At 39.4% G+C, this 69,924-nt stretch overlaps 2 protein-coding genes across 2 annotated transcripts in view; both read left to right on the top strand.

The window, feature by feature from the left end:
• The first annotated feature begins 12,632 nt into the window (after window positions 1-12,632).
• Window positions 12,633-33,452, top strand: ADH4 (alcohol dehydrogenase 4 (class II), pi polypeptide). Its single transcript, XM_001166445.8, has 9 exons — window positions 12,633-12,912; window positions 14,336-14,437; window positions 15,435-15,576; window positions 17,970-18,057; window positions 20,418-20,649; window positions 25,342-25,602; window positions 29,764-29,899; window positions 30,375-30,513; window positions 32,644-33,452. Exons 1-9 carry the CDS (start codon window positions 12,895-12,897, stop codon window positions 32,666-32,668), a joined length of 1,143 nt encoding a protein of 380 aa, XP_001166445.1. The 5' UTR covers window positions 12,633-12,894; the 3' UTR covers window positions 32,669-33,452.
• A 34,536-nt stretch (window positions 33,453-67,988) lies between these two features.
• Window positions 67,989-69,924, top strand: part of ADH5 (alcohol dehydrogenase 5 (class III), chi polypeptide) — a 16,956-nt gene continuing 15,020 nt past the window's right edge. The window contains exon 1 of the mRNA XM_001166206.8: window positions 67,989-68,413. Within this exon, the coding sequence (XP_001166206.1) occupies window positions 68,402-68,413 (12 nt within the window). The 5' untranslated portion in view covers window positions 67,989-68,401. The remainder of the gene's footprint in view (window positions 68,414-69,924) is intronic.

Below are 69,924 nucleotides of genomic sequence, written 5' to 3'. Positions count from 1 at the left end.
GACAAACCCTATTATAAAAATCAAACTATTAAACAGAATAAGACTTCTTCTTTCCCTTCCCCAAGATGAAGACTACAGGAGCAAAGGTCATTTAGCTGGAAATTTAATTGCATATTTACTAGAATTGGGTATTTCAAAGTCTCTTTTCTGGAAATCAGAGATCTGTCATTGAAGAGTCACATTGCTCCATTATTTGTGCTCTGGCTGGCCCAAGGGAGAACTTGACTCAGCCTAAATAGAATGACTTGTAGATTTGTGAAAGCTGTGTGGTGACCTCGTGTTAATCATGTGGCAATTAAAGTGTCCTATCTTTCTCTCCTCAATATAGTTTTAGACCACATATTTTTCAAGGATTAATGTTTATCCTTGAGATGTAGGTGTGTGTATGTTTTATACACATGATAAAATCAGTCTAAGAGTGAAAAAAAAAAGATGAAACAGTAATAAAAGTGTGATTACTGTTCAAACTAACAGAAATATCACCCAGGAGAACCAGCATGGAGGACCAGGCCCATCCTAGATCTGGGACCCCAAAGCTACTATCCCACAAATTGTTCTGTAGATAGATAGATAGATAGATAGATAGATAGATGATAGATAGATAGATAGATAGATAGATAGATAGATAGATAGATAGATATAGAATTTAATATCAGACTCTATTGCCCTAGTCCTGAAATTCTGGTGCTGTTCTAGCTGGAGATGTGGAGATATCTACTAAACTTCAACCAAGTGACGGAAACTTAGGGGAATGATTTTTAAGAGAAAGTAGATCCAGGGAGCAAGACCACTGGGATTGGGATTCTCCAGGCTGCTCATATAATTGCTACAGTGAATGTTTGAGGTGGGCACCAGGAGAGTAAGATACACATGAGATTTCAGGAAATTAGGACAAGCACTAGAGAGCCTCTATAAAGAAATCATGAAGAGCTTTCACTTTGGCTCATTAGAAACATTTTTTGTTTCTTGAAATTTTCTTAATTCAGACCATGTAAATTCCCACTCCCACCGAAATTGTTTTAATCATCCCACTGGCCAGCTTTCCTCCTATCATCTGTGACACTGCACATTTGCCGTACTTTCCCTCTTCTGGTATTTCCCAAAGCACCACCGACCCAAGGCCCCAGTGGATAGCAGACTTTGCCAATGGTTTAGGAAAGATAGGGAGATTACAGCGCAGTGCAATATGAACAGACAACAGCATTAAATTCAGAGTTAGATTCTGCTGCCCTGGTGTTCCCTGGCCATCTCCACTTACGGAATTTTTCTCTCTTCTCACTCATCTTATTCAAGCCTATTCTTGTCTTTCTCTATCTTCTCCTCCAAGTAATGGTACTACTGTTGCACTAACCCAAAAGCAAAAGACCAAATATTTCTCCTACTTTATTACTTACAACAATATTATTTTATTTTTATTTCTTACAACAATTTTTTATTTTTATTATTTACAATATATTATCTACACCCCTTCCATCAAATCACTGACCAGAACCACGGTCCAATTATTACCCATGACCATTAGGGCACTTTTCCTACACCAATGTGAACTTTTTTTCCCTCGGCTAATTATTACAAACTATAGGCATATTCTAAAATAACGCTTTTTATTCCAGTTACAGAAGGATATACTTGCTAAACAGATGTGTGCAGATGCCTTGCTAGTTTTCAGGTGGAGTTTATTTTAAAATGGTGTCACTCTGGATCACCTAGGCTCCTGCTTTCCTAACATTCCCCTCTCTACTTACAAGAGGACACTTAATCGTAAGGGCAAAGGCTGGTCTTCTGTAACTTCTTCCTGCTGACAGTGGATGTTCATTTTGGGGGCAGGATTTTCTCATAAGGGTCTACAGTTGGCCTCTGGGGTACCAAGGGAAGTCCTCATTTACATGGTATCCTGATGAGTCTACGGGCATAGACCCTGCCAAGTATTGGAGGAGTAAAAATCTCTAGATGCCTGATCTAGATCTAAAGACACCTAAAGGCAGGGTGTCTTTATTTCCCAGTTCAGAAGACGGGATGGATTGGAAGCTTTGTGTCAGTATCATCTTTATGTGGAATTGTTGTAATCTAAAAAACACAAACTTTACCAAGAATTTAAACAAGCAAGGGCCAAAGATTAATAATAAGACAACTATCAAAGTTCCTAGGAAGGGCAACAACCAAGTGAGACTCAGGAGGGTGCTTCTAATGGCTGACCAGATACAGTTGGGATTGGTGCCTTGGTTATATTTATGTAACCACACAGCTTGTTCATGTATTTTCTGTATATCTTCTTCTATGTGACCTGAGGTGTTTACATAACTGCAGCAGGTTATATTGATTATGGTGCACACTCCTCCTTGTTCAACCAATAAGAAATCTAGTGCTAATTTTCAACGAATAAGTAATCTAGTGCTAATCTTAATTCATCTAAAGCATCCCCCATTTTATGAGACAGTGTTTAGAAACGAATAAGTAAAGTTTTGAAGAGTTGCCTAATAATAGGCAAATTTTCCCTCTGGGGCTCCAACTCCAGCCAATATAAGGCCAATTGTCCACTTAGCTCTCAGGTGAGTGATTTTATATAACTGTATATTAGAGGACTTTGCTTGTCATATTGTACATTGACCCCTGAACCAAACATTTTCATATACACTGATAACCATGGGTTTCACAATATCAAATAAGACAAGTCTTTTATAGGCTGATCGAATGGGTGACCACATAGCCATATGTATCTGCTGGGGATGCAAACCTGTGTGGGATGGGAGTTGTTAAGAAGATTGAGTACCTATAGGAAAGAGTAGGAATGTTACTTATCTGTTTATTTGTAAAACCACAGCTTTAGGTCTCCTAGGGGTTCGCAAGTGTGGGTTGTGATTTTCTCAGGTGCCTGCAGGGACTCATAAGAAACAGGTTTAATTTTGGACATGTGTACTCAGCTAGTCATTCAACTGAAATTTAACAGCAGTGGAGGTGCTTAAAAATAACCTGATAGGGGCCCTTCCATTTGGGTTGTAATTAATCTTTGAGGGATTCCCTCTTTCCAAGTTTTTAATAAGACTAAGTCCCCTCATTGAACAGGGGAGCTATGAATATCTATGGACGTGGTCCTGATGCATGTATATTGAACGAACGTGCATGTAACATATGACATTCTTTACTTGGGGTGGAGACTTAACCCTTACCTGGCATGGTCTTAGATCCTGTTTATAATTTGACATCTTATTGCCATAAACAATCTTTTCCGGCTGGGCGCGGTGGCTCACACCTGTAATCCCAGCACTTTGGGGGAGCCAAGGCAGGTGGATCATCTGAGGTCAGGAGTTTGAGACCAGCCTGGCCAACATGGTGAAATCCCATCCCTGCTTAAAATACAAAAATTAGCTGAGTGTAGTGGCACACACCTGTAGTCCCAGCTACTCGGGAGGCTGAGGCAGGAGAATCACTTGAACCCAGGAGGCGGAGGTTGCAGTAAGCTGAGATCACACCGCTGCACTCCAGCCTGGGTGACAGAGCGAGACTCCATCTCAAAAATAATAATAATAATAATAATAATAATAATAAATAAAAATTTTTAAAAAGCACGGTGAGATACCACCTTACTCCTGCAAGAATGGCCATAATTTAAAAATCAAAAAGTAATAAATGTTGGTGTGGATGTGGTGAAAAGGGAACACTTTTACACTGTTGGTGGGAATGTAAACTAGTACCACCACTGTGGAAAACAGTGTGGAGATTCCTTAAAGAACTAAAAGTAGAACTACCATTCAATCCAGCAATCCCAGTATCCAAAGGGAAAAAAGTCAGTAGTGAAAAAGACATATGCACACACATTTATAGCAGCACAATTCACAATTGCAAAGATATGGAACCAACCTAAGTGCCCATCAATCGACAAGTGGATAAAGAAAATGTAGAACATATACACCATGGAATACTACTCAGCCATAAAACAAAATGAAATAATGGCCCTTGCAACAACTTGGATGGAGTTGGAGGCCATTATTCTAAGTGAAGTAACTCAGAAATGGAAAACCAAATACTGTCTGTTCTCACTGATAAGTGGGAGCTAAGCTATGAGGACTCAAAGGCATGAGAAAGACTTTGGGGATTTGGGAGGAAGGGTGAAAGGGGGTTGAGGGACCAAACACTATATATTGGGTACACTCTACACTGCTTGGGTGATGGATACACCAAAACTCAGAAATCACCACTAAAGAACTTATCCATGTAACCAAAAACCACCGCTTCCCCAAAAACTATCAAAAATTTAAAAATAAATAAATAAATACCTAAAAATGGAAGGGTCTGTTCTGTCAATCTGATGATCACTATTTCAACGTTAATGCTCGTCGATTGTGCCTTAATTCCAGGTGGGGGAGATGTATAGTGAGACATATGTGACCCCCAGCTTCCCTTCATGGCCTAAACTACACTTTAAAGGTTTTTAAAATTATTATTATTATTTCTTTTCATCAAGAGAGGGGTCCATTCTGTTGGGTCTTAGGATTTTATTTTATTTTTTTACATTTATATTCCGTCCTTTTTGTCAAGGTATGCCAAGCTTTTATTTTGTCCCATATTGATGCTGAATGTGTGTTATCATGTCCCAAAGATGTGTTATCTGTCCCAGATCCATCATGGCCCTTGCTGGAAACTCTATGGCTAGGGGACTTAGAGTCAAAAGACTTACAGCCAACTAATGCACTAGGCCAGATGGGAATGGAAGTGAGTAGACATTCATTAACCTTAACACCTCTTTTAAGCAAAATAAATCCCAAAACCAAAAGCCAAAAAGCAAAGTTACGAAATTGACTTATCTATAAATTCTATGCATCAACCTACTGCAATCTGGGCTTTTAGCAATTAGTTATACAAATCACAGCATTTTGTTCAGCTATTTAGGAATCTGTGTACCATCCTTGATTTGGAGGGTCTGAATTAATTTTACTCCTCAAAACCAGCCTTTACAATCTCATGTGATAGTCTCTGGGCCTGGCAGGATTTCATAGTTTCAAATTCTGGGGGTAAAACAAAACATAAGGATGATTTCAGGTAAAGGCAAAATTATTAAATAAATCTTAATGGTTTTTAATACAGGCCTGTCCTTGTGTTTCATGAAAGCTGTTTACTCTGTTGCCTTTGCCCAGGTCCAGAGACAAGGCTTTGGTTAACTTGAGTTTGATGTCAGATACTTGCATGAGTCAGTGCCTTCTTTAGATAACATATGTGTACTAAGGAGTCAAAGCCCTGTAACTTAATAGCACAGGATTAATTAATAGTACCTGATAAGAACCTTTTACAAGGGAGCTAGAGATGGTGATAATGAAGTCCATGACCCGACTGGAAGCTGTAAAAAGATTTTATAACTTTGTTTGATTAGTTTTGATAGCTTTAATAATCCCCAGCAATTAGTCAGACTTCATTTAGGGTTTAATTGTGAGGATGTTTGTTAAAAATGATGAAGGCTTAAAACATTTGATAAAAACAGAAGCACAGGTCACTGTAAAATAATAGTTACTCATTTAACCAAAGTGGTAATTAAAAGACTTTAAAGAGAACCTACAGAAGGTCATATGGATGTAAAAACTTTAGCCCTTTTAAATCCCAAGTTTTTTAAAAGCAGTTGAAAACCTAATAAAGACATAGGAATACGAAATCCTGTTTCTTAAGTCAGTTACCAAAAAGTCGAAAAAGAACTTCTGCAATATGACTGCTTCTCCTTGTGAGAAGCTCACTTAGATAGTCTGGAAGTCAAACTTGATGGGAAAAAAAAAGTGCTTGAATTTAACAAGACACAGGTGTGTTCAAGGTTATCAGTAGAGCAGGGGAATATGTGACTCTTGGGAAGAGCATGAGTTTTCTGATTACATTGAAAATTTAGACATATCAAGAAAAGCCAAGAGTACAAAATCAAATTATACTGGAGGAAAGAATTGCTTCTCTAAACTTGCAACATAAAACATTTTAGCATTAGGCCACAACAACAGTTAGAACCAGAAGAAAAAAGTTACAGGAGCTAACAAAAATGCTGTAGGAGAGAGTTATTGTCTCAGGCTTCTCAAGGGGAGAAAAAGCTGAAAGCAGCAGGACACAGAAAAGTTGAACTGAGATATGATTGAGAAATTTTTAAAAGAAACAGATTATAAAATTAAAAGTAAAATTTCTTGCAATTTCATTAAGAGCAAATCAACACCTTAAGAAAATCTTGTTTTAACATACGGGACTAACCCTAGAAAGAGTATTATAAATTATTTCCTTTTAATTGTAACCAACTTAATCACATACAAAATTCCTTTCATAAATTCCCCTTCACAAAGCTTATCACAACTTATATAGACCACCTACAGCAAGCTTGGACTTTCTGACTTGTCCTAAACTTCCCTTTTTCTTAATCAGTCATTTTATTTTAGGACAGAAATTTACCATACAAGATCCTTTTTCATGCAAAATTATTCTCTTTTCTTTATAACCTGAGTTACCAAAAAATATATCTTCATATCCATAACTTTATGTCTCTCTCTCTCTTCCCTACTTACTGGTTCTTTCTCACTTTGTTTCATAAGTAATTATTTTCAAGTTCATAATTTGAGTTGACCTTTAGATAACTTCTGAATTTGACAAAATGATTCTTTTTCTCAATAAGACTAGATTCCAGGAGGCTTTTCTCTGCAATCCTGTCCAGAGAGATGCCAAATTAAATAACCCAAAGAACAAAAATCATCAAGATCAGAAAGAAAATGGTAGCTATTAACTTCAGGGCATGCAAGCATAGGTCGACATCCATCACTAGGGAGGCACAGACAGCAAGTATCCAACAGAAAAAGGGGACAAGGGGGACCAAGAAGCAGTAGGTGCTGACAAATATCTCTCTGTACCTCAAACACTTTATCCATCAGGGAGACATTGCAACCCTAGACCCCTAAAGGCTGAAAAACCCTGTCCAACAGGGTGGCAGCCGACCTGGAGGATCCCATAACTCCAGGCTCCTCAGCAGACGTGGCCCAAAGGATCCAACAACCAGGGACCCCTAACCCCCAATCCCTGGGGAATAAAAGGAACATGGGTATCTCAGTGTCTTCTTGGGTTCAGAAGGCTAAGCAGAGTGCAAAAAGGAAAAGGGACAAGAAAGGGAAGAGAAGGGACAACAAAGGTCACTCACTCATCCATGAATCCAGAAACTTAGGAAGCAGGAAATCCTGAAATATTTGTCAGATGTTAGCATTTTATAGATAAAACCATTCCACAATTTCAGAAACATCTTTTCCCATATCATAAACTTTCGTAATTGGAAATCACCCAGACATCCAACAAGTAATCCAAAGAAATACGTAAACCAAAACTTTGGGTAAAGTGGTCTTTGGTGGGGGTTTGGTTTTTTTAAAAAAGGGCTTTTTCGCCTTTTTTTCTTCAGTTTCAAATGAGTTTCTAATGTTCACATTTTAGCCAGAATTGGTTGAACTCTACAAGAAAAACAAAATCTCCAAGTAACTTTGAACAATAAGCTTTATCTCAATGCCAGTAGCCTAATAACAGCAGATTCAAAACAGGCAGAAAGAAAAGAGAGAAACAGAGAACTTCAGATGTGGTAATCAGATGGCAAGCATGAAAAGTGAAAGTAGTGAAGCTCTTGCCCAGCCATACAAGGCCAGCATAGAGCTGCAGTAAAAGCAAAGGCATCAAGCTGGAAAATGATGAGAACTATAGCTTTTCCATACCTGGCAAAGGGGATCAGGTGGATTAATCCAAAGCACACAATGGCAAAGATCTTGCAAGGCTACTTCCATTTTTATTATACCCCAGGGACTCTAACCTCATGGGCCTAGACTCTAACCTGAATATCAGCTTTGCCTAAACCTAATAGAGGACACCAAGATGGACCCAACTTACCAGAGGGGCCAATGAGTGTTGTGCAGACTGAATTTCCTTGGCATTAGGTAACATCTTAAGGTCCTTTTATAGTGTCCCCAGAAGATGATGCTAGAAAGGGGTCTTTTCAAGATCCAGACCCCAAGAAAAGGTTCTTGGATCTCACCCAGGAAGGAATTCAAGGTGAGTCTCAGATTTCTGTGAGAAGAGATAGTTTACTGAAAGTCACTCTGTCACCCAGTAAAGCATCCTCAAAATGAAAGCAGAGGAATGCACTGTCTTTAAGTTTTTCTTATATAGGGGTCTTGCCTATGTAAAGATTAAACTAAGCTGTGCCTATGTGCAGGTGGGCTGACAGCATGACTAAATGTATTATTCTACTGATTTAAAGAAAACTATCCTTGATATCTTAATGTGTAAGTCCATCGAAGCATAACTATATCTTGAAAGCATATATTGTTATAGGTGTTGTAACATCTGGACTTTTCTGTTGTAGGACTTTGTCCTTGCAGGCATTACCAAGCTGCTTCCTTAGTGGTAAACATCTTAGGACCATAGGTCATGACTGGCAGGAATATGCCTTGCTAGTTTTAAGATAGAGCTTATTTGAAAATGATATTACTCTGGCTCTCCTAGGCTCCTGCTGCCCTAACATGTCCACCACTTTTCAGCATTTCAGCATTTTCAGCACTCTCCAGCATTATTAGTCCCTTTCAAGGAATGTCCAGAATAGGCAAATCAATAGAAACAGAAAATAGATTAGTGGTTGCCAGAAGCTAAATGGAAGGAGGAATTAGCACATATGGGGCCTCTTTTGGGTGACCGAAATGTTCTGGCCGGGCATGGTGGCTCCTGCCTGTAATCCTAGCACTTTGGGAGGCCAAGGCAGGTGGATCACCTGAGGTCAGGAGTTCAAGGCCAGCCTGGCCAGCATGATGAAACCCTGTCTCTACTAAAAATACAAAAATTAGCCAGGTGTGGTGGCAGGTACCTGTAGTCCCAGCTACTAAGGAGGCTGAAGCACGAGAATCGCTTGAACCCAGGAGGCAGAGGCTGCAGTGAACCGAGATCACACCACTGTACTCCAGCCTGGGTGACAAAGCAAGACTCCATCTCAAAAAAAAAGAAATGTTCTAGAACTAGTAGTCGTGATAGTTGCATAACATTGTAAATATATTTTGAAAACAGTAAGTTGTACACCTTGAAATGGTTAAACTGGTAAATTTTATCTCAATTTTTTTTAAACAGGAAAAAAAGAAACAGTGAGGAAATGAACCATAATGTAGAAGTGTAGGGTGAAAAAGACAAATGGGCCAGGCATGGTGACTTGCCTGTAATCCCAGCACTTTGGGAGGCCGAGGCAGGCAGATCACCTGAGGTCAAGAGTTCGAGACCTGTCTGGCCAACATGGTGAAACCTCATTTCTACTAAAAATACAAAAATTAGCTGGGCATGGTGGTGGACACCTGTAATCCCAGCTACTCAGGAGGCTGAGGCAGGAGAATCGCTTAAACCCAGGAAGCAGAGGTTGCAGTAAGCCAAGATTGCACCATTGCACCCCAGCCTGGGAGACAGAGCAAGACTCTGTCTCAAAGAAAAAAAAAAGACAAATGGGTGAAATGCTGAGGAATTGCAATCTATACATTTTTACAACTACTCTACCTTATCAGGGCTAAGACATCAATTGTCAGATATGCCATAATTTTATGTACCATTATGAAAGAAAAATGGTGCTAATTAAACTATGACATGCCATCAATAGTAAGAAGCAACTGATTACAGAGATTTTAACATGAAAAGGAAAGTTTTAGAATCTAGGAGAGATGTCATTAGATGTAGAAAATAAACAATTATTTTAAAAATAAGGAGAAAAGAGGCTGGGCACAGTGGCTCACGCCTGTAATCCCAGCACTTTGGGAGGCCGAGGCAGGCAGATCACGAGGTCAGAAGATCAAGGCCATCCTGGCTAACACAAAGTGAAACCCCGTCTCTACTAAAAATACAAAAAAAAAAAAAAAAAGCTGGGCATGATGGCGGGCACCTGTAGTCCCAGCTACTCGGGAGGCTGAGGCAGGAGAATGGTGTGAACCCAGGAGGCGGAGCTTGCAATGAGCCGAAATAACGCCACTGCACTCCAGCCTGGGTGACAGAGCAAGGCTCCATCTCAAAAAAAAAAACAAAAAAACAAAAAAAAGGAGTGGTTGGTGCAGAAACCCAATGAGTTCAATTTGAAACATCTTGGGTTTCAAATGTGCTATTTGGGTATTCAAGTTGAGAATGATGGAATATTATAAAATATTATTATTTATGCTAATATAATGGGAGAGAAATTATATTTCTAAAGGTATATATAACATTGGGAATTTTGAAAACATCTAGAAGCCCAAAAATGAAAAGTCACAAAAGGTAAAACCATTCTCATAAGAAGAATCCATGATTTTCTTTTTTTCCATTAGGAGAAGCCCTCACATTCAAATGCCCAGGATTTACTATTCTGAAACCTCTTCTCCCTTCTCCTCTCAAAACAATTCTCAGCAGGTCCTTTGATATTTATAGAAAGGAAAAGACCATCTTTACCTTCAAAGAAGTTTATCAAAGTGCAGCACAGAAGGAAAGACCAAGAAAAGACAGATATCAAGCATTCAGAAAAGAGTGTTAATTCCAATTGTGTTTCCAAGGTCATTATTCAATTTGACCAGCATTTAGTAATCACCTAGTATTTTTTCGGGGCTCTGAAGTATACTCTTCAGGATATGAAATGTAAATAAAATACAATCTCTACAGTTAAGGAGGCTACAGGTAGGAAACAGGTTGTCAAAAAAGGCACAAGTAACAGAACATGAGACAAAATGAAGCAAAACTTACTTTGCTTAATTTGCCTATTTATGTATAAGCCTGAAGAGTCATGCAAACACGAGTGCTACAGAGATTCAAAAAGGAAAAAGACCATATCCAAATAGAAAGAGTGGGGATGCAAGATAGGAACCTGGAGACACACCTTAAGGAAGTATAAGGGGTTAGTTGGCCACAGTAGATGTTCCAATCAGAGCAAACTGAAAAAAACTCATGCATTGCATTGGGGAAAACAGTTTCAATAGAACAAGGAGATGGAAATCAAACAAGTTGAGTGAAATGTGGTTAGTGAAAAAGTGGAAACAAAGAGTATAAATTACGCTTTCTAAAAGTTTAATAGAACAACTGAAATATTTAAGAGATGGTGGAATACTAGGGGACTATTAAAAGAAATAATGTAGATAATGAAAACACACTGCCAGGGAAAGATAGTAAAAATGTCGTTAAATTTCTTAAAACACATGGAACACAGAATACTTGCATGCACGTAATATCAAGCTTCAAGATATGTAAAGTAAAAAAAAAGTACTCTCAGAAATTAACAAATTCATAATAATGATGTATTTTTGTTTCTTTTTATTTTTAGTTATTATTTAAAATAATTTTATTGTTATTTATTCATTTTTATTTTTAATTTTAATATGTACAGAAAGAATTGTACATATTTGTGAAGTACCTATGATACTTCAGTACACACATACAACGTGTAATGATAATTAGAGTAATCATAATGATTTCTAAACATCTCTCAGTAGTTAATAGAATAAGCACAACAAAATCAGTATGAGCTGACTCCAGTACAGGACTGGTGCTTATCCTTATTAATAATCAGATCAATACAAATTAAAAACAGAATTAGATATCTTTACACACGACCAGATTAAGAAGATTTTTAAAGTCTGCCAATTCCAAGCATGGGTGAGGATGTGGAGCAACGAGGACTCTCATACACTGCTGCTGGTAGGTGAAGCCATTCTGTGAAATTCCTTGGCCTTGCCTATTAAAGTTGAAGACTTTAATTCCACTCCTAGTCAAAAAATATTTCACAACCAGTACAGAAAGGAAACTCCATTTCTCACAAACAAACGGCCATATACATGTGACTCCAGGGGAGTTCTGACCCACAGCACTGGAGGTCACAGCCACAGGAGGTCAGATGGACACTAGGTATTTATCTACTGGGGTTCCAGGGACTACTCTGTTTTAGGGGGACAGCTAGAGACCCAGAACCATCAGGGCTGGTTGACGGACTTACACATCAGGTGGGACAAAAAGAGTAGCTCCTTAGCAGTGACTAAATAGGGGCCCCCAGGGCTGCAACAGAGTTGAAGGGGAACTTGGGGATTTGGGATAGTGACTTTTTACCAAGCTGAATAAAAATACTTCAATATTTTGATAATTGGCATGGCCTTCATAGTGGGTACTGGCTGAATATCAGTTCTGAATTTTCTTTAAGGCAACTCAAGCATATGTGCAACCAAGTACATGAAAAGAATTTGTATGTAACCACTAATTCATCATAAGCAAAGAGGAAAAAAAACAGCAAAAAGGAAAATGGATGAATAAATTATGTTCAATTCATACACTGGAATATTCTAGAGTAATGAAAATAAGCTACAGCCACAGGCAATGTGAATGATTCTCACATAGAGTAGAGGGGAGAAAAAAGACATGAAACAATACATACACTATGATTCCATTCATAAAAAGGCTTTGCTAGATTAAACTATTGGATAGAGAAGCTTAAATAGGTAGTAAACCACTAAATATGCAAGGAAGTGATTATCAGGGTTGTGAAGGAGAAGAACAGGTAAGTTAAATGGGCGATTCTGAGGAGTAGAAATTTCCTTTACTTCATAATTATTTGTTAATTCATCTTTATATGTTTAATGGGCTTTTCTCTATTATTTTATATTTTTCAATAAAAGAAAAAAGAATTTAAAAAATCTTGGAGCTCACTGGGAGCAATGGGGTTTGCAGCTGAAGTCCAATAGTACAAATGATGTGGTAAGAGACCGGCAGAGCTGTGAATTACAGCAACAAAGGAGAAAAGAAAGTGATTGGAGAATTAAGCAACATGAATGGTATTTATTCAAAGACAGCTCATTATAGGACACGGAACTCCCTGGGTAGGAGTTTGAAGCTTTCTTAACTCAGAAAGAAACTTCCAACACAGTTTCCCAAAGAAAAATGGGCACCAAGGGCAAAGTAAGCAAGTAAGCTGTATCTTTGTTCAGTTTGTGCTTTTCTGTGTCCTTGTATGTTTGGCTAAAAGAAGCTTCCTTCAGGAACTCAGGAAGCAGTGACTTACAGTTGATCAAAAGGATATGAGTGGCCCCTATGCCAGGAATTTATTCTAGGGAAATTAACTGTGGATTGCCAAAATGTTTATTACAAGGGTGTTCAGTTAATATTAATATTATTTAAATGGCCAAAAGAAGAGAGATTTAAGTAACTGTGCTGTAACCATAAAATATAATATGCATATGTTACAAATAATGTTGCAGGAGAATATGGGAAAATGTTCACAGTATATTAATAGTAGAAAAAGTATATTACAAAATACTATGGACAATGTATCTTATTTGGGGATACTCGAAGAATCTGCATCAAAAGCATAAAGTGGGTGATGAGCTTACAGATGAATCTTATTCTATTTTTTGTCTTTAAAAACTTGATAGGCCTTGGCATTTTGAAACTTCCTGTAATTAATATATACTTCATTTGAAACAAAATAAATAATATTCAAAAACATAATTCAAAATTATGTAACTATTGAAAAATAGACATTAATGTGGTCAAAGACTTTGGGAAAAGTATACCAAATGTAAGCATAGTAGTGTTAGAACAGAAGATTATAGGTTTGTTTCTTTCTACTTTCTTTCAATGTTGCTTATATTTGAAATTAAAAATATAATTTGAGGCTAGAAAAAATTGGGATTATAGATTCCTAAATATTTAATTTCTGTTCTTTCATCTTTACCCAAATTCTTACAATTAGATGAAATTTTTATTTAATTTATATCCTACAGATAAATTTAATAATGATGTAAGCCTCATTTCTCAGACTTTTAATGAATTCTCTGGGGATATTGTTCAAATGCAGATTTTGATTTAGTGGATTTGAGGCAGGGCTTTCATCTCTAACAAATTCCCAAGTGATGTGAATAAATGCTTGTCCAAGGACCACACTTCGAGTTGCAAAGATGTAAAACACATCTATTCTCCAGCAATTATCTGACTCAGGTAATTCAGAGCTGATTTCAAACAGTTCACTCAATAGATTTTTATAGGCCATCTACCTTATTCAAACTCCATAAATCTATTCTCTCTGTTATAGAGGGAAAAACTTGAGACATTATATCAAGGTAAACTTTAATACACGTGTTTTTTTTTCAAGAAATAAAAAATGTAATGACTATAATGTAGAATTTAACTTCTTATTTTTCTTTAAGATCCTTTGTCTTTAAAATAATATCTATAAGATCCAGCTACAAACTCTTTAACTCTTTGTCATGAAATTACAGTATCAATATATTCTAATTTTTTCTCATGATCTCCTCTCTCCTACCCCCAACCCTGTCAAAATCTCTATCTCTATCTCCTTCTTCCTTTTCTTTCTCTCTTTCAGGTTATTAAATGCAAAGCAGCCATCGCCTGGGAAGCAGGCAAGCCCCTTTGCATTGAAGAGGTTGAAGTAGCTCCCCCCAAGGCTCATGAAGTTCGCATTCAGGTAAGTGGAGACTTTCCTTGGGTGGGAACAGACAGGGCCCCAAGTGGAGACCTGGCTTCTGTCAGGTCAATCCTCTGTGCTATGATTCAGAGGCCTTGGAGTTTCTAGTACAGGGAAGCTGTATTTTTAGATTCAGTCAAAAACAGGCATTATCCCAAAAAGGAATAAATCATCCATTATTTTAGTAATTTTCAAATAATGGGCTTAAAATTTAATTGATCTTAACATTAATCATTTACCCTAAGAATCAGACAAAGGAATTCACTTTGGATTTGAATTAGTTAGGTTTTCTTTTTGCTTTCCAATTGCTAATTATTTGAAAGTGTTATTAAAAGGAAGATAGACAATTTGATCGAAAACAAGACAGAAGAAAAAACCTGACGTGCTGCCCCTAGGCAGCCGAAGGGTCCTGGGTATCCAGAGGAAGGGACAGGAGTAGGTCACAGGGAGAAGAGAGTGCATGGAATGGAGTGAGATCACTGATGGCAAGTTTGGACAATTTCCCCATTTTTCCCAAGCTGACCAGGCTTATATTTTCCTTGAGGACCCCCACATTAGGAGTCTGTACATGAGAGTGAATGGGACATTCTCACTGACAGAACCTTAAAGAAGAATATAGGTATACATTGGTAATTAATTCAGACAATCCTTGATTTGATATTGTTCTCTCAACTGTAAAAGGTATATTACCTCACCTTCATTTCAATAAGCCCTATTACCTTTGATTTTTTCCTCTCCTAGAGGCAATAATTGCCAATCCTATCTCTTTTATGATTTTCTGACAACAGCAAAAGGTAGAAAACAAAGATGCATTATAAGAGGAAAATAATCTAACCCAGTATATTTTTATTGGTTCTTTTTTCAAAAGGTGATTCTTTTATTGAGTTCTAGAAGTCTTATAAAGTTTTAAAATGATATCAAGCCTAATATTATATGTAACATCCAGCCCAATAATATAGTTGCAGAAACACAATTCAAGTCTGTGATTGCCTTGTAGATCATTGCTACCTCCCTGTGCCATACTGATGCCACTGTTATCGATTCTAAATTTGAGGGCCTAGCTTTCCCAGTGATCGTTGGCCATGAGGCTGCAGGTATTGTGGAAAGTATTGGGCCAGGAGTGACCAACGTCAAACCAGGTATTTTATTTTATTCAGAAAAAATGGAAATGTCACAATATTTCAGAGATAATTATTGATAGAGTCCTGGCTTGGCATGCTATAATTGATCTCTATTTACAAAAGGGGACCATCTTTTCCAAAGTAAAACGAGAGACACAATTTATCACAGTCTAGCAATAGGACAGAATATTTGAAATCAGAATTGTCTAATAAAATCTAGGAAATGTGGTCACTTTATTTACATATAGCACTGAGAAACTGTCCCATGAAGCAAAGTTACGAGGTTAGCTCTAACTGAAACTTCCATGTTTAACAAATGACACCTTATAAAAGAACAAGATCATGTCCTTTGCAGAAATATGGATGAAGCTGTCAGCCATTATCCTTAGCAAACTATTGTAGGAACAGAAAACCAAATACTGAATGTTCTTACTTATAAGTAGGAGCTAAATAATGAGAACACATGGACACAAATGGGGCAATGACAGGCACACTGGGTCCTACTTAAGGATGAAGGATGGAGGGAGGAGAGGCTCAGAAAAATAACTATCGGGTACTATGTTTAGTACCTGGGTGACAAAATTATCTGTACACCAAACTTCCATGACACAAGTTTACTTATATAGCAAACCTGCACATGTACCCCTAAATCTAAAATTAAAGGTGTTGTTTTTCCTTTTTTTTTTTTTTTGAGATGGAGCCTTGCTCTGTCACCCAGGCTGGAGTGCAGTGGCACGATCTCAGCTCACTGCAACCTCCGCCTCCTGGGTTCAAGCAATTATCCTGCTTCAGCCTCCCGAGTAGCTGGGATTACAGGCATGTGCCACCACACCCGGCTAATTTTGTATTTTCAGTAGAGACGGGGTTTCACCATGTTGGCTAGGCTGGTCTCGAACTGCTGACCTCAGGTGATCCACCCACCTCGGCCTCCCAAAGTGCTGGGATTACAGGCATGAGCCACCTTGCCCAGACTTTTTTTTTTTTGTTCGAAACAGAGTCTCACTCTGTGCCAGGCTGGAGTGCTGTGGCACAATCTTGGCTCACTGCAACCTGCACCTCCCAAGTTCACACAAATCTTGTGCCTCAGCCTCCAGAGTAGCTGGGATTACAGGCATGAGCCATCACATCTGGCTAATTTTTGTATTTTTAGTAGAGACAGGGTTTCACCATGTTGGCCAGGCTGGTCTTGAACTCCCAACCTCAGGTGATCTGCCTATCTCAGCCTCCCAAAGCACTGGGATTACAGATGTGAGCCACTGCACCTGGTGTAAAATAAAAGATTTTTAAATGACATGTTATAATAACTTCTATATAAAAAAGCAAACTATTTTAATATTAACAGCAAACTATGTAAAGAATGAGGACTTAGAGGTAGCTTTAGTGAGAAATATTATATATATGTCAATGTTAGCTGAAGTGTTTTTTTGGAAGTTTGTAAGATAAAGATAATACCTAAATGAAGCACACCAATAGCTGAAATTATTTACTCCACATTTTACAACAGATCCTCCAGATACTGGAATATGGGCTATGTAATCCTCATTTGGCAGGCCAGATGAACCGTGCCACTCTTTTCTCTTTTAATGAGAATGCTCCAAAGTTAGAGGTATATTAGTATCTTTCCATTCCAAAAAAGACTGTACAAACAAATTGCTTCCCAAAATTTTGTGTCAATGAAGGAGTCTGGCCAATATAATCCCTTTAGCCCCAGCTCTGCCACTTACTGGCTATGTGATCTTGGCCAGTTATGTCACTTTTCTGTGATTCAGCTCAGATTTCTGTTTTCTATAGTGTGAATAAAAATAGGGCTCATCTCAAAGAGTTGCTCTGAGAATTAAGTTCTGAAATAATACATGTAAGTAGTTATAATGGTGTGTGGTATGTATTAAATGTTGAATGAATGTGAATTATCATCATTAGACCTCAGGCATCGAAGCACAGAAGTCACTATTAAATTGGAATTTATTAAAAAGTGGAAAAATGTGGAATTTGAAAGTGAATCTAAAGGTGAAACATAGCAATGATATAAAGTTTATACCTAGCCTATAATTGTTTACCTCTCCTATTATCTAAGGATGTTATGTTTCGTACATGGTGTTTGGAAATGTAATAAACAATAGTCATGATGCAGAGAGTCACAATGACAGCAAAGTCCCAGAGTTTTGTATCTGATGATATCAACATAGATTTGTTGCTGGACTGCCTAGCAGAGTAATTTTTAAAAAAATACAATATATGCAATACGTTGGGGAATCTGCAGTCTTGTAAGGTAATGAAATACTGTAGCCACCTATACTTTCCACTGAATATAAAATGTATACTATAAAGAAAAGGTGTTTTCCACTGATTTATCTGGTAGAAGCTATAAGTAACACCTTAGGCACCATCCAACATATGGCCTTTCTTTCTAGGTGACAAAGTAATTCCACTTTATGCACCTCTATGTAGAAAATGCAAGTTTTGTCTGAGTCCACTCACAAATTTGTGTGGGAAAATCAGGTAAGCACTCTACACTGTTAGTATTAGTATAAATTTGAATGAATATTTTGGAAAGCATATTGACATTACCTAAATGGCCTTGAAGAGGTGCAAACCTTCCACCCACTAATTCTAATCCTAGGTGTGTACAAGATACTATTGCAAGTGCACACAAAGAAACATGTGCTGGAATGTTCTTTGTAACACTGTTTATTAGAGTAAGCAATTTAAAACAGCACAAATGTCCATCAGAAAGAGAATGAATTTTAAAACTGCTATGTAGTAGCACAATGGACTACTACACAACAATAAAAATGGCTAAACTTGAGCTGCATATATTAACATAAAATAATCTCACACACATAATGTTAAGGGAAATAAGCAAATTGCTGAAGGAATATTTAGTAAAGTGTCATATACAAAAACAATACTATACTTTCTTATGGTTATTTGTATATGTAGTAAAAGCATAAACAAATCACTGAAATAATAAATGCCAAATTCAGAATAATAGCTACTTCTACAGGGATGAGAGAGGGATACAATAAGGCACAGTAAAGTAATTTACTCCCAGGCAACATAGTTGTAAGTCTTAGAGCCAGGTTTTTAACCCAGGCAGTATGGCTCTGGAGTCTAAAATCTTAATCATCTTGTTTTTGCTTTACTAGACTACAGAAGGATCCTTTCATCCTTAACACTAATTGAAAGCAGTTATTTAAGAAGCTAAAATTGTACTACTCTTACATCTATTACTGTGCCTCAATTTTTTCATCTATAAAATGAGGAGCAAAATAATGCCTGCTTCATAGACTTGTTCTAGATATTCAAAGAACTAATTTTTTTTGCAAAGCTTTAATGAAATAATGGATTTAGGCAATACCAATAAATTCTTTCTAATAAATGTTATAAAAAGAGATAATTATATTCCAAATGAAATATACGATACCACCTATAAAGTATTACCACAAAAATATAAAATCTGAATCAGATCAAGTGTTTAGATCAAAAATACTAATTTATGAGGGGATGCAGGGATAGAGAAATATGTTCAACCAGATTACAGGAATGTTATGAGCAAAATTCAGAATGAGGAAAACTCTATAGGACAAATGATTCAATTTCTTCAACAAATAAATTGCAAGGGGAAAAAGAGAGGGAGAAGGGATCTATAATTTAAGATAATTAAGAGACAACAAAAATGTGGACCTAAAGTAATCCTTTAGAGATATATGGTAATGTTTTCACAGATGAAATCGTGATATCTGGGATTTGCTTCAAAATATTCCAATGTGGGGGAGGGAGCAGATATTGTGGAGGAATAATAGATGAAACCTGACTGGCCATGAGTTGATGGTTACTGGAGCTGGGACATGGACACATAAGGGTTCATTATGCTATTCCTTCTACTTTTATACATGTTCAAATTTTCCACAACAAAAATGTTTTAAGAGTTAATACATGTAAAGCCCTTAAAAGCATTTCTGGTACACAAAAGCATTCAATAAAAGTTTGTTCCCTGGCCGGGTGCGGTGGCTCATGCCTGTAATCCCAGCACATTGGGAGGCCAAGGCTGGCAGATCACCTGAGGTCAGGAGTTCAAGACCAGCCTGACCAACATGGAGAAACCCCGTCTCTACTAAAAATACAAAATTAGGGCCAGGCGAGGTGGCTCACACCTATAATCCCAGCACTTTGGGAGGCTGAGGCGGGTGGATAGCGAAGTCAGGAGTTCGAGACCAGCCTGGCCAACACGATGAAAGCTCATCTCTACTAAAAATACAAAAATTAGCCGGGCCTGGTGGTGCGTGCCTGTAGTCCCAGCTACTCGGGAGGCTGAGGCAGGAGAGTTCCTTGAACCCAGGAGGCGGAGGTTGCATTGAGCTGAGATCGCGCCACTGCACTCCAGCCTGGGCGACAGAGCAAGACTCTGTCTCAAATAATAATAATAATAATAATACAAAATTAGCCAGGCGTGGTGGTGCATGCCTATAATCCCAGCTACTTGGGAGGCTGAGGCAGGAAAATCGCTTGAACTCGGAAGGCGGAGGTTGCGGTGAACGGAGATTGTGCCACTGCAGTCCAGCCTAGGCAACAAGAGCAAAAACTCCGTCTAAAAAAAAAAAAATTGTTCCCTGCACTCCAGCCTGAGTGACAAAATGACACCCTGTCACTTTTTAAAAAATTGTTGCTGTTATTTTTAAAATTTGCTATTATTCAACAAACTATATTTTGTGAAAAGTCTTGTTGTTTCCCTAATTTTTCTGTCTTGTAAATTGTCATCAAAAATATATAATGCTCAACATATTTTGTAGGAAAATGATCAGTGTTCCATTTATTATAACTTCTCTTTATTTGTATCACTCTTTTTTTTAATTTTCTAGTAATCTCAAAAGTCCTGCTAGTGATCAACAACTAATGGAAGACAAAACCAGCAGGTTTACCTGCAAAGGAAAACCAGTTTACCATTTCTTTGGAACCAGTACATTCTCTCAGTACACTGTGGTGTCAGATATCAATCTTGCCAAAATAGATGATGACGCAAATTTAGAGAGAGTTTGTCTGCTTGGATGTGGGTTTTCAACTGGCTATGGGGCTGCAATCAACAATGCCAAGGTAAATGGTTAAACACCAGTTTGTGTAAAACAGAAGTTACTAGGAGGCAGTGTGATACAGATGAACTAGAGTTAGTTATCTTCAAACTGTGGCTGTGTCATTTATTACCTCTGTGATTTTAAGCAAGTTATTTAATCCCTCTAGAATAATATCTACTACAAATACTTATGAGGATAATTGAATAATATTATATATGTAAAACATCTGGCCCAGTAGCCTACATATAATTGACCCAGCATATGTTCTTATACTATACTAACATATTAGGTTATAGATCTTCCCTGATTTAAATACAGCCTGTTTAAATATGTCTCCTAAGGATGAATGCTCATCCTAGGACAGCTGACTCAGTCAAAGGGCAACAAAAATGACAGAAACTCACTTCCATCTTCACACAACCACCCCTGTCTTCTCCCTGTTGCTACAGATTTATCTCCCTCCATCAGTAGTAATTCATTTCTGCTACTCATCATGTCCCTTTGTGGCTTCAAAGGAGGGTCTCTGGTAGCAGCCGTAATGTTGACCAGATGTGTCCCTGGAATCCCATGTTAGAATTTAGAAACTCTTACAAAGCATCTGATCTAGAACTAGAGAGATATCAAAGAGGGATCTCACAATTGGACATCTCAGCCTGCTTATCTGAACCTCCTGACATCAATCTTTATTCCTGACTCAAAACCGCAAAATGCAGTCAGAGTGGTCTTTCAAACAACAAGTCTGAAGATTTTATTTTTCCTGCATTATTTCATTATTCCCTCAGGGTGAGCTCAAATTCCTCAGAAGGCTACAGTGACTTCCTACTTCTCCCTTTCCACTGTGCACTCACTGTTCCCTTGGCTCCACTCTGAGTCTCCAGGCTTCAGTCACTGTGGTCTCTGGGCTTTCCACACTTGGCTTCCAGCAACAATGCAGAGAAGACTGCCCTACCTCCTTCAGGCTGACTCCACTTATCACTTCCTCTCAGAGATCTACTTCAGGCTCTCAGCCATGCTTTGGGTATCCCTCCCAGTTTTCACCCCAAATTTTTTTCTTTTTTGAGACAGGGTCTCACTCTGTTGCCCATGCTAAAATGCAGTGGCATGATCATTGCTCACTGCAGCCTTGACCTCCTGGGCTCAAGTGAACTTCCCACTTCAGCCCTCCAAGTAGGTGGGATTACAGGCATGCACCACGATGCCTGGCTATTTTTTTAATTTTTTATAGAGACAGGGTCTCCCTATGTTGCCCAGGCTGGTCTTGAACTCCTAGGCTCAAGCAGTCCTCCCACTTCGACCTCCCAAAGTGCTAGGATTACAGGCATCAGCCACCACCAGCCTCTGTCTTCATTCTTATCACACTATAGAGAAATCTCCCATTTATTTTTTTGTCCTATTGTACTATTTGTTTCTTGAGGGCAAGAACTCTCTGTTGTTCATTGTGATAGCTCCAGAGCCTGGAATTGTCCCTGGCACATAACAGGAGCTTGATAATTTTTCAACGAATGAATAAATAAAACCAGGTGCATAAAACATCCTGGTGAGGCCTGGTCCTCGGCTTTGTAATCCAGAAAGTCCTTTTTTATCAGGTTACCTAGAGTTGTTCAGCGTCAAGGAAACAAAGTCAGCCTCACCACAATAAGAGGTTGATCTAGTAGCCAAGATACCAAAGTATGACTCTTCATTGAGAATTTTATCGGCCACATAGACAAAAATGCTACCCTTTGCTATCAGCATGTTATCTCCCTTTAAAAAAGTATTTATGCACACAATTACTCATTAATAAAAAAATTTAAAAATTGTATTAGAAACCAAACTACAATCAGAGAAGGGTACTAGTAGCTGGGTGGAGTTGACAGCAGATGTGCACATGGCAGTCAAAGCCTGTTTTCTGCTGTATGGCGCTAGAGACTTAGGGAAGAAGTATCACTCTTCAAGTCTTCCTTTGCTGGGCTCCATGCAGTCCATCCTCTTCTACTACTCCAGTCCTTTTAAGGGCCATTAGCACTAGAGGTTCAGCTACAGCTTTCTTTTTTAATTACTTATTTATTTTTAATTGAAAAAAATTTATATATTTATGAAATGCAATTAACGTTTTGATATACATATACACACTGTAGAATAATTAAATCAAGCTAATAATGTATCCATCACTTCATATACTTATCTTTTTGTGGAGAGAACATTAAAAATCTACTATCTTAGCAATTTTCAGATATACAATACATTATTATTAATTATAGTCACCATAGCGTACAATGAAATTCCAGAAATTATTCCTCCACTCTATCCGAAATTTTGTATCCTTTGACCAACATCCTCCTATTCGTCATTTATCCCCCCAGACTCTGGTAACCACCATCCTAGTCTCTGCTTCTGTGAGCTTGTCTTTTCCACATATAAGTGAGATCATGCAGTATCTGTCTTTCTGTGCCTGGCTTATTTCACCTGACATAATGTCCTCCAGGTTCATCCATGTTTTCACCATAACAGGATTTTCATTTTTTTAAAAGCATAATTAGTACTCCATTGTGTATATACATATCATATTTTTCTAATCTATTCATCTATTTGTGGAGCAAAAGCCAGAGGTGTGCATACCTAATATTATTGATAAATAAGGAAAACATTGCAGTTTACCTGTTGCTTAGTAATTTTGTTTCCAATTTAGAATGTATTAAACTTACCTTGAGCAGATTTTCTGTTTTCCTTTTGTTTAAGGATTGGTTCCACATTTTGGCTATTGTGAATAATGCTTCATTGAACATGGGTATGCACATCTCATTTCCTTTGGTTGTATATACAGAAGTGGAATTGTACAGCTTCCTTTTAAATCCAGGCAAAGTCGACCTAAATTTCCAGGAGTTGTTCTTCCCACTGTTAAGGAAGAGATTCTAGCTGCTAAGCCACCTCATGAGATGCTCAGAGAGAAATGAATCTGATAGGAAGAAATTAAGGGAAGTGAAGTATCAGTAATTCTGCCCAAAAGGCAAGAGCTTTAGTAAAATTTAACTTACTTCTGGGAAGAAAAGTGAAGCAACCTCTCTGTATAATTATTGAGAACACACCAACATCACCAGAACCCCTCTTTCTTTTTGATGTGCTTGTATCCTTTACTGCCAATTAAACAACATTACACAGAGACCTTTGGAAGTGTGGAAATGTCCTCTAACAGTGGTACTTGCAGATAGATAATCATCTACTGTGTGTAGACCCACTTGCAAATTGTGGGGGCAATTTATAGTGACCCCACCTAAGTTCTGCAAGCAAAGGCACTTTTACACACAGGGGTCCAGTTGTATAATACAAGTAATGCAGCATATTATATTTACACACTGTTGTGAGCTAGCCTGAGAATCCAACTACTAGTTACATTGCTGCAATGGGAAAAATGCATTTCCACTTCCTAAGAGACTCACAGCCTCTTTTTAACTGAGACTCTGGAGAAATATATTAAGAATCATACTGAACACATGCCACAACATTACAGTAAAGAAGCCATCATAAGAACAATATTGCAATATATATACATATTTATTATTTCCTCTGAGTAGCAAAAGCCAGGGGTGTGTATACCTAATATTATAGTAAATAAGGAAAATATTGCAGTTTACCTGTTGCTTAGTAATTTTGTTTCCAATTTAGAATGTATTAATACTTACCTTGAGCAGATTTTCTCTTTTCCTTTTGTTTATGTTTTAATCCTAACAGCTTTGCATCCTCATTAGGAAATATTAAGTATCTCTCTATGTAGTATTTTTCTATTGCTATACTAGTCTGTAGAATAACATATTCCAGTTACAGCATCTTTTCTTACCATCTTATCTATTATTTCCATTTAATGCAATGAAACAAATATTTATTAAAGACTCAATATACAGAAGACTCTTTCACAATAATATGGAATTTAAAAAGTTTCTGCCTTCATAAAATTTACAGTCTTTTAAAGAAACACACATACACACACAATCAAGGCAGGTTATAAATTATATGATACAAGAAAAGCAAAAAGACAGGCATTGGTTTCTGACTGAAAAATCAAGAAAAGTTTCATAGACAGAATGTCCTTGAAGTCAGGCCTAGGAGTATAGGTTATACTTTAATTAAAGAAAATAAGGTGAAAAGTACATCAGTCTGAGGGAGCAGCGTCAACTACGGCATGAGAAGAAAGTGCAACAATCTGTTCGCAGTTCTTGTACTGGGAATATCATGGGGATGATGCTGGAAGGTAAACAGAGGTCAGACAATAAAAATCCTTTCATGCCATGCAAAACAAATTGGACTTCATTCCAAACTGGTGATTTGGAGTGATCAAGTAAATCACTGTAATATTAATACAACCAAATGAGGCCTATTCGAAATATAGACGTCAAATTAATAGTGATCCAATTTCAAAAGGAAAGCAATAAACCCCTCAGAATGTGTGGGTTTTCAAATTTTGTTCAGATAACACTGAAGGGAAAAAGTAAAACAAGGGAATTATTTTTACTTGGGTTCGTTTCTTATAATCTTAATGAACACTAAATAATTCTCCAAATTTAGGTAGTAATGCATCCATTTTCACATTGGCAGATTTCCTCCATTGGCTATATCATAGAGTTTAATAGCAGGCTGTCTTTAATTCATATGTTCATGCCCCCACTTCCTCCTGACTCTTAAAAGAAAAAAAGTGGGACTGGCTGCTTTAGAAGTTACTTTATAATTTTCCTGCTTGCAGGTCACCCCTGGTTCAACTTGTGCTGTCTTTGGCCTAGGAGGTGTGGGTCTTTCTGCTGTAATGGGTTGTAAAGCGGCAGGAGCTTCCAGAATCATAGGTATTGACATCAACAGTGAGAAGTTTGCAAAGGCTAAAGCCCTGGGAGCCACTGACTGCCTCAATCCTAGAGACTTACATAAACCGATCCAGGAAGTTATCATTGAATTGACCAAGGGAGGTGTGGATTTTGCCCTTGACTGTGTAGGTGGATCTGAAACCATGGTATGTATATTTTGTTCTTGGATCATATTTTCAATGTATTCTTTGGCTGTCAAATAATAGGGGAAAGTGGATTATGTTTATTATGGTATTTAGTACTTTCAAATGGATGACAGTGGGGTAGAACTATAAGCCACAAATCATTTCCCATTCCCTCAGCTATACTCCATTTCCTTCAATGCCCATGAATGTGTCCCCCCAAATGCCAGTACTGTCTTGGTGAGTTCAGTCTTCTCTTGTGATAAGAAGCCATACCAGCATTATTTGTAGATGTTGATTTTTCTTTTGAGATCCCTTTAAAAAGCTCAATATTATTTGTCTGGAGATAATATTTTCTAATTTTGTTTTCTATGATAATTCCAATTCCTATTCCTTGGAGACAATTTTAGGGGTTTTTTCATTTTTAATTAGAGAAATGTTCCTTTTGACTATTAAATCAAATAAAATGACAAGTGCATTAATTAGACAGCATTCTTTAGCAAAAGATATAAAGGGATGAATTAACTGCAATGCATAAATAGGAATAAACACCTATTTTGCTTAGCTATCTTATGCATTATATACATTATTAATATTAACATTTGTTAATGTAGAATATCTTTTCTTTAACAGTATATAATATTTAAAATTAATAAACAATATGTGCATGTGTTGTTATATTTAATATTAACATAGTCTCAACACTAGCTATATGTTAGAATTTCCTGAGGGGTTTTTCGTTGTTTTGTTGCTTTTTCAATACCAATGAATGGGCCAAACCCAGGATATTCTTGTGTGCTGGGGGCCCACTGACAACATTTTAAAAATTAATTTCTCAAGTTGAGAACCACTGACCTAAAAGTTAGCATCTTCTATTATTAAGCTGACTTATTATACCATGAAAGTCATTTTCAATTATGGAACAGAATTATATTAGAGAATCCAAATGGAAAGGGAAGGATTTATTTAATCACCAAAAGATGAGTTACCTACTCTCCCACCAAAAGTTTCTATAGCTAGGAAAAGCTATGTTTCTAGGTTCCAATGACCTCTAACCCTCTAAACCAAGGGTCAACACCCTGTAGCTTACCAGCACAAGGATTGTTTACTAACACCTGCTAAGGACCCTTTTAAGGAGCTGAATGTAGTGATACTGGAGTCTATGACCTGACTGGAAGCTGTAGAAAGATTTTATAACTTTGCAGTGATTAATTTTAGAGCTTTGATAACCCCCAGCAATAAGTCAGAGACTTAATTTAGAATTTAATTTTGAAAGTGTTTGTCAAAAATGTTAAAGGCCTCAAAATATTTGATTAAAACAGAACCATAGGTCATTGTAAAACAATAGTTACTTATTTAGCCAAATAGATCATCAAAAGACTTTAAAGGCAATACATGAGGATGTATGGATGTAAAAACCTTAACACTATTTTTTAAAGTAATTAAAAACCTAATGTAGACAACATGGGAATTATTTTGATAAAATGTAAAATGTTGTTTCTTAAGTCAGTTACCAGAAATGGAAAGAAAAACTGGTAGTGTGACTGCTTCTCCTTATGGGAAGCCCATTTCAATAAACCTGATGAGAAAAGTGCTTGAATTTAATCAGACATGGGAAAAGTGTGTTCAGGATTATGAGTACAGCAGGGGAATACATAATTCTTAGTAACTGCATGAGAAATTTTCTGGTTACATTGAAAAATTTAAACATATCAAGAAAAGCCAAGAGTACAGAATCAAGTTGTACTGGAGGAAAACATTCACTCCTAGACCTTTAAGATAAAACATTTTAGTACCAGGCCATAAGAATAGTTAGAACTGGAGGAAAAAAACTTATAATAGCTGATGAAAAAGCTAAAGAAAGGAGTTATCTCAGTCCAAGGGGAGACAAAGCTGAAAGCAGGGAGACATAGCAAAAGTTGAACTGACATATGATTTTGAGAAGTTTTCAAAAGAAACAGGTTATAAAAATAAAAGTTAAGTTTCTTTTAATTGTATTAAGAGCAAATCAATACTGTAAAGAGACTTTGTTTTAACATAGGGGAATAATGTTAGAAAGACTATTCTAAATAATCCTCTTTTAATCACAGCAAATTTAATCACATACAAAATTTTTTTATAAATTCCTCTTCATGAAACTTATTATGACTTACACAGATGATCTATGACATGCTTGGACTTTTGACTTATCCTAATTTTTTCTTTTTAAATAATCAGTCATTTTATTTTAGGACAAGATTTTACCATAAGATTCTTTTTTATATGAAATTATTCTTTTTTAATAACCCTTTTATTAAAAATACATTTTTATATTTATAACTTTATATTTCTCTCCCCTACTTACTTTTTTATCTTTTTAAGTAAATAACTTTAAAATAATCTCCAAATTACGTAAAATTATTCTTTAATAAGAATACAGGCCAGGCACAGTGGGTCGCGCCTGTAATTCCAGCACTTTGGAAGGCTGAGGTGGGCAGACTGCTTGAGCCCAGGAGTTCGAGAGCAGCCTGGGCAACATGGCAAAAACCCACCTCTACTAAAAATACGAAAATTAGTCAGGTGTAGTGGCACACGCCTATAGTACCAACTACTTGGGAGGGTAAGGTGAGAAAATAAATTAAGCCCAGGAAGTTGAGGCTGCAGTGAGCTATGATCATGCCACTCCACTGTAGCCTGGGCAACAGAGTGAGACTGCCTCAGAAAAAAAGAGAATACAATTATTTATTTATATATTCATATATATCTATATGAATTAGAATTCTTATTCCTAGTAACCTTAAATTTTCATGAAAACTTAGAAAGCAAGAAATCCTGAACTGTTAGATGTAAGCATTTTATAGATGAAATCATTTCACAATTTTAGAAACATGTTTTCCTATATCATAATTTTTTAATTGGAAATGACTCACATATCCAGCATTTATTATTTAATTTAAAATAATTTTCAGATTTTATATTACACAAAGTCCACTTATAAGCATTTATTTCATTTACATATACTTTTTCATTTTTAATAGTCATCTAGATAACTTTTGATAACTGAGATATTATGCAGAACTAGCCATTATTTAAAGTTATTTCCTTGTTAACTTTTTTTTGAGATGGAGTCTCAATCTGTCGCCTAGTGGAGTGCAGTGGCACGATTCTGGCTCACCGCAACCTCCACCTCCTGGGCTCAAGCAATTTTCCTTCCTCAGACTCCTCAGTAGCTGGGACTACAGGCACATGCTGCCATGTCTGGCTACTTTTTTGTATTTTTAGTAGAGATGGGGTTTCTCCATGTTGGCCAGGCTGGTCTTGAACTCCTGATCTCAAGTGATCCACCTGCCTCGGCCTCCCAAAGTGCTGGGATTACAGGCGTGAGCCACCATGCCTGGCCCTTGTTAACTAAAGTCTAAACATTAGGTGAAAACCTAAGTAAGAACCATAAGGTTAAAAACATAGGTATTTTGCTGATAAATTAGGTGATTCAGTTGCTGTTATTGACCTAACAATTTTAAATTAGTCTTATTTGTCAAAAAAAAAAAAAAGTCACACAACGATAGATTTGGCTGGGTTTACAGTCTCACAACCTTTGTGCCAAACCCTGACACTTTGAACATTTAGCAGAGGCAAATATAAAACTTATTTACTTACACACAAATGTATGCTGATTTTTTAGACATCTTTATTTTTATTTTACTAACAATTTTTTTTTTTTTGAGACAGAGTCTCACTCTGTGACCCAGGCTGGAGTGCAGTGGTGTGGTCTCGGCTCACTGCAACTTCCTCCTCCTGGGTTCAGGCAATTCTCCAGCCTCAGCTTCCCGAGTAGCTGGGACTACAGGCAGGCACAACCACACCCAGCTAATTTTTGTATTTTTAGTAGAGACGGGGTTTTGCCATGTTGGCCAGGCTGGTCTCGAACTCCTGGCCTCAAGTGATCCACCCACCTTGGCCACCCAAAGTTCTAGGATTACAGGCATGAGTCACCTGCACCTGGACTGTGCTGAACATTCTATTTGTAATGGAACACTGGGCCCTCAAGGCTCAATCTACAATGATACTATGATGTCATTAGCTTGAATCCCATTATCTTACATGCAGAGTTGGATTAATTTTTTTCTAAAGCATTGTACATTGCCACACTGGAGTTCATATTCTACTTTTCCACTGACTCAAGTATTCTTTTGTGTTCCATCACAGAAAGCAGCCCTGGACTGTACAACCGCAGGCTGGGGATCATGTACTTTCATTGGAGTAGCTGCTGGTAGCAAAGGATTGACTATTTTTCCAGAGGAGCTAATAATCGGCCGTACTATAAATGGAACATTCTTTGGTGGTCAGTTTTTTTTTCTTCATAGCTTTAAATTTTTTTCCTAGTAGTTCTGAAATTCTTAGAGTGAAGGCTATTGAAAAGAAATAAAAATAATTTATTCAACCATTGAATCCCTAGAGCATATCCAAATACTACATAAAAACTATTAATTACTTATAAGTAATTTATATAAAAAGGTAATTATAATTTGCAAATTGAAATTTAATTTGCATTTGAATGAACCAACATGGAGGAACAAAAAATAAACATTGACCTTATTGAGATAATTTCTTATATAGAGTGGAAAATAATCTTAAATTTTTCTTATAAAGAAAAATTTTAAAATAGATATAAGTACAGAAAATTAAAGATGGAAGGAGTTTAATCTATTTGAAGCAAACCAAATCTGACTTAATAATTTCATTCATTCAGCAAATGCTGATTAAACTACTTCGTGTCAAGTGCCATGTCGTTATTTCCCATTTTGTCCACATTACAGGTTGGAAAAGTGTAGATTCTATCCCAAAGCTGGTCACTGACTATAAGAATAAGAAATTCAATCTGGATGCATTGGTGACCCATACCCTGCCTTTTGACAAAATCAGTGAGGCATTTGACCTAATGAACCAAGGAAAAAGGTACATTACTAATAGATGACTGAATGATTTAAAAAACGTTTACAATGATTCTATTTTCTTTTTGATGTTAAGAAGCAACCAGCTTGTTTTTTCTGACATTTTCCACATCCCAGGTACTAGATGTGCTTAAAAGATTAAATAGTGGCCATTTCAGAGGGGAAAAGCTTCCATTTCAATAATGCACATCTGTACACTGTTACAATATAGAATGGTGGCATAAATTGATACAATTTCCATTTCACAAACCATTAACTCAGTTGGGGCTGCTCCCTAGAAAGAGAGGTTTCTGTGTAGTATAATGTTAGATCCCTCTAGTACAGTGTACCCCTGAGTTTAGCACCGTGGTGTTCTGCAGTTTGACACAGAGTGCCTACCCCAGACCCTTCACAATCAGAATGGGGTGAAAACCATGCCTATGTGGCAGGGATCAGACATGTAAAGGATGCCCCAACTGTCTCATTCTCTTGCTTTGTCATGGAGTTCCTCTAAGATACCTTCTGATCCACTATTTTAGTTATACAGTGCTCCCACGTCAGGGATCCCAGGAACTGATGCATAGAAATGTTCCACCTGGAAGATTCTTAGGGGTTGGGGGATTAGTAAGGCTAGGATCAATGATTCTAGGTAAAATGTTCAAGCACAGCCTTGATCAATAGAAACAAAGGTCAAAAACATTAGGAACAATGTTACACAGAGGAGACGCAGGACCAAGAAGAAATGAAAAGAGAAGATACAACAAAAGAAAGGAGGAAAAGGCTAAAGTAAAATTAAAATAACTGGGATTTGAAGCAGGGAATAAATGTTGCAGAAGAAGAAGATAGTTTCATGGTGTGAGGACCCAGACTACTTCCTGGGGAAGAAACCTGAGGAAATATCCCCACTGACATGAACTCCCCAATTTGCAAACGTGTCAGTCACACCATATCAAAAGGAAGTTCAATAAAAAGAAAATACAAGCATTATTTTTTAAGCTACACCATGTAAACTTAGTATATAAGCCCTGCAATGTATTATACAACTTCAATATCCCCATAAGGAATACTCCTCAAGTTAGGAGATAGAGGTTGGAGTGGGGTTTGAGCCTCACACCCTTGTATTCATATCCTCTAACACAAACCTTTTCTCCTAGAATTCTCAATTATGGAATATACCCATAAGGAATGCTAAGTGGCAGCCAGGTGGAAAATGCTGCATTGCTTTATGGGCAAGTCTCCCACATTCTCCCAGGAGGCTTCCCTGGTAATCAGCCTACGGGTAGACACCAGAGTGAGGCCTCCTGCTCCTTCTCTGGCCCACTGAGAATACCACCTGACTGCCCACACAGATGGAAAGGTGGCAATGAGGAAGGCAGAGGTTGGGCCTCATCAGGTGTGTCCACCATATGGGCACAGGAAGCACAAGAGAGGGCAGGCCCTCCTACCACCCAACTGCAAAGAAGCAAGGAAGTGGGGGGAAGGGGATGGAATACAATGACTGACTAGCCTGTTGAGGTGTAGTGATCCTGCCCCAGAGTGAGGAAAGGACACAGAGATTCTCCTTCCACAGGTAGGGGTGTCTTCCAGTCCTGGGTGAAGAAAACATTTATGCATAGCACCCTGCTCATAGCAGGGGTTCCACAGTTCAAGCAGTAATGTTTGAGATAAGGACTGCTCTGTCCTTGAGGCTTATCCCCCTCTTTGTGTCTACATGTTGGAGTTACCCAGAAATAAGAACATCTGGGTTCTTAAAAAGTTGCATCCCAACACACCAACTTTGATGCCCACTCCCTCCTTCGATGCTCAACTTTGCCCTCAGCTATAGGAGATCCGAGAACAGTGACTATTCCAAGACTAAAACCTGACTCCCTCCTTGGTACATTCTAATTCTCCTCAACAGCACCACTGAGTAACAAGGACGCTGCCTAAGGTGAGTAAGGGTCCTCAATTCCCCCCAAGTTTACTAGCACATGCATAAAATATTATTAACACCATGAATGGAAGAGGATGACGGGATAAAAGAAATTAGGCTTAATAAAGTGAATGTCTATAAAGGAAGACCAGATCCTGAAATGAAAAGGCAAAACTTATTTGTGAGCTTTGGTTAAATTTATCATGAAAATTATACTTATTAATGTTTTATTGTTATTAACAGCGTCCGAACAATCCTCATCTTTTGAAGATGCCAGGAGCAATTCGGAATACTATCTGATTGAATGTGAACCTGCCTGGTTAATTTATTACCTGATTTGATGAACCAAGGAAAGCCATGAGTTTAAACAAATATTTACATTTAATATGGGAACATAAAAGAGCTTTAAATATTATAGACTTTGTACCTGTTATATATATGAATATTCCCTATGTTAAATAATAATAATAACTAGTGTTTATGAATAGAATCATATCATCTTTAGAAATTGTTTAAAATTAGTTCTGGGAAGTTGAAAGTGGGGAATGAAGAGATAATAAATAAAACTAGATTGGCCATATGTTTATAATTTTTTTAGATTGGGTAATGAATACATGGAGTTTCATTATACTTTTCTCTCCACTTTTGTCTATGTTGAAAATTTTCTGGGAGCTAAATGATGAGAACACATGGACACATGATGGGGAACAACACACACTGGGGCCTGTTGAGGGCAGGGAGTCGGCAGAGAGAGAGCATCAGGAAGAATAGCTAATGGATGCTGGGCTTCATACCTGGGTGATGAGATGATCTGTGCAGCAAAGCACCATGGTACATGTTTACCTATGTAACAAACCTGCACATCCTGCAAATGTACCCTGGAACTTAATAAAAGTTGGAAATTTTTAAAAAGAATGAATAAGACCTGGTATTTGATAGCACAACAGGGAGACTATAGTCAACAGCAATTTAATTGTATATTTTAATATGACTAAAAGAGTATAATGGATTGTTTGTAACACAAATAAATGCTTGAGGGGATGGACACCCCATATTACATGATGTGATTATTACACATTGCATGCCTATATCAAAACATCTCATGTACCCCATAAATATATACACCTAATACCCACAAAACTTAAAATATAAAATGTTTTAAATAAAAATAAAGAAAAGATTTCCCACAATAAAAAGATTTTTACTGGAAAAAATCACTATATTTCACATACATGTGTACATATATACATTATATATATATACACTATATATATGAAATATATAGTAATTGTGATTATGTGTGTATATATATATTAACATATACACACATATATACATAAAACATTATTATATACTTTGTGTTCCAATAAGCCACAAGCTACTTTTTAAAAATAAGTTGCTAAATAATTTTCTTTTTAACATCTGCTAATTTCTTTTCTCTTAGCCCCACTCTATCATTAACTGCAATCACATGGAAGGAGATATCAGAATCTATTTAAGTGAATATTTTAAAAAGAATAAAAGCATATCTACTCTCTCAAGTTTCTATCTCTGTAAAATAACTGCCCTTTCATCTTTGATAATTTTTTTTCTTCAACTTTTAAGTTCTGGGGTACGTGTGCAGGATGTGCAGGTTTGTTACATAGGTAAATGTGTGCCATGGTGGTTTCCTGCAGAGATCAACCCATCATTTAGGTATGAAGCCCAGCATCCATTAGCTATTCTTCCTGATGCTCTCCCTCCCCCTACCCCCTCAACAGGCCCTAGTGTGTTGTTTCCCACCATGTGTCCATGGATTCTCATTGTTCAGCTCCCATTATAAATGGGAACACACAGTATTTGTTTTTCTGTTCCTGCATTAGTTTGCTGAGGATAAGGGCTTACAGCTCCATCCATGTCCCTGCAAAGGACATGATCTCATTCCTTTTCATGGCTGCATAGTATACCATAGCATATATGTGCCACATTTTCTTTATCCTATCTATCATTGATGGGCATTTTGTTTGATTCCATGTCTTTGCTATTGTGAATGGTGCTGCAATGAACATACATGTTCATGTATCTTTATAATAGAATAATTTATATTCCTTTGGAGATATACTTGGTAATGGGATTGCTGGGTCAAACGGTATTTTTGCCTCTAGATCTTTGAGGAATCACCACCCTGTCTTCCACAATGGTTGAACTAATAATTTACATTCCCACCAACAGTGTAAAAGCATTCCTTTTTCTCTGCAACCTCAGCAGCATCTGTTGTTCCTTGACTTTTTAATAATCACCATTCTGACTGGCATAAGATGGTATCTCATTGTGGTTTGGGTTTGCATTTCTCTAATGATCAGTGATCTTTCATAATTTTTACAACACATAATGTTGAGCTTAATGATCTGCAATTGGCACTAATTAATACTATTGATCTGTAACTGGCACTAATTAATGCTATTTTCAATAGTCAATTAAAAGTTACAAAAATTGATGTACTTATAAAGTAATGTAGTAAGTAAACATTTATAGTTATAAGATTTAACAGATAAAAAGATGTATACAAAAATAGCAAAATGGAAGGTTTCAAATTATTATACTCGAGATGTTACAATGAACAGTTTAAAAGGACAACATAGAACCTAAATGCCCATCAGTGATAGACTGGATAAAGAAAATGTGGTACATATACACCATGGGATACTATGCAGTCATAAAAAGGAATGAGATCATGTCCTTTGCAGGGACATGGATGGAGCTGGAAGCCATTAACCTCAGCAAATAACGCAGGAACAGAAAAACAATCATCACATGTACTCACTTATAAGTGGGAGCTGAACTATGAGAATACATGGACACATCATGGGGAACAACACACACTGGGGCCTGTCTCGGGGGCAGGAGGGAGAGCATCAGGAAGAATAGCTAATGGATGCTGGTCTTAATACCTAAGTGATGTGTTGATCTGTGCAGCAAACCATCATGGCACACGTTTACCTATGTAACAAACCTGCACATCCTGCACACGTACCCCAGAACTTAAAAGTTGAAGGGAAAAAAAAGGATCAGATAATAATTTAGATCAGAGTAATAAAGACTAGCTTTCACCTTGGACCAGAACTTAAAATAAAAGTTGAAGGAAAAAAAACAGGTAAGATACATAATAATTTAGATCAGAGTAATAAGGACTAGCTTTCATCTTGGAGCAATTTCTGAAACCTATCAGTTTTCTTTAAAATGATTTACCACGTATTGAATTCTGAGAGAAGATAAACATCTTTGAAAGTTTTGGCTGAAAGGATAGTAATTAATATCTCAAAGTAGAAACTTATATTCTTGCTTATTTAAGATTCTCTCTCATTAGAAATGGAAGCCAGACACTTTATCTGTAAATGCTTTCTTTGTTGGCATTGTGGGACTAAAATGCACCCCACAGGTTGTTGGCCTTTCTCACGCAATTCCCTATATCAGTTCTTTTCTCTTTCCTCATCCCTTTCCTCCTTTCCTTTGCTTCAGTGAATCCTTTCTAGATTCCATTTCAGACCCACCTCTTTTTCAGATCTTTGCAGCCACAAAGCTGTTCTCACTCCCTGATCTCCTTTGATGCTCGGTGTTTTTAATCAAAATCCTATCACACGCCATTTCCATTGCTAGTTTTTCAAGTACATGTTTGTAAAATCCCTGAAGGCAGAACGATCTTTGAATCCATCCCTCTATCAGAGATGGTCGATAAATATACGTTGCTTGATAACAAAAGTCTATCCTTGTGTCTGAATAGTTTATATTCACCCTTTTGAATGGAATTTTTCCAAAACATTTTCTATATTTCCTTTTTTTCCTAAATAGATAATCCCAAATCTAATCTTAACAACTCAGAATAGTCATTATTGAAATGGGAGAGTTCCCTGATCCCCCTCACAGGATGTGCAACAGGGGTGTGACTCGCCTGTTCAGTCACCATTGCTCAAACCCCTGACAAGAAGGCGAGCATGCAGACTGGCAGGTGCAGGAGTCAGGGTGAGTGCTTCGGGCTCCGGCCCCACAGTAGTGTCCAGGGGTGGGTGCCTGCAGCCCCAGTGTAACAAGGTTCTTTTAGCCTTGCTGTCCACAGACAACATAACTGTTAACCAGCACAATGGACCCTCTGCTTTTTTGCAAGGGCAGAGGGCCAGTGTGACAACTTTCTGTATCCCAAGCTCTTGCTCAGCATCCAGGAAGAATTAGGTTGCACACAGACTTGAAGGATGAATGCAGGGTTTTATTGAGTGGTGAAGGTGGCTCTCAGCAGGATGGATGGGGAGCTGGAAGTGGGGATGGAGTAGGAAGATTTTCTTCCCCTGGAGTTTGGCCATCCAGAGGCCAAACTCCTCTCCCACCGCCCCCAGCCTAACTCCTCTTGGTGTTTAGATGTTCCTCCTCTTCTCTCTTTCTCTGCCACATCATTCTGCCATTCATCTGCTTGTTTCCTCATCTCCTCATCTGTTCATCTGCTTCTAGAGCCTGAGGTTCAGAGTTCATATGGGTACCGGATGGGGGGCATAGCAGGTCAAAAGGCAACTTTCAGGGCACAAAAACAGAAATGCCCATTCCCACTTAGGGCCGAGGGTCTCCAGGCTTGAGGGTGGGGCCTTTGCTGGGGAACCACCCTCTTCTATCCAGTATTTCCCTGTCTCTTGTCCATATTATTATGATCATTAATTTTTATGCTAAATTGTGATTCAGTAGTCCCAGTCTCTCTCTACTCCCCCCCACCCTCTGAGCAATCACTGCTGCAGTAAATGTCCCTGTCTCTATCAGTCTTCTAATTTTCATACCTAGTTCTGCGATTCAAAAAAAAATTCTGATTATCCTTGGCAGAGCTGTTAGAATTATATATAAAATCAATGAGACTGAGCAAAGTGGCTTACATCTGTAATCCCAGCACTTTGGGAGGCTGAGGCAGGACAACGGCATAAGCTCAGATGTTTGAGACCAGCCTGGGGAACATAGCAAGACTTTGTCTCTACTAAAAATAAAAGTAAAAATAAAAAATAGCTGGGCATGTCAGTGTGTGCTTGTAGTCTTAGCCACTTGGGAGGCTGAGGTGGAAAGAGGATCACTTGAGCCCAGGAGATCAAGGCTGCAGTGAGCTGTGATTGCACCACTGCACTCCAGCCTGGGCGACAGAGCAAGACCCTGCCTCAGAAGCAAAAATAAAACTGAGAAACCCCAGAGTGAGTTGTATGGAGTTTAAGGCTTCACCTCCATCATTCCTTCAGCAACAGAGGCTTTTTTTCTCCTCCATGCACCCAGTTGAAATTCCTAGTAATGTATAGTATAATTTTTGTTTTGTTTTGTTTGTTGTTGCTGTTACTGTTTAAGACAGAGTCTCTGTCACCCAGGTTGGAGGGCAGTGGCACGATCTCTGCTCACTGCAATCTCCACTTCCCAGGCTCAAGTGATTCTCCTGCCTCAGACTCCCAAGTAGCTGGAATTACAGGCCGTGTCCCACCACCCCCAGTTAATTTTGGTATTTTTAGTAAAGATGGGTTTCTGCCATGTTGCCAAGGCTGGTCTCGAACTCCTGGCCTCAGGTCATCTGCCTGCCTTGGCCTCCCAAAATGCTGGGAGTACAGGCATGAGCCACTGCACCTGGCCAATAGTATAATTTTTCAAAATGCACACCAAATGCCTAAGTTGCTCAAATATATCTCTTTCAAAATGAGGAATGACTGCTGAATCTCTATATGATACTCCAGAGAAAACAAAAATCATACATCAATGATGCCATTGGCAATATGTAGAAAACCTCCAGTTAAGAACTATGCTTCAAAGGCATTTTTAAAAGTTTGTAAACTACTGACAGTTGTCCACTTTTCCTGAGTATTCTCATTCATTCTTCACTTAAAGAATATTGCTTTTTGAAAGAGTAGGGGCAACACAAATTAAAATATTTCAAAGGAGTCAAGCCAGTGAAATAAAACTGGAATGGAACTTGACCCCTCCAAAGGAAAAAATCAAAAGTGGTAATTTAAAGGTTTGATGGATGATCTACCTTCCCGTGTTCTAAACACTTCATTAGAATTACCGCTCCCCCTCCCACAATGCTCTGGACCAAACATTGAAAATCTGTCCAAGGCATATAAGCCATGGACCTTCAGTATGTTAAAGATTATTAAACTTTCAGGAAAAAAATTATATTGTTCAGTATAATAAGATACATGGGTCTATGTAAAAAAAAATTTATTTTTTGGTCTGAAATTATTACAAACATTTAAGAACACCAGTTAATACGGTGCACAGTAGTTGAATTTAGAAGGCAATACAATCACAGTATATTACTCTGAGAAGAAAAAATAATGCAGTTTTAAGATATATTTACAATGCCTTCAAACATTGCTTTCAAATGCTACTACAAATGCTACTATAGTGCCCTCTGGTGTTTTGTTTTGTTTTGTTTCGGTTTTTTTTTTTTTTACGTTTTTCCATCTGCTAAATCTTATTTTCTTTGAGAAAAAGAATTTGCAAAGAGATAAAATAGCATCTTTCACTTATATCGTAGTTGACATTTTAAGTATTTTCATACATATTATTTCATCTGAAGAGCTTCTTGAGGGCAGGACTATTTTCATATTCTTTGAGAGGCTTGCAGAGAGCAGGCCTCCAGCAATGCACCTTGTGAAGCAAGCAAGAACTTCACTGAATGAATCCTGTATTACAGGGAAAACAGGCAGTATTTTTCTTACTGGTTTATGAGAATCATAGCACCTGCAAGCTGAACATTATCTTAAGGATGAATGGGAACAGTAGGAAAGTGTCTTTGTTCTTAGGGGATACTTGCTGAAGAAGATAGGGGTGAATTTCATGAGTTTTGCAACTTCCTTTCAAATGGTTCATCAAAAAAAAATGTGTGATCGGGGAGTCAGGATGGCCGAATAGGAACAGCTCCGGTCTACAGCTCCCAGCATGAGCGACGCAGAAGATGAGTGATTTCTGCATTTCCATATGAGGTACCGGGTTCATCTCACTAGGGAGTGCCAGACAGTGGGTGCAGGACAGTGGGTGCAACGCACCGCACGCGAGCCGAAGCAGGGCGAGGCATTGCCTCACTCCGGAAGCGCAAGGGGTCAGGGAGTTCCCTTTCCTAGTCAAAGAAAGGGGTGACAGACGGCACCTAGAAAATCGGGTCACTCCCACCACAACACCGCGCTTTTCCAATGGGCTTAAAAAATGTCGCACCAGGAGATTATATCCCGCACCTGGCTTGGAGGGTCCTATGCCCACGGAGTCTCGCTGATTGCTAGCACAGCAGTCTGAGATCAAACTGCAAGGCCGCAGTGAGGCTGGGGGAGGGGCGCCCGCCATTGCCCAGGATTGCTTATGTAAACAAAGCAGCCGGGAAGCTCGAACTGGGTGGAGCCCACCACAGCTCAGGGAGGCCTGCCTGCCTCTGTAGGCTCCACCTCTGGGGGCAGGGCACAGACAAACAAAAAGACAGCAGTAACCTCCGCACACTTAAAATGTCCCTGTCTGACACCTTTGAAGAGAGCAGTGGTTCTCCCAGCATGCAGCTGGAGATCTGAGAAAGGGCAGACTGCCTCCTCAAGTGGGTCCCTGACCTCTGACCCCCGAGCAGCCTAACTGGGAGGCACCCCCCAGTAGGGGCAGACTAAAACCTCACACGGCCGGGTACTCCTCTGAGACAAAATTTCCAGAGGAACGATCAGACAGCAGCATTCACGGTTCATGAAAATCCGCTGCTCTGCAGCCATCGCTGCTGAAACCCAGGCAAACAGGGTCTGGAGTGGACCTCTAGCAAACTCCAACAGACCCGCAGCTGAGGGTCCTGTCTGTTAGAAGGAAAACTAACAAACAGAAAGGACATCCACACCAAAAACCCATCTGTACATCACCATCATCAAAGACCAAAAGTAGATAAAACCACAAACACGGGGAAAAAACAGAGCAGAAAAACTGGAAACTCTAAAAAGCAGAGCGCCTCTCCTCCTCCAAAGGAACACAGCTCCTCACCAGCAACAGAACAAACCTGGATGAAGAATGACTTCGGTGAATTGAGAGAAGAAGGCTTCAGATGATCAAACCACTCTGAGCTACAGGAGGAAATTCAAACCAAAGGCAAACAAGTTGAAAACATTGAAAAAAATTTAGATGAATGTATAACTAGAATAACCACTACAGAGAAGTGCTTAAAGGAGCTAACGGAGCTGAAAGCCAAGGCTCGAGAACTACGTGAAGAATGCAGAAGCCTCAGGAGCCGAAGAGATCAACTGGAAGAAAGGGTATCAGTGATGGAAGATCAAATGAATGAAATGAAGTCAGAAGGGAAGTTTAGAGAAAAAAGAATAAAAAGAAAGGAACAAAGCCTCCAAGAAATATGGGACTATGTGAAAAGACCAAATCTACGTCTGATTGGTGTACCTGAAAGTGATGAGGAGAATGGAACCAAGTTGGAAAACACTCTGCAGGATATTATCCAGGAGAATGTCCCCAATCTAGCAAGGCAGGCCAACATTCAGATTCAGGAAATACAGAGAACGCCACAAAGATACTCCTCGAGAAGAGCAACTCCAAGACACATAATTGTCAGATTCACCAAAGTTGAAATGAAGGAAAAAATATTAAGGGCAGCCAGAGAGAAAGGTCGGGTTACCCACAAAGGGAAGCCCATCAGACTAACAGCTGATCTCTCGGCAGAAATTCTACAAGCCAGACGAGAGTGGGGGCCAATATTCAACATTCTTAAAGAAAAGAATTTTCAACCCAGAATTTCATATCCAGCCAAACTAAGTTTCATAAGTGAAGGAGAAATAAAATACTTTATGGACAAGCAAATGCTGAGAGATTTTGTCACCACCAGGCCTGCCCTAAAAGAGCTCCTGAAGGAAGCACTAAACATGGAAAGGAACAGCCAGTACCAGCCACTGCAAAATCATGCCAAATTGTAAAGACCATCGATGCTAGGAAGAAATTGCATCAGCTAACAAGCAAAATAACCAGCTAACATCACAATGACAGGATCAAATTCACACATAACAATATTAACTTTAAGTGTAAATGACTAAATGCTCCAATTAAAAGACACAGACTGGCAAATGGATAAAGAGTCAAGACCCATCAGTGTGCTGTATTCAGGAAACCCATCTCACGTGCAGAGACACACATAGGCTCAAAATAAAAGGATGGAGGAAGATCTACCAAGCAAATGGAAAACAAAAAAAGGCAGGGGTTGCAATCCTAGTCTCTGATAAAACAGACTTTAAACCAACAAAGATCAAAAGAGACAAAGAAGGCCATTACTTAATGGTAAAGGGATCAATTCAACAAGAACAGCTAACTATCCTAAATATATATGCACCCAATACAGGAGCACCCAGATTCATAAAGCAAGTCCTTAGAGACCTACAAAGAGACTTAGACTCCCACACAATAATAATGGGAGACTTTAACACCCCACTGTCAACATTAGACAGATCAACGAGACAGAAAGTTAACAAGGATACCCAGGAATTGAACTCAGCTCTGCACCAAGCAGACCTAATAGACATCTACAGAACTCTCCACGCCAAATCAACAGAATATACATTCTTCTCAGCACCACACCACACCTATTACAAAATTGACCACATAGTTTGAAGTAAAGCTCTCCTCAGCAAATGTAAAAGAACACAAATTATAACAAACTGTCTCTCAGACCACAGGGCAATCAAACTAGAACTGAGGATTAAGAAATTCACTCAAAACTGCTCAACTACATGGGAACTGAACAACCTGCTCCTGAATGACTACTGGGTACATAACGAAATGAAGGCAGAAATAAAGATGTTCTTTGAAACCAACGAGAACAAAGACACAACATACCAGAATCTGTGGGACACATTCAAAGCAGTGTGTAGCGGGAAATTTATAGCACTAAATGCCCACAAGAGAAAGCAGGAAAGATCCAAAATTGACACCCTAACATCACATTTAAAAGAACTAGAAAAGCAAGAGCAAACACATTCAAAAGCTAGCAGAAGGCAAGAAATAACAAAAATCAGAGCAGAACTGAAGGAAATAGAGACACAAAAAACCCTTCAAAAAATTAATGAATCCAGGAGCTGGTTTTTTGAAAAGATCAACAAAATTGATAGACCACTAGCAAGACTAATGAAGAAGAAAAGAGAGAAGAATCAAATAGACGCAATAAAAAATGATAAAGGGGATATCACCACCGATCCCACAGAAATACAAACTACCATCAGAGAATACTACAAACACCTCTATGCAAATAAACTAGAAAATCTAGAAGAAATGGATAAATTCCTCGACACATACACCCTCCCAAGACTAAACCAGGAAGAAGTTGACTCTCTGAATAGACCAATAACAGAATCTGAAATTGTGGCAATAATCAATAGCTTACCAACCAAAAAGAGTCCAGGACCAGATGGATTCACAGCCGAATTCTACGAGAGGTACAAGAAGGAACTGGTACCATTCCTTCTGAAACTATTCCAATCAATAGAAAAAGAGGGAATCCTCCCTAACTCATTTTATGAGGCCAGCATCATCCTGATACCAAAGCCTGGCAGAGACACAACCAAAAAAAAAGAGAATTTTAGACCAATATCCTTGATGAACATTGATGCAAAAAAATATGTGTGTGTGTGTGTGTGAGAGAGAGAGAGAAAGTAAGTGTGGCAAAAAATATTGGTACACCTAGGTGAAGGACATAGAGATGTTTATTGTACTATTTTTCAAATTTTGAAATCTTGAAATTTTTCAAAGTAAAAAGTTGGGTGAAGAAACATGGATGGTTTCCAACTCCAAATGCAATAAAGAAATCACTTTTTAAAATATGTCTGGCAGGTCAGCCAACCTTGGGCTTAACACATACACAGGCCAATTTCTTCCTTATGGCTAAAGCTAAGCTCTGCCTTCCTAGTTCTGCTCTCTGGAGTATCACAGAGTAAGCCTAGTCCCTCGGAGAGTTGAAGACAATTGGCATGCCTCTCCCCTACTCTTCCCACTACCACCAAGTCCTCTTTATTCCTAATTAAATGTCTCTAAGTATAACTTAAACTCAGTATTCTACATACAGTCTGAATAACATCCTTATTTGGAAAAATATGCCAGTAAATGCAGTCTCTATGTATTATCTTGCCGGCCATCTCCTATTGTTGACAAATATTGAGCTTTATAAAATTCCTAAATATATCCACTCTGAAATGCTATTAAACCAGACTGCTCTTATTATATAACTTTATTTTTTAATTTTTTTCTTTCATACCTCTTAGGCACTATTATTCTATAACTTTAAACCCAAGGATAGGCCAGGCGCGGTGGCTCACACCTGTAATCCCAGCACTTTGGGAGGCGGAGGTGGGCAGATCACGAAGTCAGGAGATCGAGACCATCCTGGCTAACACGGTGAAACCCTGTCTCTACTAAAAATACAAAAAATTAGCCGGGTGTGGTGGCGGGCGCCTGTAGTCCCAGCTGCTCAGGAGGCTGAGGCAGGAGAATGGAGTGAACCTGGGAGGTGGAGCTTGCAGTGAACCGAGATCGCGCCACTGCATTCCAGCCTGGGTGACAGAGTGAGACTCCATCTCAAAATAAAATAAAATTAAATTAAAAACCCAAGGATAGACCATTTATCTTCTCTGAAGTTTCAAGTTCTTTTTGAAAGAAATTATAGGTAAACAAGGTACTTAATAATATAGAAGAAAAACAATATCATCCTATGTTTTGGTATTAAATAACTTTTTATCACTTTCTCCATTTCTGACAATAAAATTATCTTCTATAGACCTGCTTATAATATAGCTAATAAAATTTCAGAAGCTGGCCTTAAAAATAAATCTTTATAATTAACCAAAGAAGTCTGAGAAAAAGGATGTCCCTTCTCCTTGCATCTATGAAAAGAGAAATACAATTCTGCATCATTAACTATTTCAAAAAATCTGATTTGATAAGGTAATAAATTAAGAATGTTCCAAAAAATATCCATTTGTTCTCCTCAGCAATATGGAGCTGTGTGAATATTCATAACTGTTACTAGAACACCTTCTGTTCCTTACTAAAAAGAAATCCATTCTCTGTAAATGTTATTTGAACCAAAATGTCTTATAAGACTCTAAAGTGTTAGAAAGTGTTGCTTTGTCCTATGAAAATAACCTCCAAAAAGAATCTGTAATTCTGATTGTCTTACTGACAAGGTTTTGACCTGGGAAGAATGTTGTAGGAATACATCTCTGTATTTCTAAGCAGTATTTTAGTTTTTCTGCTTAGTTAAAAGAAAATCATTAGCATTTTCCTTTCCCCCTACATGCATAATGGAGTAATTTAAAGCTTATGCCTTAATTTTTTAAATCTCAGAGTCTGAGTCTATGTTTAATTTATATTAATAAATTCATGGATGATAGTAGAAGTAGAAGCATGACAGAGCCAGAAAACAATTCTATATCCAGAGTAAGTGTTGGTCCCAGTGAGAACAAATTTCTGCCTCCTCCATGATGAAAGAGATCAAATGTGACCAACCTGTCCCATAGAAACTGTCTACTCCCCTTGAGTTATTATACCATACTGGGGACCCAGGGTTGGTGGTGCTACTTCTCAATCTGGTATTCAGCAGTGGCTGAGCTAGAACAGCCTTGACAAGAAAATATCTATGATGTTGGGTCCACGCTTATATCCACAGCCACTACGTTTACAAGCCCACTGAGCAAGCAGTTGGATGCCCTGCTCAACAACATCCCCAAGGTGGTCATCTTGTTCACCTAATTATTGACAATGTCCTTCAAAATCAGACCTTTTGGTGAGAAGCACATGGAACATAATTTTCCTCACTCAGTGACCATTACAAAAGGTCCATCACACCGCTACTCCAGATTTCCTTGTTACCAATCTTACAATCATATTCCTTCAAAGTCCCTGATCATCTGACCAAATCATAAATTACTACCCATAAGTCAATGTAGATCTTTACTTCAGGCGATTTCATTCCTGTCCAAGAGGGCTCACAGAAATATAATGCTTGAAGTTCTATACCCCAGCAAGATTTTTCCAAGTCTGCCACTATCAACTACCAGGATATTGTGCAGAGCATTTCTAAACCAAGCTACAATTCTCTTCCTGCTCTTTGAACTGCTTATAGGAAATTCCCCCAAGGAGAGGAAGTTAAGGAAGAGTGTGAGTTAACTCTTCCTTCACTTCCTCTCCCAGCACCTTTGGGACCTGCTGGGATCCAGTTTATATATGTGTGTGTGTGTGTGTGTGTGTGTGTGTATGTGTGTGTGTGTGTGTAGTGTATATATATATACATAGGTATATACATAGGTATATATATACATATATACATAGGTATATATATGTGTATATATACATAGGTATATACATAGGTGTATATATACATATATACCTATGTATATATATGTATATATATACCCATATGTATATATACACATATATACCCATATGTATATATACACATATATACCTATGTATATATACACATATATACCTATGTATATATACACATATATACCTATGTATATATACACATATATACCTATGTATATATACACATATATACCTATGTATATATACACATATATACCTATGTATATACCTATGTATATATACACATATACACATATATACGTATGTATATATACACATATATACGTATGTATATATACACATATATACGTATGTATATATACACATATATACGTATGTATATATATACATATATGTATATACGTATATATATGTATATATATACATACGTATATATACACATACACACACACACACACACACACACAGAGAGAGAGAGAGAGAGAGCCCACTCAGATAGCACAGATATATCACTTCCACTTGATAATAGTATTCTCCTGGGCATGTCCAGCCTTATAATTCTGTGGATCAGGTAATACCCAGTTCACAGTGAGAAACTCAGGTAGCACAATCACCTAGTGTGTCTCATAGCCAGGCATTTAATCACAACAGGACTGAAACAAGCATTACTTTGCTCTAAAACTCGAGGTTCTCCATCATGCTTCTATTATTGGATCTTCCCACAGGTTACATTCAACACCTGCCACAGACGCTTAAAAACCATTCATTCCCGCCGGGCACGGTGGCTCACACCTGTAACCCCAGCAATTTGGGAGACCGAGGCAGGCAGATCACCTGAGGTCAGGAGTTGAAGACCAGCCTAACCAACATGGAGAAACATCGTCTCTACTAAAAATACAAAATTAGCCAGGCATGGTGGCGCATGCCTATAATCTCAGCTACTCGGGAGGCTGAGGCAGGAGAATCGCTTGAACCCAGGAGGCAGAGGTTGTGGTGAGCTGAGCTGAGGTAGTGCCATTGCACTCCAGCTTGGGCAACAAGAGCAAAACTTCGTCGCAAAAAAGAAAAAAAGAAAAAAGAAAAGAAAAGAAAAGAAAACCATTTATTCCATAAAAGGAAGGCATCAGAGTTGTTCTTGTGACAATTTAGGCCAGCTAAAGAGACTCCTTCTGCTCTAAGCTCTGCTCAAAGCTGGAAGTCTTTTAAGTTACATTATAAATAGGTGAGAACTCCCCCAAAAGGAGGCTCCCTACACTGATTGCCTATTCATCAGCCATTTCTCATTTCTCCCTTAGAAAGAGAACCCCAATTCTGTTCAAGAAACAGGCGATAATGAGCTCAGGGAAGATGGGACTCTCCCAGTGCTCCACGAGATGATCCATGATTAGTCTAATTCTATTCCCATTGGTAGTGACTGATTTGGAATGAACATGTGACTCAGTTCTGGTGAATGAGACATAAAAGGAAGTCTGCTGGAGGACTTTTGGGAGCCATTTCCCTCTTTATTAAAAAAAAAGCAGGGGAAGGAGTAGGGAAGGGTGAAAAGAAGACTCTTTCCTTCCTGCCCTTGGATGCTGTCATGTAAAAACGTGACAGGCCAGAGTTGCAGCAGCTGTCTTGCAACCATGATGGGAAAGACAAGAAAATGGCAGAGAAGCAATCTAGGGCCCTGGCGTCACTGAAAAGGAGAATTTATCAACATCCTCTAGACTTTTGGTTGTGTGAGATAATAAATCTTCATTTTTGGGGGGACAACCCCCTTTGGGTCCCCTCCCATTGTATGGGAGCTCTGTTTTCACTCTATTAAATCTTGCAACTGCACACTCTTCTGGTTCGTATTTGTTATGGCTCGAGCTGAGCTTTCACTTGCCATCCACCACTGTTTGCTGCCATCACAGACCCGCTGTTGACTTCCACCCCTCCAGATCCAGCAGGGTGTCCGCTGTGCCCCTGATCCAGTGAGGCACCCATTGCCACTCCCAATCGGGTTAAAGTCTCGCCATTGTTCCTGTGCAGCTAAGTGCCCAGGTTCGTCCTAATAGAGCTGAACACTAGTCGCTGGGTTCCATGGTTCTCTTCCGTGACCCACAGCTTCTAATAGAGTTATAACACTCACCACATGGCCCAAGGTTCCATTCCTTGGAATCCATGAGGCCAAGAACCCCAGGTCAGAGAACAAAAGGTTTGCTGCCATCTTGGGAGTGGCTCACCACCATCCTGGGAGTGGCCCACCACCATCTTGGGAGTTCTAAGAACAAAGATCCACCCGTAATATTTGGTGGCCCGTACGGGGATTCTTCAAAGCGGTGAGTAATAATTTGCTTGCCATTCTGTCCTATCCTTCCTTAGAATTGGAGGAAAATACCAGGCACCTGTCAGCCAGTTAAAAACAATTAGCGTGGCCACTGGACTTAAGACTAAGGTGTGAGGCTTCCTGGGAAAAGGCTTTCTAACAAGCCCCAACCCTTCTGGGTTGGGAGCATTGGTCTACCTAGAACCAGCTTTCGCTTTCACAATTTTCCTGGGGAAGCCGAGGGTTGACTAGAGGCAGAAAGCTGTTGTCCCAAACCCCCAGCATTGGACGGTCGAGATTATGGTGCAGCCAGAAGTCTCTACTCAACAGTCGCCCATGCGTGTGCCCCTACCTCTCCTTCTGACCCATACCTCCTGGGTCCCAACCACAACTTTCTTGAAAGTGTAGCCCCAAAATTCTTCTTACTTCTGAATCTACTTCCTCTGATCCCTGCCTCCTAGATACTAATGCTTCAGACTTTCACTTCCTCTCCCAAGTATTAGAGCAAGTTGTATCTCTAAAGGGATCTAAGGAAGCTCTACGCTGTGTCCTTGGGCACCTAGGCTATGAATCCAGGGAGTCTTATCCCTGGTGTTCCTCCCAATTTAGGCATGCAGCTCTCGACATGGGCAGTTATGTGGGACCCGTTCCCCACCACCCTTGCCAGGGCCTTAGAACTGATAACCCAGTACTTTAACAACTGGAACTGGGTCTACAACAACATAATATATCAAGATGAAAATGAATTGAGTAAATTAAAGGGAGGCGGATATTCCTATAGTGGCAAATGGGGGCAACAAGTGAACGACCCTCCACTGTGTTTCCAAAATCCACCTACAGAGACAGAGAGGAGAGAGACAGAGAGAGACAGAGAGGTGGGGGTGGCGGGTAAGAGAGGCAGAGAGAGAAAGAAAGAGAAAGACAGAAGTAGTAAAGAAAAAACAGTGTGCCCTATTGCTTTAAAAGCCAGAGTAAATTTAAAACCTATAATTGATAATTGAAGGTCTTCTCTGTGACCCTATAACACTCAATACTACCTTGTTGTCAGTGTAAACAAGGGCGTAGCCTGAAAACACTGAGACCACTGACAACTCATAGCCTTCCTATCAAAAATCTTTAACCCAGTAACCTGCGGATGGCCCAAATGCATTCAATCTGTAGAGGCAACTGTTTTGCTAACAGAAGAAAGTAGAAAAATAACTTTTAGAGAAAACCTCATTGTGAACACACCTCACCAGTTCAGAACTATCCTAAGTCAAAAAAAAAAAAAAAAGCCAAAAGGTAGCTTACTAACTCAAAAATCTTAAAGTGTAGGACTATTCTGTTAGAAAAAGATGATTTAACATTAACCACTGAAATTTCCCTTAACCCAGCAGATTTCCTAAAAGGGGATTTAAATCTTAATTACCATATGAAGGTCCGACCAGACCTAGGAGGAACTCCCTTCAGAACAGGACAATAGATGGTTCCTCCCAGGTGATGGAGAAAAAAATCCACAATGGGTATTCAGTAATTGATAGGGAAACTCTTGTAGAAGCAGAGTTAGAAAAATTGCCTAATAATTGGTGTGCTCAAACGTATGAGCCCTTTGCACTCAGCCAAGCCTTAAAGTACTTACAGAATCAAAAAACTCCATCTCAATCCTGACTCAAAGGTTACCTACACCCTCTCTGAAACGAATTTGCATAAGAACTGTTGTTTATGGGAATGCATCTTGATGGGGCAACTGGGTTGTTATGAAATACTCAGGAACCCAGCCCAGCTCTAGGACTCACCCCTGAGCACAAAGGCAATGTTGGGCACACTGGTAAAGGACCACTAGAATCCAGCAGCCTGGACCCCTTTCTTTGTGGTCAAGAAAGGTGGGAAAAGGGGTGCAGGACTGCTACATCAGTGAATGTTAACTAATCCGATAAGCAGATGTCCATGGGTGGTTATGCACCCTGGAAAGGAATAAGCATTAGGACCATAGAGGACGCTGTAGGACTAAGGCTCATCAGAATATGACTAGGGGTGCTGGCATCCCTATGTTCTTTTTTCAGATGGGAAACGTTCCCCCCAAGGCAAAAAAGCTCCTAAGATATATTCTGGAGAATTTGGCCCAGTCAGAGTGCACGTAACTCTTTCCCTCTCAGACTTGAAACAAATTAAAATAGACCTAGGTAAATTCTCAGATAACCCTGATGGCTACATTGATGTTTTACAAGGGTTAGGACAATCCTTTGATCTGTCATGGAGAGATATAATGTTACTGCTAGATCAGACACTAACCCCAAATGAGAGAAGTGCCACCATAACTGCAGCCCAAGAGTTTGGCAATCTCTGGTATCTCAGTCAGGTCAATGATAGGATGACAACAGAGGAAAGGGAATGATTCCCCACAGGCCAGGAGGCAGTTCCCAGTGTAGACTCTCACTGGGATGCTGAATTAGAACATGGAGATTGGTGCCACAGACATTTGCTAACTTGCATGCTAGAAGGACTAAGGAAAACTAGGAAGGAGCCTATAAATCATTCAATGATGTCCACTATAACACAGGGAAAGGAAGAAAATCTTACTGCTTTTCTGGAGAGACTAAGGGAGGCATTGAGGAAGCATATCTCTCCGTCACCTGACTCTACTGAAGGCCAACTAATCTTAAAGGATAAGTTATCACTCAGTCAGTTGCACACATTAGAAAAAACTTCACAAGTCTGCCTTAGGCCTGGAGCAAAACTTAGAAACCCTATTGGCAACCTCGATTTTTTTATAATAGAGATCAGGAAAAGCAGGTGAAATGGGACAACTGGGATAAAACAAAAAAGGCCACCCACTGCTTTAGTCGTGGCTCTCAGGCAAGTAGACTTTCGAGGCTCTGAGCCTGGGCAAACTGAATGCCTAATAGTGCTTGCTTCCAGTGCAGTCTACAAGGACACTTTAAAAAAGATTGTCCGAATAGAAATAAGCCACCCCCTCGTCCATGCCCCTTATGTCAAGGGAATCACTGGAAGGCCCACTGCCCCAGGGGATGAAGGTCCTCTGAGTCAGAAGCCACTAACCAGATGATCCAGCAGCAGGACTGAGGGTTTCCAGGGCAAGTGCCAGCCCATGCCATCACCCTCACAGAGGCCCGGGTATGCTTGACCATTGAGGGCCAGGGCGTTAACTGTCTCCTGGACACTGGCGTGAACTTCTCAGTCTTACTCTCCTGTCCCGGACAACTGTCCTCCAGATCTGTCACTATCTGAGGGGTCCTAGGACAGCCAGTCACTAGATACTTCTCCCAGCCACTAAGTTGTGACTGGGGAAATTTACTCTTTTCACATGCCTTTCTAATTATGCCTGAAAGCTCCACTTCTTTGTTAGGGAGAGACATCCTAGCAAAAGCAGGGGCCATTATACCCTAGAATTAGGAGAAGGAAAAAGGGTAAATATATATACAGACTCTAAGTATGCTTACCTAGTCCTCCATGCCCACGCAGCAATAAGGAGAGAAAGGGAATTCCTAACTTCCAAGGGAACACCTATCAAACATCAGGAAGCCATTAGGAGATTATTATTGGCAGTACAGAAACCTAAAGAGGTGGCAGTCTTACACTGCCAGGGTCATCAGAAAGGAAAGGAAAGGGAAATAGAAGGGAACTGCCAAGCAGATACTGAAGCAAAAAGAGCCGCAAGACAGGACCCTCCATTAGAAAAGCTTATAGAAGGACCCCTAGTATGGGGTAATCCCCTCCAGGAAACCAAGCCCCAGTACTCAGCAGAAGAAATCGAATGGGGAAACTCACAAGGACATTGTTTCCTCCCCTCAGGATGGCTAGCCACCGAAAAAGGAAAAATACTTCTGCCTGCAGCTAACCAATGGAAATTACTTAAAACCCTTCACCAAACCTTTCACTTAGGCATTGATAGCACCCATCAGATTGCCACATCATTATTTACTGAACCAGGCCTTTTCAAAACTATAAAGCAGATAGTCAGGGCCTGTGAAGTGTGCCAAAGAAATAATACCCTGCACTTCAGGCCATACATTTCAATCCCTGTATCTTTAACCTCCTTGTTAAGTTTGTCTCTTCCAGAATCAAAGCTGTAAAACTGCAAATAGTTCTTCAAATGGACCCCCAGATGCAGTCCATGACTAAGACCTACCACGGACCCCTGGACCGGCTTGCTAGCCCATGCTCTGATGTTAATGGCATCGAAGCCACCCTTTCCAAGGAAATCTCAACTGCACGACACCTACTATGCCCCAATTCAGCAGGAAGCAGTTAAGAGTGGTTGTCGGCCAACCTTGCCAACAGCACTTGGGCTTTCCTGTTGACAGGGGGACTGAGAGACAGGACTAGCTGGATTTCCTAGGCCGATTAAGAATTCCTAAGCCTAGCTGGGAAAGGTGACCGCACCTACCTTTAAACACAGGGCTTGTAACTCAGCTCACACCCAACCAATCAGGTAGTAAAGAGGGCTCACTAAAATACAAATTAGGCTAGAGCAGAAGGTAAAGACACAGTCAAATCATATATCGCCTGAGGGCACAGGGGGAGGGACAATGATTGGGATATAAACTCCAGGCATTCGAGCCGGGAGTGGGCAACCTCCTTTGGGGGGCAACCCCCTTTGGGTCTCCTCCCATTGTATGGGAGCTCTGTTTTCACTCTATGAAATCTTGCAACTGCAAAATAATAATAATAATAATAAATCTTCATTTTTTAAGCCTCTTTTACTCAAATTTCTATTATTTTCAGGCAAAACAATCTAATTGATACATGTGGTACCTCCACTGCCACCTCCAAAAATTGCAGTAGATCAGACAATACTATTTTCCAAACTACTCCAGCTACCTGTCATAGTGATCATGCCTACCTGGCTTCTCCTGCCTCACTACTTAGCCTCTACCACCCCAGTATCTGGTATCCTGGTTGAAATCAGGAAGCCCATCTCAACCAAAGCATCCCCTGCCAACCTACAGGGAAAAATGAACCATAGCCCTCCCCCTTGACAATTTATTTCTCAATGCCTTGTTGGAAAGCTTATTTTCTGGGCTTCTCTCAAGGAACATAGTATGGGGGTTAGGTAAACACGTAGCACATGAAAAACTCCTCCCTACATTCCTCTCTCTGTGTCCTTGTATTCCTTCCTTTATATTATCTAAAGAAATATCTGGCATCTCAACTTCATTGAACATGGATCATTTTCGAGCTTGGATTTCTATCTATAAATAGAACAAACAACTTTAACTTCTAATGTTTTTTGAGCTAGTGTGATCAATACAGAATTTCTAATAAAGGCACCCATCATGACCCATTTAGCCTGATCTAAAATTATGCCCTTCCCCACTTGCCCTAGCACCCACAGAATTCATTTTCGCAAGAGTTGGTCAGAGTTTGGTCAGCATTCATCAGCAAAATATAATACTTATTATTTTGGTATTTAACACTTCTTCTTCCAACTTGCCCCCTTACTGCTTAGTCTGACTATAATTATAGGCCTGAAGACAATGAGAGATGGAAGTGAATAGGACATGAGGAAATTGGCTTCCCCTTACAGGGACGCTGCTCAGCCAAGGTCCTTATATGGTCCTCAAATCAAGCAGTGACATCCTCATCAGACAGGCAAAAGAAAATGTTTCAGTAGGCAAAGAAAGATCAGTGGAGACTGGGAGTTCAGGATAATCTGAGGGACATTTGAATCTTTCAATATATACCCATTATAGTATTTGAGATCCTATTATTTCCCAATCAATGCCCTGGTTTTCACCTAAGAGATCTTTTGTGTTCCTATGAATTTAATCAGTGTTACAGCTGGAAACCTACAGGATCAAATTTTTAATTTGGCTTCTGGCTAGTTTAACCTTATGACTTCAAGAAATTAATGTCATAAAACATCCTTAGGTTTCAGTTTATACCATGAGCCAAGAATCTGAAATTTTAAGCTTACCATTCTCCTTAACTAAACTGCCCAACACTTTAATGAAGTAACCACCTACCTTACAGACTTTAAATAGCTCATGCACTTTAATATTCTTCCATGGCAATAACCCTATTGTCTCTAAGGCCTTGCCTTTAATTCTTATTTCCTTTCAGGAAGTCAGAGGTTTTTTTTTATTATTAACTGTTCCACTCCTGCATGTCTAGAGCTGCTCCACCCTTAGAGTCATCTGAATTATCACTGCCTTCAGCCTAAACCAGGTCAGAAAATTAATCCCAGATTGACCCATTTCCCTGGTGGTCTGTTTTCTAGTAATACTCCAGGTTTTTTTTTTTTTAATTATTGATTTCATTGCAAGTCACAGAAATCAATTCGGAATTATTTTAAATGATAAGTCATTTATTTAAAGGATATCATGTAGGTCATAGAATTATTAGGAGGATTAGAGATATACAGCTTGAAATTATGTCTAATCTGAGGCAGCAAAACTGATCTGGTCACCATTTTCCTTATCCTTGTACCTCAGAGGCTGCAAACTGAATCACCAATACCACTCCTGGACACAGGATACCACCACTGGCTTGGCTGCCATTGCTGCCCCAATGGATTAATCATGCTTGCAACAACTTCACCAGAGAGTCCCTCTGCAGTCCACAGCTTTCAACTTGAGGTCTTGGACACATACTTCTTTGGTGGCGTCTGAGTCACATGTGTAATACCTGGCTGCGAAGAAATATTTTCAGACTCATAAGATGGAGAATACCCCAATGTCAGTTATCAAAATAATTTTTAAAAATCCACCATAAACTTCCTTTATAAACTCACTGGTTTTGGTTTTGGTTTTTCCTGAACTGAACGAAATCTTGGACAGATTTCATAGCTCTTCCAGTGAATTTTAGATATAAAGAAAAAAGTATAGACCAGTCTAAAGAAATATTTCATCCAATTAAAACTTCTCGCCTCTCTCCTCTCCCAACTCAGGTCTGCTTCAAACCAGCAAATCCACCCTGGTGAAGGAGTGAGGAGTCTGCTTCTTCTTGCTTCTCTGCTCCATCTCTTCTACCACTTGCCAGCTACTGTTTCAAGCCTCCTCCATTGTCCAGCCTAGAAGAGAGGGGAAACCTGGAGAAAAAGACTACATTGCATATGGCCAGTACAGTTGCAATCTGATATTGGTGCTCTACATTGCATATGGCCAGTACAGTTGCAATTTGATATTGGTGCCCTACCTTTTAGATACTACGTTTTTTTTTTTTTTTTTTTGAGTTGGGGGATTTCTGTGGGTTTCACAAGGAACTCCTCCTCTATTAGAGAACTCCTCCTCTATTAGAGATCTCCTCCTCTATTAGAGATCTCCTATCTCAATTCTTTTATAAGGATGATTCTTTCCACAACTGGCCATTTAAGACCTGCATTCAGTCCTTGGCTTTCACCAGGGTGACTTTCACTATCCATCTGTGTATCTATCTCTTTCATGAAGTTCTTTTCCAGATGATCCACAACCGTATCCTTTCCAGAGTCTGTATTTGGTCCATGAAAAATACACTTGTATCCTTGTTCCCACTAAACTGCTCTACTTCATTCTGCCAACAGATAGGCTGTTCTAGCTAGATGTTACTATTTGAATGTTCCCTCCAAAACTATGGGGAAATTTAATTGCCATTGTGATAGTGTTAAGAGGAGGAATCTTTAAGAGGTTATTAGAAGCAGGGCAGGGTGGCACACGCCTGTAGTCCCAGCTACTCAGGAGTCTAAGGCAGGAGGATCACTTGAGCCCAGGAGTTCTAGGCTGCAGTGAGCTACAATCACCAGAGCACTCCAGACTGTGTGACAGAGCGAGATGCTGTCTCAAAAAAATAAAAATAAAAGGTGATTAGAGGATGAGGGCTCTGCTCTCATGAATGAATTAATGCTGTTATCTCAGGTATTCTGTTATACCAGCAGAAAGTAGAGTAAGACAGCAGCTTCTTGCCTTAATTTTTTTTTTCTTTCACATACCAGAACTTGAATTTTCTAGATTCCAGAGAAAACATTTCAAGCTTTCTGAGCAGTTTTCTTCTCTTGGCTTCAGACGAAGGGTAAGTTCTTTCACCACCCTCACTGTGGAGATGGGAAGGGCAAACACAGCATACTGACAACTATCTCCAAAGAAATCTTCACTTCCAAATACTTCCACCCTTCCCCATGACTTCTTTGCCTCACCTTATATAGATGAGAGACAGGAGATAGGCTAATGCTGGCAGAAGCGATTTCTCTATCTCTTAGCATGTCCTACATAAGGTGGTCTAGCCCCTTGCTTTAGAATGTGGAGGTAATTTGGTGTCTGTATAGCTTGGTCTTGAGTTCTTAGCTAAATTGAGATCATATGTAAAGTCCCATTTAAATTTCCTGTTATGTTTAATCATGAAATCATACCTTGTATTTCTCCAACCTGTCAAATTCTCCATAATATCAAGGAAAACATATGATCCGGTTACTTACAACTATGGATAACTTACAACAAATCATTACCTACAAAAATATAAAAGAAACGTACTGCTTCAGAATTGTAGAGCTGCCCTCAGGAGTCTCTGACCTCCCTATACTGTGATACTGTGATATGTGTTGGTCTTGAAAAGTAACAGGAAAAATTACACAATGCTATTGAGATCTACAGCTACAAACTAAATGTCTACCTTATTTTTATGTCAGGTGTATGTGTGTTTCCCAAGAGGAAAAGAGTTTGTTGGGTAGCTTTGGTACCTCTCAGTATGGAATCTCAGTATTTAGAATTAGTTCTACCACTTCTGACTCCCTCATGTTTAACCCATCTGTGACTGCCTCCACTATAGACAATTTCCGTTTCAATTCACAGGAGCTATGGCAATAGCTGTCTCTACTCTAACGGAGTATGTAGCCAAGCAATGTCAACTAGTGCTGAGAGGTTAAAAAAAGAAAAAAAAAGTTTCCCTCAATATGAAGCAGACATATATGGTTTTATGAATTCTTCCTTCAATTCATCCAGTATGTATCTTTCTTTCTTGTAAGTTTTATAAAATATGCTTCAAATTTTTGAAATGTTTGACTATGTTTAGTGCATAATCACCTCCCTGTAACAAAGTCTGAAATGATGAATCACTTTCACTTAGTGAGTCCCTCAGTCCAAAATAATCCTTACTTAAGAGTAAAAATTAGGGGGTGGAGCCAAGATGGCTGAATAGGAACAGCTCCAGTCTACAGCTCCCAGCATGAGTGACACAGAAGACGAATGATTTCTGCATTTCCAAATGAGGTACCAGGTTCATCTCACTGGGGACTGTCGGACAGTGGGTGCAGGACAGTGGATGCAGCCCACTGAGCGTGAGCTGAAGCAGGGCGACGCATTGCTTCACCCGGGAAGTGCGAGGGGTCAGGGAATTCCCTTTCCTACCCAAGGAAAGGGGTGACAGATGGCATCTGGAAAATCAGGTCACTCCTACCCTAATACTGCCCTTTTCCAATGGTCTTAGCAAACGGCACAACAGGAGATTGTATCCTGTGCCTGGCTCGGAGGGTCCTATGCCCACGGAGACTCGCTCATTGCTAGCACAGCAGTCTGCGATCAAACTGCAAGGCGGCAGCGAAGTGGGGGGAGGGTTGACCGCCATTGCCGAGGCTTGAGTAGGTAAACAAAGCCTCTGGGAAGCTCGAACTGGGTGGAGCCTACCGCAGCTCAAGGAGGTCTGCCTGCCTCTGTAGACTCCATCTCTGGGGGCAGGGCATAGACAAATGAAAGGCAGCAGAAACCTCTGCAGACTTAAATGTCCCTGTCTGACAGCTTGGAAGAGAGTAGTGGCTCCCCCAGCATGCAGCTTGAGATCTGAGAACGGACAGACTGCCTCCTAAAGTGGGTCCCTGACCTCTGAGTAGCCTAACTGTGAGGTACCCCCCAGTAGGGGCAGACTGACACCTCACACGGCCGGGTACCCCTCTGAGACAAAACTTCCAGAGGAACAATCAAACAGCAACATTTGCTGCTCACCAATATCTGCTATTCTGCAGCCTCTGCTGCTGATACCCAGGCAAACAGGGTCGGAGTGAACCTCTAGCAAACACCAACAGACCTGCAGCTGAGGGTCCTGTCTGTTAGAAGGAAAACTAACAAACAGAAAGGACATCCACACCAAAACCCCATCTGTACCTCACCATCATCAGAGACCAAAGGTAGATAAAACCACAAAGATGGGGAAAAAACAGGGCTGAAAAACTGAAATTCTAAAAATCAGAGCACCTCTCCTCCTCCAAAGGAATGCAGCTCCTCATGAGCAATGGAACAAAGCTGGATGGAGAATGACTTTGACGACCTGAGAGAAGAAGACTTCAGATGATCAAACTTCTCCAAGCTAAAGGAGGAAGTTTGAACCTATGGCAAAGAAGTTAAAAACATAGAAAAAAGATTAGATAAATGGCTAACTAGAATAACCAATGCAAAGAAGTCCTTAGCCGACTCGATCAAGTGGAAGGAAGGGTATCAGTGATGGAAGATCAAATGAATGAAATGAAGCGAGAAGAGAAGTTTAGAGACAAAAGAATAAAAAGAAATGAACAAAGCCTCCAAGAAATATGGGACTATGTGAAAAGACCAAATCTACATCTGATTGGTGTACCTGAAAGTGACAGGGACAATGGAACCAAGTTGGAAAACACTCTGCAGGATATTATCCAGGAGAACTTCCCCAACATAGCAAGACAGGCCAACATTCAAATGCAGGAAATACAGAGAATGCTACAAAGATACTCCTCGAGAAGAGCAACTCCAAGACACATAATTGTCAGATTCACCAAAGTTGAAATGAAGGAAAAAATGTTAAGGGCAGCCAGAGAGAAAGGTCGGGATACCAACAAAGGGAAGCCCATCAGACTAACAGCTGATCTCTCGGCAGAAACTCTACAAGCCAGAAGAGAGCGGGGGCCAATATTCAACATTCTTAAAAGAATTTTCAACCCAGAATTTCATATCCAGCCAAACTAAGCTTCATAAGTGAGGGAGAAATAAAATCCTTTACAGACAAGCAAATGCTGAGAGATTTTCTCAGCACCAGGCCTGCCCTAAAAGAGCTCCTGAAGGAAGCACTAAACATGGAAAGGAACAACCAGTACCAGCCACTGCAAAAACAGGCCAAAGTGTAAAGACCATCAATGCTAGGAAGAAACTGCATCAATTAACGAGCAAAATAACCAGCTAACATCACAATGACAGGATCAAATTCACACATAACAATATTAACCTTAAATGTAAATGGGGTAAATGCTCCAATTAAAAGACACAGACTGGCAAATTGGATAAAGAGTCAAGACCCATCAGTGTGCTGTATTCAGGAAACCCATCTCACGTGCAGACACACACATAGCCTCAAAATAAAGGAATGGAGGAAGATCTACCAAGCAAATGGAAAACAAAACAAGGCAGGGGTTGCAATCCTAGTCTCTGATAAAACAGACTTTAAACCAACAAAGATCAAAAGAGACAAAGAAGGCCATTACATAATGGTAAAGGGATCAATTCAACAAGAACAGCTAACTATCCTAAATATATATGCACCCAATACAGGAGCACCCAGATTCACAAAGCAAGTCCTTAGAGACCTACAAAGAGACTTACACTCCCACGTAATAATAATGGGAGACTTTAACACCCCACTGTCAACATTAGACAGATCAATGAGACAGAAAGTTAGCAAAGATATCCAGGAATTGAACTCAGCTCTGCACCAAGCAGACCTAATAGACATCTACAGAACTATCCACCCCAAATCAACAGAATATACATTCTTCTCAGCACCACATCCCACTTATTCCAAAATCCACCACATAGTTGGAAGTAAAGCACTCCTCAGCAAATGTGAAAGAACAGAAATTATAACAAACTGTCTCTCAGACCACAGGGCAATCAAACTAGAACTGAGGATTAAGAAACTCACTCAAAACTGCTCAACTACATGGAAACTGAACAACCTGCTCCTGAATGACTACTGGGTACATAATGAAATGAAGGCAGAAATAAAGATGTTCTTTGAAACCAATGAGAACAAAGACACAACATACCAGAATCTCTGGGACACATTCAAAGCAGTGTGTAGAGGGAAATTTATACCAGTAAATGCCCAGAAGAGAAAGCAGGAAAGATCTAAAATTGACACCCTAACATCACATTTAAAAGAACTAGAAAAGCAAGAGCAAACACATTCAAGCTAGCAGAAAGCAAGAAATAACTAAGATCAGACCAGAACTCAAGGAGATAGAGAAACAAAAAAACCCTTCAAAAAAATCAATGAATCCAGGAGCTGGTTTTTTGAAAATATCAACAAAACTGATAGACCGCTAGCAAGACTAATAAAGAAGAAAAGACAGAAGAATCAAATAGACACAATAAAAAATCATAAAGGGGATATCACCACCAATCCCACAGAAATACAAACTACCATCACAGAATACTATAAACACCTCTACGCAAATAAACTTGAAAATCTAGAAGAAATGGATGAATTCCTCGTCACATACACTCTCCCAAGACTAAACCAGGAAGAAATTGGATCTCTGAATAGACCAATAAAAGGCTCTGAAATTGAGGCAATAATTAATAGCTTACCAACCAAAAAAAGCCCAGGACCAGACGGATTCACAGCGAAATTCTACCACAGGTACAAGGAGGAGCTGGGTACCATTCCTTCTGAAACTATTCCAATCAATAGAAAAAGAGGGAATCCTCCCTAATTCATTTTACGAGGACAGCATCATCCTGATACCAAAGCCTGGCAGAGACACAACCAAAAAAGAGAATTTTAGACCAATATCCTTGATGAACATCGATGCAAAAATCCTCAATAAAATACTGGCAAACCGAATCCAGCAGCACATCAAAAAGCTTATCCACCATGATCAAGTGGGCTTCTTCCTTGGGATGCAAGGCTGGTTCAACATATGCAAATCAATAAATGTAATCCAGCATATAATCACAACCAATGACAAAAACCACATGATTATCTCAATAGATGCAGAAAAAGCCTTTGACAAAATTCAACAGCCCTTCATGATAAAAACTCTCAATAAATTAGGTATCGATGGGATGTATCTCAAAATAATCACAGTTATTTATGACAAACCCATAGCCAATATCATACTGAATGGGCAAAACCTGGAAGCATTCCCTTTGAAAACTGGCACAAGGCAGGGATGCCCTCTCTCACCACTCCTATTCAACATAGTGTTGGAAGTTCTGGCCAGGGCAATCAGGCAGGAGAAAGAAATAAAGGGTATTCAATTAGGAAAAGAGGAAGTCAAATAGTCCCTGTTTGCAGATGACATGTTTGTATATCTAGAAAACCCCATTGTCTCAGCCCAAAATCTCCTTATGCTGATAAGCAACTTCAGCAAAGTCTCAGGATACAAAATCAATGTGCAAAAATCACAAGCATTCTTATACACCAATAACAGACAAACAGAGAGCCAAATCATGAGTAAACTCCCATTCACAATTGCTTCAAAGAGAATAAAATACCTAGGAATCCAACTTACAAGGGATGTGAAGGACCTCTTCAAGGAGAACTACAAACCACTGCTCAACGAAATAAAAGAGGATACAAACAAGTGGAAGAATATTTCATGCTCATGGATAGGAAGAATCAATATCATGAAAATGGCCATACTGGCCAAGGTAATTTATAGATTCAATGCCATCCCCATCAAGCTACCAATGACTTTCTTCACAGATTTGGAAAAAACTACTTTAAAGTTCACATGGAACCAAAAAAGAGCCCGCATTGCCAAGTCAATCCTAAGCCAAAAGAACAAAGCTGGAGGCATCACGCTACCTGACTTCAAACTATACTACAAGGCTATAGTAACCAAAACAGCATGGTACTGGTACCAAAACAGAGATATAGACCAATGGAACAGAACAGAGCCCTCAGAAATAATACCACACATCTACAACTATCTGATCTTTGACAAACCTGACAAAAACAAGAAATGGGGAAAGGATTCCCTGTTTACCAAATCCTGCTGGGAAAACTGGCTAGCCACATGTAGAAAGCTGAAACTGGATGCCTTCCTTACACCTTACACAAAAATTAATTCAAGATGGAATAAAGACTTCAATGTTAGACCTAAAACCATAAAAACCCTAGAAGAAAACCTAGGCAATACCATTCAGGACATAGGCATGGGCAAGGACTTCATGTCTAAAACACCAAAAGCTATGGCAACAAAAGCCAAATTTGACAAATGGGATCTAATTAAACTAAAGAGCTTCTGCACAGCAAAAGAAACTACCATCAGAGTGAACAGGCAACATACAGGATGGGGGAAAATTTTTGCAATCTACTCATCTGACAAAGGGCTAATATCTAGAATCTACAAAGAACTCAAACAAATTCACAAGAAAAAAACAAACAACCCCATCAAAAAGTGGGCAAAGGATATGAACAGACACTTCTCAAAAGAAGACATTTATGCAGCCAACAGACACATGAAAAAATGCTCATCATCACTGGCCATCAGAGAAATGCAAATCAAAACCACAATGAGATACCATCTCATACCAGTTAGAATGGTGATCATTAAAAAGTCAGGAAACAAAAGGTGCTGGAGAGGATGTGGAGAAATAGGAACACTTTTACACTGTTGGTGGGACTGTAAACTGGTTTAACCATCGTTGAAGACAGTGTGGCGAGTCCTCAGGGATCTAGAACTAGAAATACCATTTGACCCAGCCATCCCATTACTGGGTATATACCCAAAGGATTATAAATCATGCTACTATAAAGACACATGCACATGTATGTTTATTGCGGCACTATTCACAATAGCAAAGACCTGGAACCAACCCAAATGCCCAACAACAATAGACTGGATTAAGAAAATGTGGCACATATACACCATGGAATACTATGCAGCCATAAAAAAGATGAGGTCATGTCCTTTGTAAGGACATGGATGAAGCTGAAAACCATCATTCTCAGCAAACTATCGCAAGGACAAAAAACCAAACATCACATGTTCTCACTCATAGGTGGGAATTGAACAATGAGAACACTTGGACACAGGAAGGGGGACATCACACACCAGGGCCTGTTGTGGGGTGGGAGGCGGGGAGAAGGATAGCATTAGGAGATATACCTAATGTAAATGATGAGTTAATGGGTGCAGCATACCAACATGGCACATGTACGCACATGTAACAAACCTGCACATTGTGCACATGTACCCTAGAAGTATAATAAAAAATAATAATAATAATGCAAAACTCCCATAAGGCAGTTTCTCTGGCGACAATCCACTCTGTCTCACTCTTATGAGCAGCCCGGCCTGGAATATCTCTCTCAGGTTGTACTGTATTCTGCACTTAACTTTCAATTTTTTTCAACAAATTATGCTGTACTTTAAAAAAAAATAAAAATAAAAACTTTGAAATCAGTTCGTCAATATCCACAAAATAATTTGCTGGTATTTTTTTTTACTGGGATTTAGTTAAATCTATAGAGCAAATGGGAATAAATGATATTTTGACAATGTTGTTTCAGAATATCCATGTACATGAGGCATTTCTCCATTTATTTTTTTTCATCAGAGTTTTGTAATTTACCTCACAGATCTTGTACATATTGTGTTAGATTTCTACCTAAGCATTTCATTTCTGGGGATGCTAATGTAAATGGTATTGGGTTTTTAATTTCAGACTCCACTTGTGCATTGCTGGCATATAGGAAAATGACTGAAATGTGTGTATTAAACCTGTATCATGCAACCCTGCTATAATCACTTATTTGTTTCAGGAGACTTCCGTCAATTTTTTCAGATTTTGTAAATAGATAAATGTCATCTGTAAGCAAAGAGAGTTTTACTTCTTCCTTTCTAATCAGTATACATTTTATTGCTTCTCCTTGTGTTATTCCATTAGGTAGGATTTTCAGCAAGATGTTGAAAAGGAATGGTGAGATGGGACACCTTTTTCTTGTTCCTAGTCTTAGCAGGAAGTCTTCTCGTTTCTCACCATTAAGTATGATGTTAGCTGCAGGCTTTTTGTAAATGTTCTTTATCACATTGAGACAGTTTCCTTCTAATACTCGTTTGCTGAAAGTTTTCATCATGATTAGGTGAATTCTGTGAAATGTTTTTTACTCCACCTATTGCTATAATTATGTGATTTTCTTCTTCTTTAGCCCATTGATGTGATGGATTACATTAACTGATTTTCTAATGTTGAACCAGCCTTATATACCTGGGATAAATACCACGTGGTTGTGGCATGTAATTATTCTTATACATTGTTGGATTCAATTTGCTAATACTTTGTTGGGGATATTTGTATCTAGGTTCATAAGGGATATTGGTATGTAGTTTTCTTGCAATGTCTGTGGCTTTGGTATTACAGTAATGCTGGCCTCATAAAACGAGGTAGGAAATATTCTCTCTGCTTCTATCTTCTGAAAAAGATTGTAGAAAATTGGTATATTTCCTTCCTTAAATGTTTGGAAAAATTCATCAGTGAACCCATGTGGGTTTTGTGCTTTCTGCTTTGGAAGGAACACTTGTTTGGTGTTCTCTAAGTTTCCTGGATCTGTGGTTTATTTCCTGACTTTAATTTGGGGAAATTCTCAGTCATAGTTGCTTCGAATACTGCTTCTGCTCCTTTTGCTTTCTTCTCTTTCTGGTACTCCCATACATGTATATGATACCCTGTTCCATTTATTCGTTTCTCCTCTTTGCTTTCTTATTTTGACAGTTTCTATTAACATATACTCAAGCTCAAAGATTCTTTCCTTAGTCACATCCAGTCTACTAATGAGCCCATCAAAGGCATTTTTCATTTGTTACAGTATTTTTTCTGTCATTTATTCTCAATTCTTTCTTAGAATTTCCATCTCTCTGCTTACATTATCCATCGGTTCTTACATGTTGTCTACTTTTCCCATTAACGCCCTTAGTATACTGTAAAAAATAAAGTAGAGGTTCTTCTTCAAAGACTTTCCTGCCCATCTAATTAGGAATAAATGGTAACTTCTCTTATAAGCAAAATTTATTCAAAGACCTGTGCTCCTAAATGTTTGCCCTGGCATGCTTATACTAGTCCAAGCAAGCACTAGGTCATAGCCTGTTCCTCTTCCTTATTTAAAAGTGTTTTTACCTTTCTCAGCATTCCACAAGCTACCTCCTCCTTACTTTGTTCTCCTCTACCTCTGCCTCTTTTAAAAAGTTCTAAGTTGCTAGCAAGTCAGGACAAATACAGAATGTGAGGTCCCGTTCCAGACAATGGAAACCGGACACAGCAGTAGGGTGGATACATTAGGTTATAAATGACCCTGTCTCCTTTGTTTGGTGTACTCTTGTGGCAAAACTGCTGGCCAGTGTACCCTTTCTGCAAAAGTAAAAATGGCCTTACTAAATTAAATTTATGTTCAAGTACTATTTCTTTACAGCACCGGGGAACAAGCATTTCAAACAATATTAATCACAGTTGTTTCAAATTCATGGTCTGATAATAGCAACATCCCTGTCATCCTCTGGGTTTGGTTCCACTGCTTGCTCTGTCCATTTAAACTATGTTGCCTTTTAATATGCCTTGTAATTTTTTATTGAAAGGCGGATATAATATACTGAGTCAAAGGAATTGCAGTAAATAGCCCTTTAGTAATGTAGTGGTAAGATATACGGGAAGGGGAAGTGTCCTATAGTTCTACCATTTTATCTCAGTCTTTTAGTGAGCCTGTGTCCCTACGCTGTAAACTTCACAGTTCTCAGTTTGTTTTTTCACCCCCTTAGGTGGTACAGAACGTCTAGAGGGAGCTGGAGTTGGGTATTTCCTTTCCCCCAGGTCAGTTAACCACTTGTAAAAATCCCAGTACACTAGGCTCCAGTAAAATAGTTTCTTTTGATGGCAAGTCTTGTTAAGAACAAAATGCCCTAGAATTTTTCAAAAAAATTCCTTTTACACTCCTCATGCAGGAAGCAATTGGGGATTTTTCTCTGATCTTCTCTGAGAATTCACGGAGGTAAAACTCACAAAAGTGTGAAAGCCCCCCTACGATTGGGTCCCCCAAGAATCTTTAACTCTCAAACTAATCCATAATGAGCCTCTGGCAATTCATCAATTACAGCTCAGACTTTCCTACTCCAGTAACAGTTCCTGCAAAAGTGTGTTTCTATGGTAAGTTGTGATTCTTTGAATCCACCCATCTGTGTCTCTAATTTTGGAGAAGCTGTTTTCTCTGTGACCCCACTTCACTTACAGCTCTAAGAAGAGTTATTAATTTCTCATTTTGTTCAGCTTTTTAGTTGTTGTTAGGATGGAGTGATGACTTCTAAACTCCTTACGTGTCAGACCAGAAACCTAAAGTCTTGCCTATTATTGTTAAACAAGGCACTACAAAAATGCAAGTGTCTCTTTCCAGAAAATAGACAATATATCTGCAATAGGGAAAAGAAAACTCTCTGCCAAAAGTCTTTTTTTTCCCACTAGAAATTGCTTGCTGCATTCCAAGCAGAAGTATTGACATACACAAAGGCCTGGAATCAAGAAAAAGCACAGTCCCTTTAAGGAACTACGAATGTTCCTTAAATGTTGGTGTGAAATTTGGCAGGAGAGCAGGAAATAAGGATAGAGATACATACAGAATGAAGTAATTCAGAGCCTGAGTGGCCTGAAGAGTTTGGATTTTATCCATTTGTTCTCCCTTGAATATTTTTAAATAGAAGAATGGTATTTATTTATTTATTTATAGCCTAACTCATTCAAAAATTATTGAAGGAAAATAGGAAATGGCATTGATTGATGTTACGTTTTGGAAAGATCACTAACAGGGCATTCCTTTTTAAGTATTAGATTCAAGGGCCTGGCATCAAAGAAATCAGATGGGAGGCTCTTTCAGTAATCCTGTAAGAAATTATGAAAGCCTGAACTAATGCAGCAGCAGTGGGGAGAGAGAGGCACAAGACCAGAGAGATATTTAGGGGTTGGTGACAAACTGAATGCAGGGACTGAGGGAGAGGGAGAAGTTGTGACTCTCATGTTTCTGGCTAGGGCAAGTATGTGGAGAGTGTCAACACACAGAGGAAAGAGTCCCTTTAAGCAGAAAATATTAATATGAGTTTTAGGAGTTGCATTCGATTGTGAGATATCCTAATGGAGACAGAAATCCAGTAGGCAGTTACATGTCCAAGTCTGGAGTTTAGGGGAGCCATCCTGATTGGAGATAATAATCTGGTAGTCATCTTTCCATAAATAGACGTTAAAAGCCAAAGTGTGAGTGAGAGAGTGGAGTGAAAGGACGGAAAGACTTTGGACAATCTTACCATATGTACCCAGGAAAAGAGCCAAGAAAAAGACCGAAAAACAGAAAAGAGCAGTGTGTCTGACAAAGCTATTTTAACAAAATTCAGCGTTTACAACAGAGTTTAAGAGTAAACCGGCAGGCCAGGTGCGGTGGCTCATGCCTGTAATCCCAGCACTTTGGGAGGCTGAGGTGGGTGAATCACTTGAGGTTAGGAGTTCAAGACCAGACTGGCATACACGGTGAGACCAACGCCCTGCCCCCACTCCCAATCTCTACTAAAAATATTAAAATTGAGCCAGCGTGGTGGCGTGTGCCTGTAATCCCAACTACTCAGGAGGCTGAGGCACGAGAATCACTTGAACCTAGGAGGCGGAGGTTGCAGTGACCCGAGATTGCGCCACTGCACTCCAGCCTGGGCGACAGAGCGAGACTCCGTCTCAAACGAACAAAGAGTAAATCGACAAATACTACATTCTCTCTCTCTACACTCTGGCCCACTCTTAACACAAAAAACTGTCCAGGATCAGGAGACTTTTTGTTTTCCTCATCTCCTCCTTCCAAAGTTCTCTGCCCACGTTCTACTGTCTCCCCAAAATCCTACCTACCCTTCAGGAATTGCTGGAATGGGAGCTTGGGAAGTTTCAGCAAACTCCTCTCTCCTCCTTTGTGGCCCCTTTATTCCCAAAGCTGTGTCCTCTCCCTATGACGAGTCCCTTGAGGGGCTGTATCTTACTCCTTGTGTCTCCAAGCACACATAATGTGTATTAGGGGAGGAAGCATTCGCCTGTGGAGCACAAAGCTGTTGCAGGTCTCTTACTGGTTCTCAGGCGCTTTCAGTGAAATTCCCGTTCCCTCACCGTCCACATCTGTAATTTGCAAGTCTTATCTACGATAACTGCTGTAAAGTTACACGGGGAAGCCCTTTCCCGACAAAAAAACGAGTTCTGCAACAAGTCCGTCGGATTTTAGCAACGAAACCGGCGCCGTGCAGCCTCGCCGGCGAGTGCACTCTGGAACGCACAACTTAGCGGCACGCACCACAGCTCGAGCACCGCCCTTCCGGTTGGAGCCATTGCAAGCCCCCCCCCCGCCCCGCCCCCCTCGCTAGGCGCTCGCCACGCCCATGCCTCCGTCGCTGCGCGGCCCACCCCGGATGTCAGCCCCCCGCGCCGACCAGAATCCGTGAACATGGCGAACGAGGTAGGGCCCGCTGAGCGGAGGGCCCTGAGTCCGAGGGAGGGAGTGCATGGCATGGGACTAGGCTGCTATCCTCGGGGGCGCGCGAGGCTCGGCGCCCAAGACGGGATCTGGCTCTTGGTTCTGAAACTGGGCCCCCGGCGAGCGGCTCAGAGGGGCAGAAAGAGAAGGAAGCTTTGTCTCGGCTCTTCAGTTGGGAAGCAGCTTTCTTTGCTGCTTCTGGGACAGTCGGAACGGGGTGGGGGGGTGGGAGAGCCGGAGAGTGGGGGGCAGGGGCTGGTCAGGTCGGTATCCCAGTGGAAATGGCTTAGGAGCGGCCACGCATTGCTTCTTACACGAAATTAAGTAACTCGCTCTGGGTCATTCTTGCAGCTTGCATACTTGGCAGAGCTGCAGCCAGATCCCGTGCTCCTAACTCCTAGGTTGCTTGTGTTGCATAATTGAGCCTACGCCTTAATTATTGTGCCTCCAAGGAGTGTATTTTGGAAAGACCCCTACGTCCCTTTCAGAAACATTTTCGAGCACTTAAATACCAAGAGATTTATATTCCCTCTAGTCCTCACGTAACAAACACCTCTGCGAGGTGTTATCCCCATCTTACCAAAAACTGAGGTTTGAGGTTGGTTGTGCTTGGTCACACCAACGATGGCGAGCTGGGATTCCGACCCAGGTCTGCTCCTCTATGACAAATTCATAAAATACAAATTAGACAGTAAAGAAAGGCAGAAATTACGAATAACATACTCAGTCTAAAGTTGCTGATTATTTTAATGTTTTGCAATTTTGGACATTTTCTAGTAAGACAAATGGCCTTAAACATATTGGAGTTTGAAAGAAATAAACTCTAAACAGTCTTTCAGACTTAAACTGGTAGTTGCTTTTCCTTATTACTGAGTGTCTTTATTCAGAGAAAGTGAAAGATTATAATTGTTACTATAGTTCAAATGTTGAAGTAGGGCCATTTCCCGCGGATTTAGAGTGGGGCTTTGTTTTGCTTAGAATTGTCAGTAAAAGGAAAAGGTTAGGCTCCATTAAGACATTTTTTAAAGGGGAGCAGGCCATCAAATTTAGTATTCTTGTTTCTTTGGATTTTTATGTTGCATAACTTAATTGTTAGTATTCTGAATCTGACTTGTGGAGTTGAAATTTATGGCACATTGAAGTGAAAAAGGTTCTAATGCAGTGTCTGATTCTTTGTACTATGAGATTTAATATCTGCAGTTTAATTTTTAAAACGATCATTTCCACATTTCCAGCCTCACCAATTTACAGAGGCCATTTCCCTCCCCTCCCCCCTCCCCCGCCAGTTCAGACGGAGTTTCGCTCTTTGTTTCCCAGGCTGGAGTGCGGTAGCGCGATCTTGGGTCACTGCAACCTTTGCCTCCCGGGTTCAAGCGATTCTCCTGTCTCAGCCTCCCGAGTAGCTGGGATTACCGGCGCCCGTCACCATGCTCTGCTAATTTTTGTATTTTTAGTAGAGACGGGGTTTTGCCATAGTGGCCAGGCTGGTCTCG

The sequence above is a fragment of the Pan troglodytes genome, chromosome 3 (genome assembly GCF_028858775.2).
Source record: "Pan troglodytes isolate AG18354 chromosome 3, NHGRI_mPanTro3-v2.0_pri, whole genome shotgun sequence".
Classification (NCBI taxonomy): domain Eukaryota; kingdom Metazoa; phylum Chordata; class Mammalia; order Primates; family Hominidae; genus Pan; species Pan troglodytes.
The sequence above is the reverse complement of the archived record's forward strand: the minus strand, read 5'-3'. Positions and strand labels throughout refer to the sequence as shown.

Bases quoted from the DNA above. Each gene is read 5' to 3' on its own strand.
- ADH4 (XM_001166445.8), top strand. The intron at 20,650-25,341 runs GTAAATGGTTAA...TCCTGCTTGCAG, and splicing joins CTGCAATCAACAATGCCAAG to GTCACCCCTGGTTCAACTTG. The intron at 25,603-29,763 runs GTATGTATATTT...GTTCCATCACAG, and splicing joins TAGGTGGATCTGAAACCATG to AAAGCAGCCCTGGACTGTAC.